The following is a 72,089-nucleotide window of genomic DNA, read 5'->3' on the forward strand; positions in this document are numbered from 1 at the left end:
CTTGAAGGAGTACTCAGTCCCATTGAAGGTGATGAAATGAAGGCTACTGTACACCATGCCGGCAGACATAACAGATACACATGACTAGGAAACCATTCACTAACCAAGGCTGTATACAGTACATCTACACTGACAGGCACTGTGCGATGGATCTGTCTATTATCACATAATGGGGCCAAACATGTGGGATATATATTATTATAAACTGGGTGGGTCGAGCCCTGAACTCTGATTGGCTGACAGCTGCAGTATATCAGACCATATACCACGAGTATGACTAAACATTTCTTGTTACTACTCTAATTACATTTGTAACCCGTTTATAATAGCAATAAGGCACCTCGGGGTTTGTGTTATATGGCCCATATGCCAAGGCTATGTCATGTCTGCTCCCGCTCTTCCCTCCCCCTGGCGCTTGAGGGCGCCAGGTTGCCCTGCATCAGGCACTCCTGCCTTCATCATGCACACCTGCCTTCCCTCGTCACACGCATCAGCATTATTGGACTCACCTGGACTCACTTATCACCTGTTGATTTCCTCCCCTATATTTGTCAGTTCCCTTTCTCTGTTCCCCGCTGCTGCATTAATTGTTTTTTGTCTTTGTTTTCTGACGCGGTTCCTGTCTCGTTCCATGTCCGCTATTTATTCAATGTTTGACTCCCCGTACCTGCTTCGTCTCTCCAGCGTCAACTCATGTGATAGGCTAAGGGCTGTGTCCAGGCACTCTGCAGTGCGTTGTGCGTAGGAACAGCCCTTAGCCGTGGTATATTGGCCATATACCACACCCCCTCGGGCCTTATTGCTTAAATATATTGTGACCCAAGTAAATAATAATTAATTCAACGAGTTGACAGGAGCTGAAGGTAAATGAACCCCATTCCGCTGAGTAGAGGTAAGCGATCACCAATGCGGGCGGTGTGTTGCCTTGGCTGCTTTCATGCAGCAGTCGCTCACCCAGCCATAACCTTGGCAACGGTCCAGGGGTGTCATGGCCAGATAGAGGTGGCACAGAGGAGACAGGATACAACACCACTGGAACGGGAGGAGATCCTCAACTAGAAATGATAAAAGACGAAACTATCGTTAGGCAACAAGAATGAGTTTGCTCATTTAAAAGACATGCAGTTAGTGATTACATCATTGAGTGGTATTATTGATTTAAACAACATTCCAAATGGCAGTAAGCTATTTATTATTTGGTCCCATATTCCTAGCACACCATGTTTACATCAAGCTTCTGGCTCTACAAACTTCTGACTCTAAAAACTGTCACTGTCCCAATACGGTTGGTTCTCACTGTACGTGTTTCTGTGCAGTGGCTCTAGTGAAATAGCACTCGCTGTATCCAGCCAACAGGCGACCTTGTGGGTCATACATACATTGGACGGGATGGACTGGAACATGTCACCCCAACTGCCACCCCAGCGCAGTCCCCGTAGCTCCGTTACCCGTATCCGATCCTGCTGGTTGAGGGGCAGGGTCTCAGGCCCGTATGCCAGATCCTCCAGTGCTTGGGTGTGGGTACAGGGGCACGACGACACCCCCTTGGCCCACTCCTTTGGCTCAGGCTCCTTTACTGCCTACACCTGGCACCTCTTCTGGGGTTCCGTTTGGGCTCTGACCTATATTTCCCCTCACCTCCTTAGGCCTGTACCGCCACCCTGGGCCAAATAGATTCATTTCAGTTGTGATCTCGTTGAAAAAGTGGTGGAGCCATTGGTCAGGACCCCAACTCCCCGAAGCGTAGCAGAGCGAAGGAGTGCTCCCCGTCAGTAGTCAGGATGTACTAGAAGGTGTTAGTCTGGAAGTGGGCACAAGGTGGCACCACAGGAATAAAAATAATAGGTGAGAGCTGACATAGCTGGGAGAATGTAACCTAACACCTGAGGTTCTCACATTGCACACAACAATGGATGCCAAACTAGGACAAACATCAGAGCAAACCATACCACACCCTACTGTCCAATAACTCACTTTCCTGCCAGATATGCAATCATGTTTACCACCAATAGACACCCACAGTATAGACCTCTATTGGAATATGACATAACTGGAACATGGACATTGAAACAGACCAATACTCTGAGTGGTTTATTTCCTGGTAGTAGACAGCCATCACATGATCCCAGGTGATCTTTAGAATGCATGCTGGGGTGAACGCAGGTTTGCCCTTCTGTACCGTGTAACATCCTCCGCTGTACAATTGAAGACAATTTGAGAATATGTATCAGACATATTCAGCTGGTGGTATTCCTAGGAGAGAGAAAATAATGAAGAGAAGGTGAGATTAGTAAATCCCCACTTTGATTCCACTTTGACCCAAATTAAATTCCGACCCCTCAACTCTTGACCTCTCACCTGATAGAGCAGCTTCCCCTCCCCCTGGGTGAGGTCAGCATTGTAGGTCAGAACACTGCCAGCATGGCAGAAACCCTTAGGGAAGGGGACAGGAAGCAGGAACTAGTTCTGACTGACAAACTGGATAAGTCCATTATCTGAGAACTAAGCAGGATAGAGAATAATGTTTCACTAAATGTTCACAGCAAAGGCCATTTCAGAGAAGAATCACAGTGATGTACATTTTCTTCCAACTGCAAAATAGAGGAAGAATTGAATTGTACTAAAAATTTAAATAGTACTCATCACTTATTGTCTTGCTCTCTTTAGTTCGGGATTTCCAGTGTCAGAGTTGCGGGTAAAGATGTGGATACTTACATAGATCCGATCAAACAGCTTGCCCATGAAGCGGAAATCGATAATTGGTGTGACGTAAAGAGAGATCCCATCTTTGTCCAATCACAATCCTCAATCTTCCACCTGGTCACCAAACGGATACAAATCATTCTCTGTGAATGAAATGCACAGTTAGTCAAACAGTGGCACACCCCATTATAATTATGACATTATGATACACTTTCACCCCCCGACTTACAGAAAACGTTTGACCTCTGTCATTGCCAACAAAGGGTATATAACAAAGTATTGAGATAAACGTTTCTTATTGACCAAATACTTATTTTCCACCATAATTTGCAAATAAATTCATTAAAAATCCTACAATGTGATTTTCTGGATTTTTTCTTCTCTCATTTTGTCTGTCATAGTTGAAGTGTACCTATGACGAAAATTACAGGCCTCTCATCTTTTTAAGTGGGAGAACTTGCACAATTGGTGGCTGACTAAATACTTTTTTGCCCCACTGTAAGCAGACAATAAAAGCTCTTGCAATATTTGATGATGATATTTCTCTAAAAACAGGCTATAGGCCACATGTGCACCACCAAGTCAGAACAGTAGGCTAAGTTATGGGGGGAAAAGGGACCAAATTATTAGGGTGAGGCACATGGGCTACTAATAGCTTACTACACAACATACACTTAGTATCGCTACAGTATACATATCTTTTTGGCATATTACATAATTTTTGCAGCAGCATACAATACATTTTTGCACCTTGTTGTGCTCACTTGAACAAAAAGGTGGCGCGTCGGTCCTTTGTGGGCAAATTTTGTCATGAAACTTTTTTTTTATGGTGCTTTCAAGACAAATGGGAACGCTGAAAAAAACATGGTCAAATTATGTCAGTGATCTCCAGGTCAGAGCTCAAGAAAGAGGCCAGAGTTTTTGACTTGGAATTCCGAGAGCTCGTCCCCCCCCCCCCCCCCCCCCCCCCCCCCCCCCCCAGAGTTCCCAGTTGAAGTCTGAGATGTCCCAGTTCCGAGTTGAGTTGTTTTGAACGTGGCAGAAGTCATCTTGGATTGACAGCATGGCCAATGTTGAACGTTTATCCTTTTAAGCTTGGAAAAAAGACCCTTAAACCCAGACTTGGACCACACGCCCACTCCACTGAATAGCAGGCAAAAGATTGCTTTGCAATGCTCGCAGTTAGCCACTGATTCCTTCCAAACCCCTCATTGTTGAATTTTGTGATTTCCAACTTGTATAATGTTTATGTGCAATGGCCGATGAGCACCGATAAGTTTTTTATCTAGAATTTCTCTTCATAATTTCTCTTTATATGACAAGGATTTGCCAGTAGATTGTCAACTCATGATGACTGCTAGCTTGCTAGCTAAGATTTTGAAAGTGTGATGTTGACATGATCAGTCCAATCAAAGCTACCATGAACTTAATCTGATTTGACAACATTTTATCTGTGGCAAATGACCTTGAGTCTTCTTGGATGGCATTTTTATTTTTACCCCTTTTGTGGTATCCAATTGTTTTTTTTTTTAGTAGCTACTATCTTGTCTCATCGCTACAACTCCCGTACGGGCTCGGGAGAGACGAAGGTTGAAAGTCACGCATCCTCCGATACACAACCCAACCAAGCCGCACTGCTTCTTAACACAGCGCGCATCCAACCCGGAAGCCAGCCGCACCAATGTGTCGGAGGAAACACCATGCACCTGGCAACCTTGGTTAGCGCGCACTGCGCCCAGCCCGCCACAGGAGTCGCTGGTGCGGGATGAGACAAGGACATCCCTACCGGCCAAGCCCTCTAACCCGGACGACGCTAGGCCAATTGTGTGTCGCCCCACAGACCGCCGGTCGAAGCCGGTTACGACAGAGCCTGGGCGCGAAACCAGAGTCTCTGATGGCACAGCTGGCACTGCAGTACAGCGCCCTTAACCACTGCACCACCCGGGAGGCTTGGATGGCACTTCTAATGTAACTCTATGGCAGCATCCAAGGGGTTGAATTTTCAAGCTCTCTTCGTAGATTTTGCAGTGACGTAGTGTCCCCATGAGTGAGAGAACACTGAGCCAATCACGGTTCAACTAGAGAACATAACCAACCCCTGTATTTTCCACTGGCTGCCCCACCACCACTGCAGAAAGCACTGAGCTAGGCTGAAACACCTGCATTTTGGAGCTGCCTTACTCAAGAAAGCAAAAAAAGAGACCATGTTTGTATGCACTGTTATTGACTCTTTCTTTTACATTGTTTGCAAGCTAATATGTGACACATTAATGCAAAAATAATATGCAAAACAAAAAAAACGAAACAAAAAACATTTTGCTAAACAGGTAGAGCTCAAAACTGAATTACCGGTCACCACTGGTCCACACCCTCCACCAGGTGCCATTGCCCGTGTGGGCCCAGAGGACAGTGGGCCTGGAGTGTTCCAACACTGTGCCAAGGGGTGACACCTTCATACCATTACTGTTCCCACATTCATCCGTATCCACACACGCTCCCTCGTCCTCATGGACGAGTTGTGGGGCTGGGTGGAGTTGTAAGGACACTCGTGAACATCCTGGCACTCATAGCCAGTGCCCTCGGTGCCAGTTGAAGGATCCAACCTGTTACATGAAGCGAACACAGGGGAACCCAAGAGCGGACTCAGATGCAGAAATGAATTAACCAAAATGTTTATTGTACACAGAATGATATGGAGTGCAAAACCGGGGTTGCTCAGATGAGTTGCAGAAAAAAACCCTAAGTGTCGAGTGAGGTTGGAGTTGACTGAGTTGAACAGGGTAAACAGGTCCTGAGGGAAATCCAAGGGTGTGGTGGTGAATGAAGTCCAGAGCAAGGTGGTTGGGTGGTGAGTTGTGGTACAGGAGACAGGAGCCAGAGAGAGCGGTAACTGCAACGAGAGGACAAAACAGTGTAAGGCAGGGAAACAAGTACAGCAGAGCAACAGGATCTTGAGAACTGACAAAAAGCTAGGATAACAACTGACTGAGCAGAGATTACGATCTGGCAGAGTGGAGGTGGCAGGAATGAGTATATGTAGTCTTGATTTATGGGACGATTTTCAGCTGATGGGGATCTGCTCTGACTCCAGCACACCTGTCTCCAACCACACAATCACACCAAGAGAGAAAGAGAGAGAGAGAGTGTGTGTACAGGGGGAGAACTGCGGTTTAGGATGACACCGGATGAACACCAGAGGGCGCAGTGGGAGCAGATGTGACACAACCATGTTGTAGCAGCTGGCAACAGGGTGGCATCCTCCATTTTGGGTTTGGCACTCATCAATGTCTATAATTCATCCAAAATGGGACAGTGTCAAGGAAACAGCCCCATAAGTTGCTAAAATAAAGCTCACACAAAAATCCACACAAAAGCAGGGCAGGTACAGTATAGATGAACAGTCTAAACAAAGTAATGTATACTGATGATACAAATGGTTTGCTTACCAGAACAATTCTACCCATCACCAGCAAAGCCACGGCGACAGAAACAAGAGGTGACTCAAACACTGGGCAAACATACAGCACTCCTTTTCTCCAGATTCACCCTCATCCATATCGCAAAAGAGAGAGAGTGTCGAGAGAGAGAGAATTAGTCCCCTGAACACAGTCTTACCACATTATCAATTTTACAGAACAACATATTCTAAGTAAGATCAAACACCAGAATTTGAATAAAGACAGGACTTTGCAATTGAATGGTTATTGTGAAATATTGAGTGGTTCTGGTAGTTTTTGTGAACTAAATCAAGTCTTCTTACCAGCGCAGTTTGTCTCGTTCTGTCTGTAGCCCACTTTGCAGAGGCAGGCAAAAGAGCCTGGGATATTCACACAGTCTCATTCTGGGAGCACACACTCTCCTGTCGCTCACTTAAGTCAGAGCAGGTGAGTCAATCCCCCTCAAAGCCTAGGTAGCCAGCGGATGAGGGTTGGCAGAGCCCATGAAGGTGGCAGGCAGAGGCACATTAGAAACTGGGGGCCACACAGGTGTCATTATAGGTCACTGTCTTGTTCATACACGAACAAACATAGGCTCCGGGGGAGTTGACAAACTCTAACATGGGGCGGTATTGGAGTGGGCACACTCAGTCACATCCTGGCACCAGAAGCCGTCCCCGGTGAAGCCCTGCTGGCAAGAGCAGGAGAAGTCGCCGTGCACATTAGCACACAGTACCCACGGGTGGCAGGTGCCAATTGCAACACACTCGTCCACATCCTCACACTTGGAGCCGTTGCCTGTGAATCTGTGCTTACAGGTACAGGTATGGGAGCCCACTGTGTTCAAACAGGTGGCATTGACGTGCCAGGGGTTGTCCACTTTGCACTCGTTGATATCCGTACAGGCCATGGTCACCTGGCTAGGGCACCCGTAAGCCCCCAAAGTGTTGGAGAAGCGCTCATTGAGGTGGCACGGCTCCTCCATGGCCTGGGACTCATTCACAATGAGTGTACAGAACATTAGGAGTTGCCCCCACTTTTGCCCTTAGAACAGCTCCAATTTGTCAGGGCATGGACTCTACAAGGTGTCGAAAGCGTTCCACAGGGATGCTGGCCCATGTTGACTCCAATGCCTCCCACAGTTGTGTCAAGTTGGCTGGATGTCCTTTGGATGGTGGACTATTCTGGATACATGTGGTAAACTGTGGTAAACTGTTGAGTGAAAAACCCTGCAGCGTTGCAGTTCTTGACACACTCAAACCGGTGCGCCTGGCAGCTATCATACCCTGTTCAAGGGCACTTAAATATTTTGCCTATTCGCCCTCTGAATGGCACACATACACAATCGTTGTCTCAATTGTCTCAAGGCTTAAACATTATTGAACCTGTCTCCCCCCCTTCATCTACACCAACTGAAGTGGATTTAACAGGTGACATCAATAAGGGATCATAGCTTTCACCTGGACTCACTTGGAATGGAAAGAGCAGGTGTTCTTGATGTTTTGTACACTCGGTGTATATCCTGGCAGATGGTGCGGCTGACCAGGTCGAACCAGGGTGGACACAGACAGGAGAAGGAACCTGTACTGTTGACGCAGATAGCTTTGTTCCAGCAGCCTCCTTTGTCCACCAGTTCACATCTGGACACTGGATCACCCCATCCCCGGAGTAATCCACTTGGCAGCTGCAGATGAACATGCCCGCCAGGTTGGTGCAGAGGGCATCGGGGTTGCACTGCTGTGCCATGGAGCACTTGTCCAGGTCCTCACAGGTGATGCTGTTGCCCCTGTACCCTGCCCTGAACTTACAGGTGAAGGAGCCCGGGAAGTTGGCACAGGTGAAGAAGGGGCTACAGTGCCCAATGGCACACTCATCCAGGTTCCTGCACTTGGAGTCATTGAATGTCATGTATCCGGTGCCAAAGTTGCAGTAGAACGACCCGGCCGAAGCAGGGCAGATATTAGGAATGACACTCTTCCATCCCTTAGATATCCGGAGCGGCAGGAGCAGTCATAGCTGCCCAACACATTGATACAGACAGTGTTGAGATCACATTTATTCTGCCAATTACACTAATTGATGGCCCTACAGGTCAGCCCATTCCCATTAAATTAATCGAAGCAGGTGCAGCGTTACAAGCCCAACATGTAGACACAGTCATCGAAGAGACTCTGAACTGGGGGTCTCTGAACTGGTAGCCTAGCAGTTAAGAGCGTCTGGCCAGTAACTGAAAAGTTGCTAGTTCGAATCCCCGAGATGACTAGGTGAAAAATCTGCTGATGTGCCCTTGAGCAAGGCACTTAACCCTAATTGCTCTGGATAAGAGTGTCTACTAAATGACTAAAATGTCAAGTAAATGTATATCCAGACACAGGTAGTTCCCGTTGCCCTTAAAGCCTGTGTTATAGATGCACACACCAGATCAAATTTTATTTGTCACATGCGCCGAATACAACTTTACCGTGAAATGCTTACTTACGAGCCTTTTCCCAACAGTACAGAGTTAAAAAGTAAGAAGAATTTGTAAAAAAAAAAAAATACAAAAGGAAGTAGTAACCCAACAAAAGAACAATAACAAGGTTATACAAGGAGTACCGGTACCAAGTCAATGTCCAGGTGTCACGCCTACTCCAGTTCTCTCTCTCCGGCGGTCCTGGCAACCCACATTACGCACACCTGGGAACTAGGTGTGTGTTTTGTGTGTGTGAGCGTATGGTGTGTTGGAGTGTCAGTGTAGTGTGTATGGGTAGAGTCCAGTGAGTGTGCATAGAGCCGGTGCAAGAGCGTCAGCACAAATAAAAAGGGGGTCAATGTAAATAGTCAGTGACCATTTGATCAACTGTTCAGCAGTCTTATGGCTTGGGGGTAGAAGCTGTTCAGGAGCCTTTTGCTCCCATACTTGGTGCTCTGGTACCGCTTGCCGTGCAGTAGCAGAGAAAACAGTCTATAACTTGGGTGGCTGGAGTCTGACAAATTTTAGGGCCTTCCTCTGACACCGCCTGGTATAGAGGTCCTTGATGGCAGGGATCTCGTCCCCAGTGATGTACTGGGCAGTACGCACTACCCTCTGTAGCGCCGTGCAGTCGGATGCCAAGCAGTTGCCATATCAAGCGGTAATGCAGCCAGTCAAGATGCTCTCAAATGGTGCAGCTGTAGAACTTTGAGGATCTGAGAACCCATGCCAAATATTTTCAGCCTCCTGAGGGGGAAGAGGTGCCCTCTCCACGACTGTGTTGGTGTGTTTTACCATGATAGGTCCTTAGTGATGTGGACACTGAGGAACTTGAAGCTCTCAACCCGCTCCACTACAGCCTCGTCGATGTGACAGGCGGCATTCCCATGGCAGATGCCACGTTCTGTGCATTTCGTCAATGTCCGTGCACTGAAACCCATTTCCATTGAAGCCTCTCTTATGTACTTGCAGTCTTGCCCTCCTCTATTCATACAGAGGTTAGTAGTCTGGAATTTGTCGATGTCCTTTCATTGGACTCTGTCGCCGAGGTAGCCATCCAGACACGCCCAGCTGCTGTGTTGTGTAATGTGCCTTTGAGTGGCAGCCGTGGAGGCCAGTAACACACTCGTCAATGTCCTCGTCAATAACACACTCGTCAATGTTACTGGAGGCCAGTAACACACTCGTCAATGTGACATGAAGCCTATTTTTGAGACAAGAATCAATGCACCACAGGAGATCACTGAAAAAGTACTGATATTGTTCTCCAATTATAAGCGGAATGTTGCTAAGCATTGATAGGATAAAATAGGGAGGAAACTGAAATAAATGATAGAGCGGTAGTTGCTATTCATATTTGGGTTGGAAACATAGATCATTTGTATAATTAAAAATGTCAAGACATATTCCAAAAAGGTGTTTGATCAAATGTTTTAACTAATCATTTGGCAGTATCTGCTGTTTCTTTGATTAGGCCACAAAATGAACAACCTGAGAAAAAAGGACACTACTGGAATCCCTTATTGTTGCTCAAAGAATGTCCCCATAATGCCTTAGACTGTATTGTTGAGCATCCAAATAGATGAGACTTGTAAGTCCAGAAAGTTGTAAGTTCTTGTAAGTCCTGAAAGCACTGAATAGAGGAAACTGATAAAAAAAAAACAATCCCTGTTTTCTGATTGGATTACAAGCTAAACGCTAAGATTCCCTCTAGGCCAGGTTCAATTATTGTGTGTCTGTGTGGGGGCCTGTGGGGACAGAGCTCCATATGAACCTGGGTGGTGGTGAGTTTTTACATAATACAATCTACTGCAATGTCTTCATATTTACGTTTGGTGCTCAGTACCACAGACGTCGGAGTACATGAAGAATTTGAAAATGACCCCCCCCCCCCCCCAAAACCATCAAAATCACAGAAAATAAGTATTAAATAACCCATTTGGAACCATTTCAAAATGTATCATTAAGTAACCCTCATCTGTCTGTAAGTCAGTTAGTGTGCACCAACAAGTCACAGAAAAAAAATGATATATGAATGTGACTCAAAGGCTACTAGACATTTGTAGCTACAGGTGTCATAGCCATGTCCACGGGATGATGTTTGGATTGGGGGTGTTGTTGAGTTTATATACATACAGATGTACTCAAATTTGTTGGTACCCCTCCACAAAAAACAAAGGCACAATTTTATCCAATAACTTGAAACTGACAAGATATTGGCATCCACCATTGTTTATTCCATATTTAATAGAAATAAGACTTTGCTTGAGATGTTTTACTCTACATAATATTGTAAATAATAAAACAAAATGAAAGAGACACGGATCAGGACTCATAGAAGGCCACTTCAGAATAGTCCGATGTTTTGTTCTGATCTATTCTTGGTTGATTTTAGCTGTGTGTGTTGGGTCATTATCCTGTTGGAGGACCCATGACAAACAGAGCTTTCTTACACTGGGCAGTATGTTTCACTCCAGAATGCCTTGATAGTCTTGAGATTTCATTGTGGCCTGCACAGATTCAAGGCACCCTGTGCCAGGCGCAGATGAGCAGCCCCAAAACATAACCGAGCCTCCATGTTTCACTGTAGGTATGGTGTTCTTTTCTTTGAAAGCTTCATTTTTTAGGTCTGTGAACATAGAACTGATGTAACTTGCCAAAAAGCACCAGTTTTGACTCATCTGTCCAAAGGACATTCTCCCAGAAGGATTGTGGTTTGTCAATATGCATTTTTAGCTAATTCCAGTCTGGCTTTTTTATGTTTTTTGTTCAAAAGTGGAGTCCTCCAGGGTCTTATTGCCCTTGCTAGAAGCATGTGTTTCAGACATAAGGAAGTGGATGGCTGCAAACTTTTTACTTTTAAACTCGGACAAAACAGAGATGCTTGTTCTAGGTCCCAAGAAACAAAGAGATCTTCTGTTGAATCTGACAATTAATCTTAATGGTTGTACAGTCGTCTCAAATAAAACTGTGAAGGACCTCGGCGTTACTCTGGACCCTGATCTCTCTTTTGAAGAACATATCAAGACAATTTCAAGGACAGCTTTTTTCCATCTACGTAACATTGCAAAAATCAGAAACTTTCTGTCCAAAAATGATGCAGAAAAATTAATCCATGCTTTTGTCACTTCTAGGTTAGACTACTGCAATGCTCTACTTTCCGGCTACCCGGATAAAGCACTAAATAAACTTCAGTTAGTGCTAAATACGGCTGCTAGAATCCTGACTTGAACCAAAAAATGTGATCATATTACTCCAGTGCTAGCCTCTCTACACTGGCTTCCTGTCAAAGCAAGGGCTGATTTCAAGGTTTTACTCCTAACCTACAAAGCATTACATGGGCTTGCTCCTACCTATCTCTCTGATTTGGTCCTGCCGTACATACCTACACATACGCTACGGTCACAAGACGCAGGCCTCCTAATTGTCCCTAGAATTTCTAAGCAAACAGCTGGAGGCAGGGCTTTCTCCTATAGAGCTCCATTTTTATGGAACGGTCTGCCTACCCATGTCAGAGACGCAAACTCGGTCTCAACCTTTAAGTCTCTACTGAAGTCTCATCTCTTCAGTGCGTCATATGATTGAGTGTAGTCTGGCCCAGGAGTGGGAGGGTGAACGGAAAGGCTCTGGAGCAACGAACCACCCTTGCTGTCTCTGCCTGGCCGGTTCCCCTCTTTCCATTGGGATTCTCTGCCTCTAACCCTATTACAGGGGCTGAGTCACTGATGTGGTCATCCTGTCTGGGTTGGCGCCCCCCCCCCCTCCCTTGGGTTGTGCCGTGGCGGAGGTCTTTGTGGGCTATACTCAGCCTTGTCTCAGGATGGTAAGTTGGTGGTTGAAGCTATCCCTCTAGTGGTGTGGGGGCTGTGCTTTGGCAAAGTGGGTGGGGTTATATCCTTCCTGTTTGGCCCTGTCCGGGGGTGTCCTCGGAGTGGGCCACAGTGTCTCCTGACCCCTCCTGTCTCAGCCTCCAGTATTTATGCTGCAGTAGTAGTTTATGTGTCGGGGGGCTAGGGTCAGTTTGTTATATCTGGAGTACTTCTCCTGTCCTATTCGGTGTCCTGTGTGAATCTAGGTGTGCGTTCTCTAATTCTCTCCTTCTCTCTCTCGGAGGACCTGAGGATGCCCCAGGACTACCTGACATGATGACTCCTTGCTGTCCCCAGTCCACCTGGCTGTGCTGCTGCTCCAGTTTCAACTGTTCTGCCTTAATATTATTTGACCATGCTGGTCATTTATGAACATTTGAACATCTTGGCCATGTTCTGTTATAATCTCCACCCGGCACAGCCAGAAAAGGACTGGCCACCCCACATAGCCTGGTTCCTCTCTAGGTTTCTTCCTAGGTTTTGGCCTTTCTAGGGAGTTTTTCCTAGCCACCGTGCTTCTACACCTGCATTGCTTGCTGTTTGGGGTTTTAGGCTGGGTTTCTGTACAGCACTTTGAGATATCAGCTGATGTACGAAGGGCTATATAAATAAATTTGATTTGATTTGATTTATTCCATGGAGCCCACTTTCGCTCAAAAAGTGACGGATGGTGCGATCTAAACAGACATACCTTCACCTTGGAGTTCAGCTTGTCTCCCTTTGGCAGTTATCCTTGGTTCTTTTTCTACCATTCACACTCTCCTTCTGTTCAATTTGGGGTTGATGTTCCTCTTGCGGCCGCGCCCAGGGAGGTTGGCTACAGTTCCACGGACCTTAAACTTCTTAAAAATATTTGCAACTGTTGTCACAGGACGTGGAGATGGTCTTGTAACTTTTACCACGCTTGTCTATTATTTTCTTTCTGATCTCCTCAGACAAATCTGCTTTGCTTTGCTATGCGTTGCGTTGCGTTGCGTTGCATTTTCTGGTCCATGGTCAGTGTGGTGCACACAATGATACCAAACAACACAGTGACTACTTTTCTCAATTGAAATAGGCTGAATGACTGATTACAAGATTGGAGACGTGTGATACTAATTAAAGAAACAAATTAGTTTGAAATATCACTATAATCCAATTATGTATGATCTTGTCTAAGCTGTACTAACAAATGTGTCCAGGGCATTTTAGAATATCTTTGTAGAATAAGCAATATATAATCTATTTTCACAGCTTCTTTGCTTTATTCTATGACATAACAAAGGCATGCAAGTATACATGATAAAATAGCTTTTAATTTAATCACTTGTCAGGAGGAATGAAACATTATTTCAATGAGCTGTAAGGGTACCAAGAAATTTGAGCAAGTCTGCATAAATGTATTTTTCGACTTATCAGGGGTGCCGCAGCACCCTCAGCACCGCTACATGCGCGGCTATGATCATAGCAGAGATTTACTCACCACATATTTTTCTATATTCACGGTGTCTAGGAGGCTTTCATTGGGGCTGAGAGTGCAGGCTTCTATCGGATATAAAGTGTGTCTTTCCGTCTCTCTGAGGTGGATGTGACTGTGTCCTCTACTCCTTTCTTACCCAAGCTGTGGGCCAGTTCAGTTCCTCCACTGCTGCCTCTTGTCTCTCTTAGGGACCCAAAACAATAGGACATCTACCATATCTGAGAGCTCTCTGAAACCGCTGAGAAGGGGAACACCCATATTACTCTCCTTTATGTATCGTTCCTCTCATAATACCTGGACTAGTCCCCTGATGCATTCATTTGTCCTCCTCACTGTAAAGGGATAGAGCCAAATAGACAAGGGACACTGGTCAGGATGGATTAATCTACAAATAAGTGCTGGAAGTGTTTTACAGTGCTATTCTGAGAATACAGTAGTTCATAATTATCTGATGTAAGCCTTTAACAGTTGGCTTCCATTCTTCATGTATCATGGCTGTTTACTGTTCAACAGGAAGTACGCCTTTGCATAAACTATAAAGTGTGCAGTTGCAACCTGTCATTCAGGGCAGGTTGGGCAGACGCCCACCCTGTTTTGAGCCCCACCTCTTGATCTCAATTTAGCTAAGAATAAAATACAAATGTGTTGCCTGTTTTGCATTTTATTTTGACATTAATAGGTGTCACATATCAGTTAAAGAAAAAAAAAACAACTGTTTAACATGGTCTCTTTTTTGCTTTTTTGAGTAAAGTAGCTCCAAAATGCAGGTGTTTCCACCTAGCTCAGTGCTTTCTGTGGTGAAGGGGCAGCCAGCGAAACATACAGAGCGTAGGTGTTGGTAATCTTTTCTACTTGCACCATGATTGCATGATTGCCATGATTGCTCCTAAATAAAGGTAAAATAAAAAATACTAATAAAATTGCTCTTTAATGACTTTAGTTACATTTATATCTTATTCATATCTGTATTTCTTTTTAAACTGCATTGTTGATTAGGGGCTCGTAAGTAAGCATTTCACTGTAAGGTCTACACCTGTTGTATTTGGCGCATGTGACTAATACAATTTTATTTGATTGGCTCAGTGTTCTGTCACTCATGGGGACACTACATCGCTGCAGAATCTACAGCTAGGCAGTTCAAGCCCAATTGGGTGCTGCCATAGATTTACATTAAGGGCCCATCCAAGAAGGCTCAAGGTCATTGGCCGCAGATAAAATGACATCAAATCACTTTATATCTACCGTAGCTTTGTTTGGACTGATCATGTCAACATCATACTTTCAAAATCTTAGCTAGCAAGCTAGACAAGCAGTCATCATCATGACAAATGTTGACAATCTACTGGCAAATCCTTTTCAATCCTTGTCATATTTGATTATTTTAATTAATTAATTTGATTACAAATTATAGATAAAAACGTATCGCTGCTCATCGGCTATTGGACATAAACATTACACAACATGTTGGAAATTGCAAATTCAACAATGAGTGGTTGGGAAGGAATCATTGGCTAACTGCAAGCATTGCAAAGCAATCACTATTTTGCTTCCCCTGCTCTCTATTAAGGGCCTCATATCAAAGCTTAAAAGGATAAATATTCACACGTAACACCATGAGCCAGAAAATGTTGAATACATTGGCCATGCTGTCAATCCAACATGACTTTTGCCTCATTCAAAACAACTGGAAACTCGGAACTGGGAAATCTCAGACTTCAGTGAGTTCAAAACACCTGGGAACTTAGACAAAAACGAGCTCCGACTGGGAAAATGCGTTTTGAACGGTCATCCAACTCAGAATTCCAAGTTGTGAACTCGGGCCCCTTTCTAGAGCTCTGACCTGAAGATCACTGTTGTCATGATTCAACCTTGTTTTTTCTGAGTTCCCAGTTGTCTTGAAAGCACCACAAATCCAGAGAATGCTAGACTTTGATGACAAAGTTTCATGACAAAATCTGCCCACAAGAAGGACAGCCACACCACCTTCCTGTTCAAGTGAGCACTTCACAACAACAGTAAGTCAAAAAATGTATTGTATGCTGCTGCGTAAATTATGTAATATGCCAGGGAGATATGTATACTGTCTGTAGCTAAGAAAGTAACACTAAGTGTATGTTGCGTAGTACGCTGTTAGCAGCCAATGTGCCTCACCCTAATAATGTTGTCCCTTTCCCCTTCACAACTTAACTTACTGTTCTGACTTGGTGGTGCACATGTAGCCTATATCCTGTTTAGAGAAATGCAATCTTCAAATATTGTAAGAGCTTTCATTGTCTGCTTATACTGTATGTCCCTTTATTTATCCTACAGTTCTGACTTGGTGTACAGGGAGAATACTGTAAAAATGGGCCATGTTTTGAATTCTGATGCTGTACATTTCAAAAGTGCTGAACATATAGTTAAATTGACAACGTCCGTCTTAGCTCGCTCATTAATGTCTTAATCGAAATTACGGACTGTCTCTTATCTGCTCATCGTTCCCTTATGCCATAGTTTGTACATCTCAATTGGCAGTAGAAACCAGATTTGTTTAAGCAAGTCAGCCAGCACAGCTATGTTTTTTTAAAAGGCAGTAAATGAGGCTGAATTAACTGTTTCGCTGCCAGAAAAGGCTCCGCTGATAGCCAGGTGTAGCGGTGGTTAGGATTCACTCCATGGTGCTGAAAAGAAAGCTCTGCTTATGGGACAGCTTTTTGTAGGCCCTAACAGTTTGTGGGCACCGTCTGTCACCGTTATAGTGCAGTTAATGTATTGTTTAGTTTTGTGTTGTGTAGTGGCTTTGCTGGCATGCATCAACAACAAACAAAGGTTTGCCCCACCAAGATTTACATGCTAAAATCGGCACTAGGAATCAGGGCCTGCATTCACAAAGCGTCTCAGAGTAGGAGCGCTGATCTAGGATCAAGTCAGCATAGCAGCTTCTTATTCATTATGGTCTACAAGGAGAATCTGATCCTAGATCAGCCCTCCTAATCTGAGACGCTTTGTAGGTACTTCACTTGTTAACCTAACATAGTTGGCATAAAATAAAGGTCTGAAATTAGATCCCTTTCATAGGCCTACTGGTCTTGACCAGAAGAAAAAAAACATTCGGGTGAGTTTCTCTTCTACACTGTTTAACCAATCCAGTAAATGTGGAGGAGGAGTTAAGATGGAGTGTTGCTTTGTTAACGTCCAAAAGTGGAAGTTGAGTCACAGGCTCTCTTTCCATTTCCTCTGAAAACCGGAATATCAGGTTGTTGGGAACTTGGCAGAGGCTATTCACTGGTAGACCTGCTAATCAGCTGTGTGGTGAGATAAAGGCTACAGGTAGATAATATAGGTAATAAAGTACTACTGTGTTGATAAGGCAGTTTAAAGGTAAACTACCTGTCTGGTTTATCATTTTAGTTCCCAGGTGGAACAATCACCTTAATAGAGTGTTTTGATATGAGTGTTTTATTTCTGATCAAAAATCTTTGAAATGATCGTATTTCACATAAAACTCATGTTTAGTCATGTTGTACGATACATGTTCCCCTGGTAGATGAGTAGCCTAAATTATTTTCCACACTGCCTTATCTGAGCCATCTGAGAAATATGACTCATAGCCAAATGAGTCATCACCATGGAGACTTCAGTCAGTAAACTGATTTGTGTTGTTTCTACCTTTGGTTTTGGTTTCGTGAGTTGTTTTGGTTTACCTGGGTTGTTCAAATGATACTATAATACTTATTTTCCACCATTATTTGCAAATAAATTCATTAAAAATGTTACAATGTGATTTTCTGGATTTTTTTTCTCATTTTATCTGTCATAGTTGAAGTGTACCTATGATGAAAATTACAGGCCTCTCTCATCTTTTTAAGTGGGAGAACTTGCACAATTGGTGGCTGACTAAATACTTTTTTGCCCCACTGAATGTATATATATATATATACCTACCATTAATACATATTCTGATTACTGCTCAATAGAGGCCTTCACGGATCTACCTGAACTCGATTACCTGAGACATTTTGGAGTTAACTCTTGATTCAAGGGGGAGATCCCGCTCAGTGGCCACGGGCCTCGGATCTGTGTGAATTCGTGAAACAGCCTATTGACCCATCCAAAATTACACTGAGAAAAAAACAGAAATGCAACACGCAACAATAACAAAGCTTTTACCGAGTTACAGTTCATATAAGGAAATCAGTCAATTGAAATAAATTCATTAGGCCCTAATTTATGGATTTCACATGACTGGGATATGCAGATATGCATTTCTTGGTCACAGACAGCTTAAAAAAAGTGAGGGCCTGGTGTCTGCAGGTTTTTGGTTTTTACTTTCAATTAAGCCATAGACAACCAGGTGTGAGGAGGTCCTTAATTAACCTTAATTAATCAAAGTACAAGGGAGGAGCAAAAGCCCACAGCCAATCGATCCTCCATGGAATGAGTTTGACACCTGTGGTGTAAGAAATATCAGGACAACTTCTCTCTTCACTAAGCAGGTTTCCATCCAACCTTTTTATTTTTAGTAGGTCTGTGTCAGATAAAAAAAAATCATGACATGCCTGATGGAAACAGAAAATGTTTTGGTAAACTTTCCAAATGTTGACTAAACGAAATATGTTAGACAAGGTGTGGTCTCAGAGCATTTCGTATTATTCTGTACGTAAATATGAGACACTCCATTTAGTATAATAGTAAATGCTCTGAGACCAGGTTATGGTAAAATTAATTATACGAGAAATGTTGGTGGAAACGCTTTTATGCCCAAATATTGATATAATAACCATATTGACGTAAACTTGGAGTCACAGGATGACAATGTTGTGTGGTCCTCCCAATATGACTCGTCGGGAAAGCATGCAGTTTATTAAGCTACAGATAAAATAAATTATGATGAACTTCAGTGTGGTGGAAGTGCAAGGTGATGAGCTTGATTGCTTCTTTCCAAATTAATACTGGGGTCTTATTCTGGTGACATGATAATTGATACTTGGCTGTAATTTGACAAATAAAATGTTTTTCTTTGTACATAACGCATAGCCTTTTATCTACAACAAGTCAATTTGATGGAAACATCACTGGTGGGAAAATTAGCAGATTTCAGAAATGTCCCATGAAAATCTGTTGCCAATTGGATGGAAACAGACCTACTGATTTAATATTTTATTAACTCTCTTCGACAGTAGACCTACACAGCTGTGGCTGTGGATGACTTTTCTGTCAAACACGTAACCAGAACAATCTCAGGCTGTATAGGATGATTCTGTAGGCCTAAACATTTAACTTAGAACAAAACATATTAGACTATTATATTGAGCTAGACCTGAGTTAAAGCCCACTAAAATATGTCTAACACACAACACTCACTAGCGTCCTAAACTCACAAAATAAAAGTTTTCAAATCTCAAAAATTCAGTCAACAGAAACAAATGAACAGATCTCTGATAAATGCAATATTCTACATCCAATTATAGCCTTGTCATAGCGGGAATAGCCTACTAACCTTTGACCTACAAATCCCAATTGTTGAAAATGACACAGGAATGCAGATGGGAGACGCAATCCTTCCATAGCCTATTCAAAGTTGATTTTGAATTGGTCAAACAGGCTATAGCCTACCTTTAGTCTAAATCAATGTTGATAAAAACAGTTAAATAGGATAGATTGTAATGTTGCTCAGTAAAAGAATAGGCCTACGGAATATTAGGTTACAGACAAAAGTTAACTATTTGCAGCATGAATGCAGTCAGGCACGCTATCACATAAAAAAAATCCTACTAAAATATTTGGTCAACAGAAATAAGGCAAACGTTTCTGAAAACCTCAATGTTCTACATCTAACTACTGGGATGTCATCATGTAAATGCTAAGCTGTAGAGCACAAATAAATTATTTTCGATACAATCGAAAATGCACAGTTAAAGTTTACTGTCAGACAAGTAAAAACTATTTCGCTGGCTTGCGAGGCAATACATCTGCATTTTATGCGATACAGACCCAACCCCATTTGGATCCAATTCTCTCTCAGCTCGGACATGACTTGGGTCAGATCTGGTCCACCTTGGATCTAAAATAAATAATTTTAAAGACCGGATCCAGTTGGGGTCAGGTATGAATTCAGTTTGATTATATACATGTTTGTATTTTCTAAATGATATTGTTCTCTATCTTTCTCGCCCCCTTTCTCTCTTGCTCTTACTCTCTTAATTAAATTCAAAGGGCTTTATTGGCATGGGAAACATATGTTTACATCACACATACACAAGAGAGAGAGTCTATGTACAGACTCAGTGAGCATAGCCTTGATATTGAGAAAGGTCAACATATCAGACCTGGCTCTCAAGAGAAGAAAGCTTGATGATTAGTTGATTGTTTGAATCAGCTGTGTAATACTAGGGCAAAATGTGCACCCCATTGGGGTCCCAAAGAACAAGTTTTGGAAACCATGATTTATCTTCCCCCAATATTCGTACTACAACTATCTGCACATTGCTAAAACACCATACATTGCTGATAATGAAACAAATATTTCCCATGCCAATAAAGCCTCTTTGAATTGAGAGAGAGAGTGAGAGCTTGTTTCCTATGGTAATGACGGAAAAAAGGCGAGTCAGGTAAAACGCCACAAACCGTCCTCATTATTTAAATTAGCCGACGTCATGAAACTGACTCTGTTCTTAGAAATCAAAGTATTTTTCAACTACAGCTGTCAGTATCGCATACAGTATTACATTTTATAAATGCAATGGTTTAAGTGTTTTCACAGGTGATATCGAACTTGTTAAGGAATTACACACACCATTGCTCACCAATCCGTATCAGTGCTTGTTTGGTGAACAAGATCTCATTGGAGTTAATCTCAACTGGTTGGGCAAGCCACACCCGTGGAAAGAAAAGGACCCTTCTGTCGCTCAGGTGTTTACTCCATCTTGGTGCTTTGTGCTGGACGGTCACAACTTTTACTAAGAACATTTAATTTGTTCTCAAGGTTTCTACCATGACGATTTGGATTGCACTTCTTCTTGCGACTTTCGCAGTGGGTGCCTCAGCTCAATGTAAGTTGATTTAATTAAGGCATTTTAACAAGGGAAATGTTTATTAGCATGTTTTTTTATGAGAAGACATACATTTTAAAAATGTTTAAGAAAGTAGCCATACTCTCTAGCCAATTTTGATAGTTGGAGGCAGTCGGTCCCAAAAATTGATAGCTAACAAGTAAACTTGCTTTTTTTTGTATTGAGCTCTGCGTTTCGCTGCCTAGCCCTAGACAGCCAGCCCAAATCAAGAATTTCGGTATGATAAACCAATTGTTTATGGCCAAAATATTACAATGACGTTGCATGTTACACAATTGTGTATGTTTTTATTTTATACATTGTACATAGTTATACTCCGAGACTAGTTTCGGTGCGTTAAAGAGTTTGGGGGTCGGGAGGTATTGTTCTTTGTAACCAACGCCCAGTTAAAGCTCTCTAACGTTACCTGTAGGCCTACACCCGCCATGGGAATTCCTTTTGGGACTTGTTTTTAACCGCTTCCGCTCTAATAAACATGGCTATTTGTTACATCACCTGTGGTTGGCCCCGTGGTCGTCTGATTAGTCAGGTTGTAATACACAATTTAATTGGCGTGTATATACAGCCTAAAACGAATGCTTGCAAAGTCGTGTAAATGTTCCGAACTTTACCTCGATCCCGAACCATAACCGCTACCTACCGGGTCTCTAAAAAGTCGGGTAAACAACTTTCGTGTGGATATTTTGTTTCATATCTGGTAGATGTTGGGAAAACCGCACAGAGAACCAACTCCTACTTTTTTTAAATGTAAAAAAAGAATAACCTTCTGGCTTAAAGAAATGTGCACGACTTTGCAAGTATTAGTTTCAGGCTGAACCAATTGTGTATTTCAGACTAGCCTCATGTATAATTTGTCTTCCACAGGCAAATGTGAAAGTATGAAGTGGGCTACATGCGATGGCACCCCTTGCCAGTGTAGCATTATGGTTGACACTGGTATAACACAAAACCTGGACTGCTCTACATGTAAGTACCCCTCTCATTACTATGTCAAGCAACATTAATCTCACTTGGGAAACTTTTAATATTTCCTGTCATAAATATTACAATGAGCCTACATTTAAAAAAAGGGGGGGTAGAAACTGTTTTTTCGGAACTGGTGACGTGTTCTCATCATGCTATTTTGCTTATGAATGATTCTTATGGTCTCTTATCCCTCTGTTAGTGATCCCCAAATGCTACCTGATGAAGGCAGAGATGTACCGTGCTAAGAACAACCTGTCCACTCGTACTGGAGGAAAGCCAGTCGAGACCGCCTTTGTGGACAATGATGGTATCTATGACCCGATCTGTGAGGCCACTGGTGCCTTCCGTGCCAAACAGTGCAACAACACTGAGGAGTGTTGGTGTGTCAACAGTGCTGGCGTGCGCAGAACCGACAAGGGAGACAAGAACCTCAAGTGTGAGAAGCTTGTGGAGACCTAGTAAGTTTATATCATGTGTATTTAGTAGAGGTCGACTGATTATGATTTTTCAACACGATACCGATTATTGGAGGACCAAAAAAGCCGATACCGACTAATCAGCCGATTTAAAAAATAATAATACTTTTTTTTTGAATGATAATTACAACAATACTGAATTAACACTTATTTGAACTTAATATAATACATCAATAAAATAATTTTTGCCTCAAATAAATATTGACTTGTTCAATTTGGTTTAAATAATGCAAAAACAAAGTGTTTGCGAAGAACATGAGAACATATGAAAGCTGGTGGTTCCTTTTAACATGAGTCTTCAATATTCCCAGCTAAGAAGTTTTAGGTTGTAGTTATTATAGGACTATTTCCCTCTATACCATTTGTATTTTTATACGATAAATGTAATGCTAGCTAGCAACTTACCTTGGCTTACTGCATTCGCGTAACAGGCTGTCTGTTTGTGGAGTGCAATGAGAGGCAGGTGGTTATAGCGTTGGACTAGTTAACTGTAAGGTTGCAGGATTGGATCCCCCGAGCTGACAAGGTGAAAATCAGTTTTTCTGCCCCTGAACGAGACAGTTAACCCACCGTTCCTAGGCCGTCATTGATAAAAATAATGTGTTCTTAACTGACTTGCCTAGTTAAATAAAGGTGTTTTAAAAAATCGGCCAAATTGGTCTCAAAATACCGATTTCCGATTCTTATGAAAACTTGAAATCGGCTAATCCGATTTTTAATCGGTAGACCTTTAATATTTAGATTAAGAATCATGGGTTGCCATTCATGCAGGATGTGGCTTCGGCTTTAATTTGTGTACAGACTGAGAACACATTATGCTAGTGAAACAAATTCAGGATGATTAAGAAAAGGTAAGTGATAGGCTGAATCTAAATTCTTTTGACTAGGCAATTGTACTGGGTATTGAAATCTAACCCCGTCCCTCTCTCCTCCAGTTGGGTTCGCCTGGAGCTCAAGCACAAGGAAGTGAGCAAAGCCGTGGACACTTCTAAGTTGCAGGCGTAAGTATTTATGTCCGTTTCATGGTATTTGTGTCAACTTTACATTTCACAAGTGCTATAATATTAACATGTGCATGAAACTACTCACTGAACTTTGTCCTCCTGCAGTGCCATTGCAAATGCCATGGAGACCCGTTACAGCTTTGACAAGACCCTTGTGAAGGAGGTGCAGTATGACCCTGATGCTCGCAAGATCATCGTCGATGTCCAGAAGGTGAAGGGAGACCGCAAAGCCGACCTATCCCGTATGGCCTACTACATGGAGAAAGACGTAAGTCATGACCCCTCCCTTTGCTGTTTCACTTCAGTGATGCATATCATGGTCTCCCTTGGCATATGTCTTCTGATCTCAGTTAAATAAAACATATTAAAATCAAAACTCAGATTATTGAACTTGTGAATTCCATGTTATTACCAGGTCAAGGTGCTGCCCCTGTTCGCGAACCAAGAAAATTTTGCACCCAGTGTGGACGGTCAGAAGCTGGAGATGGAGAACATCTTGGTGTACTATGTGGACGAGGAGGCCCCCACCTTCACCATGAAGAGGTTGACCGGGGGCATTATCGCAGTCATCGTGGTGGTCATCCTGGCTGTGGTCGCCGGACTGCTGGTCCTTTACTTTGCGAGGAAGCGAGAGCAGAAGTACAGCAAGGCAGAGGTGAGTGGTCCAACATGTTCCTCTGATAGCGAGGTTAAAGAAGCATTTGAAACACTGCGTCTATAAGCTGTTCCTGTTGTGGTCATGGTTTTATGTAATATAGTAAGGACATTCTCCTAATTTTAAAACCATACCGGCACATTGAAAAACCAATTGCCCCGTGATGCCTAATGTTTTGTTTGGTTGCTTTCCCTTTCAGCCCAGAGAGATGGAGGCCCTGTAGACAACCCTTCACCAGTCGGTTCTACGCTGGAATATTAACAGCTTGTATATAGCCCTTTAACAAAACATTGTTTGCAATTGTGCTGTTTTTAATATTGTTACTTGAGGGATGCCGTTTGTAAAGGACTGGTCTTTTTATTTGGCACTGTTACTACCACAAGCATGTTTGTATATAAACTGTTGTCATTTAAATCCTCATGTCTGTAAAATGGCAAAGCTACAGTGCTTCAGAAACACAGGATACATGTCCAGGTTGATTTAAATGCATTGTTTTTATTAAATGAAGTCTGAATGCTGCAGACTGTACAGTTTCATATGCATTGTCTATTAATAAAGTGTTTTAAAATATATCCTTTGCCTTAAAATTGTTACGATCAATTTATTTGCCTCTAGAATGACATGGGTTCTTAGACTGAGTTTAATGTTCAGCATTAGAGCCAGGTATACCTTAAAGTGGCTCAATGGAAAATTACTGTGCAGAGTCAAACTAATGGGGGAGGGGAACAAAGTCATGCCAACTAATGAGGAATATACTCAAACCAAGTCTATAAAACATATCTAAACTGTTAACATTGTCACCCCTAAACAAGTTTATGGCTAGTATTGGTCTTGAGTGATAAGGTATCCATGTATTTGTAACTCATTTTATTTGGTTTATTTGGCAGATGTAGCTAAATGCTTGTGTTCTTAGCTCCAACAGTGCAGGAAAACAAGTTACTTCCCTCCATGACATGCCTAGTTACACAACTCTTGACTTGATCCCAGATGAGCTCGGGTAGGGTGGAAACAGGAACCACAATGTATGCTTCCGAACCGGTTTTAACACTCAACCAATGTACTCCATTTGGATATGCTGGTGAAAAGACCAGGGTGTGTTCAGTATCTGCGACACTACGGAGTGTTTTCATGGGATCATTGTTTAGGAGGCTTTCTAAAGTAATTCAGGTAGATTAGATGAGTTATGACCTTGAATGAAAGATCTCGCTGAGCTTGTTCATGTGAACTAAAATTACATTTTGAGAATGCATGTTCATGTCAGTCGACTGAGAAGGGCCTGCGTGTAGATACTATGACTCAACCTCTGCTCTGAAACCATTTGGCATTACGTCAAACCTGTTTGTCAAGTTGAGGTCATAATACTCAAGTCAACATGTTATTGAGGTGGCAGCCATCTCAGGATGGTAACCTGTATATAAGGCCTTCTAGTGTTAAGTCAAAATACAAGGTCATAGCACATCAGTGGAATTCTGTAGCGAGACTGGTTAATAGTTTATATATCAGCAGTTATACAGAGAGATTAGCCATATTGTCAGGTTGAGATTCACCTTTTTAAACAGTATTGTATTTGAAAAGGTACCAGACAGGCGGTCATTACCGCATTAACACCAGAAGCTATCCATGGATAACCTGTCCCAGCTTGCTCCCATTGTTTGGTTCTGGTCATTTTTACAAGTAGGTAGCATTTTGGGATAAGTCTTTGTCAGTGTTACATTATTGGACCAATGAATCGGACACCTTACTGTAAAGTCACTGTCATCATACATTAATGACAAAGAACTTTCTTACTGGAGTTTCTCTTTTTTCTTTAAATAGGAACCAAAATACACATTTATTAAGGAATAAACAATAGGCATTTTCAATAGCCAATACCAATTGCTTTGCCCATGTTCCCCTTTCAAACTCTTCTTCCTTTTATCTCATTGTTTCCCCCCTCTCATAAGCAACACAAAGTGCCTCTAACTAGTTTAGACAGGTTTGGGTGTTGTATGTCCCCTTTCCCCCTACTCCTCCGTACCTGGAATGAGGGTGTGCCAGTTCCCGGCAGGCCCTATTAAGCTCCACAGCATAGCCTATCAGGGGAAGTTAAAGTGCCTTTTGGTCCTAGACTTGGAGCTCCGGTACCGATTGCCGTGCGGTAGCAGAGAGAACAGTCTATGACTTGGGTGACTGGAGTCTATCACAATTGTTTGGGCCTTCCTGACACCGCCTTGTGTATAGGTCCTGGATGGTAGGAAGCTTGACCCCAGCAGTTTCCATACTAAGTGGAGATGTAACTGGTCAGAATGCTCTCGATGGTGCATTATAAGCTTGCATTTGGGAATAACATACATCAAGAACTCACATAGGAAACAAGCAGTTCAAAATGGATTCAGGTTCTAATAAATGATCATACTGATCTAGAAATATGCTTTCCAGTTATTCAAAATTGAATAAATGGGTCATGCTTTGGTTTAAATTCCTGTCCTCTGAGGGAACATGTCAACTGTCACACCTTCCCAAACTCTTCCTACTTCCACTGTAACACCTCTGTTTTACTTTCTTAGATGTCTCTTTGCCCTCACAGGCCCACAACTCTTGTGAAACAGCAAACATGCTTTTCAATCACTGTCCAATATTATTCCATCAATCCATTCTCTCAAACACCACCAACAGCCTCTTTGTGGCACTCCAGTCTCCTTTCAACTCATTTAACACCTGATTTGCGTAACACTATTTCACTCAAATCATTTTTATTTTTACTTTTTAGTTTGTGTACTTTACTGTATGTGTAATATCGTTTTTTTTTTTTTTTTATCGCTGGAGAATGTCTTTAAGACAGAAAACAGGTTCTATGTTCCTATTTCTTAATCTTGGCTAATCTGAAAGAATAAGTGAAAACAACATGGTGGTCATTGGTCACCTACCAGTAATCTAGTAGGTTGAGTTTCGGACCATTTCAGTTTCACCACACTACACCTCACTCAGTAACCCAGAGGGCGGGACCATATCGTAACATACCAACTACTCTGTTCATAAAGCATAGCCTTTCTCAATGCTGTACTGTACCACTTCCACAGTACTGTGCATCACTCACTTCCATTGCATACTTTCCGATGTCTCCACAAACTAGCCACTTACACCACTAACCTTTCCTTAATCTATGTACTGTACATACAACTAACTACCATAAAGTAAGCCTCTTCATCTATTCAACTGTAAGGCCAGTTTGCTAAAACAGCAGCCAAACTAGCTAAAACAACATCATATGTTATCACATATCCACTAAATAATCATATCCTACATGGCACTTGTTTTTAAAGAACCAATAAGGAATGACTACATACATTTTTAGACTTTTAAAGGAATTATAAATATGAATATAAAGTTGAAGTCGGAAGTTTACATACACTTAGGTTGGAGTCATTAAAACTCGTTCTTCAACCACTCCACACATTTCTTGTTAACAAACTATAGTTTGTATACTATAATAAACATATCCAGGTGTTAGAATGGCCAAGTCAAAGTCCAGACCTGAATCCAATCGAGAATCTGTGGAAAGAACTGAAAACTGCTGTTCACAAATGCTCTCCATCCAACCTCACTGAGCTCGAGCTGTTTTGCAAGGAGGAATGGGAAAGAATTTCAGTCTCTCGATGTGCAAAACTGATAGAGACATACCCCAAGCGACTTACAGCTGTAATCGCAGCAAAAGGTGGCGCTACAAAGTATTAACTTAAGGGGGCTGAATAATTTTGCACGCCCAATTTTTCCGTTTTTGATTTGTTAAAAAAGTTTGAAATATCCAATAAATGTCGTTCCACTTCATGATTGTGTCCCACTTGTTGTTGATTCTTCACAAAAAAATACAGTTTTATATCTTTATGTTTGAAGCCTGAAATGTGGCAAAAGGTCGCAAGGTTCAAGGGGGCCGAATACTTTCGCAAGGCACTGTATATATAGCCATTGATTATTGAAGAAAATTACTTATAAATGAACTTCAACTATCATACCCCATCAGAACCCAGATATAATGTTGTTTTACTCAAATGTTTGTAAATAAAGTCAATGTAAACAAACACTGTTTAGCTTCACGACATGGTTCAACAGGATGTCCACCTTGTTATTGTTGAAGCTCCGGATTGGCCCTTTAAAGCTATATCATACACACACTGATCATTTTGGTTTCCTTTAGTTATTTCACACTCAGAAATAACACCTAAAGCTCCTCTGTTGGAAATTGGCATTATAAGTCACAGTAATTCAAGAAGATAAGTGTCCAGAGGTACAAAAGTTACAAGGCAGGAAGTAAACTTTGACTACAGAGTTACAAAGAATATAAAACAAACAATAGAAGATACTGAAAAGCTTAAACCACAGAAGGCTTTGGAGTTGAAGGCTGTCTGTCAATAAATAATACTGACATTGCTCTTTGGTGCGTGAAGAGAAGAATCAACAGCTGAATGAATGAAAGTGTCCTGTGATGAGACCTGGCTCACTATTGACCATTGTATCATGTACCATGTCATAAGTCTCTGCACTGGAGTTCCTCAGTCCCCTGTCATGAGAACAGAGAAGAGACTGGGTGGTGTTCATTAAGCCACAACGTAAAAAGAAAATGATTGTTTCTCATTGGACAGGTTACGATTGTGCCTCCCTGTTTCAATCCATTTTGTACCTACTGAACACAACACTAATTCCACGTACGCTGCTGATCCCCTGGCCTGACATATGTGGTTGTGGGACGATCACAGGAGGGAGAGAGAGTAGGAGGAGAGCGAGACCTCACAAGAGAGAAGGTGAGTGAGTGTGTGTTTATCACACACTTACCTTGGAGGGGATCACAGGAGAGTAGGTGCCTTGCTAGGTCTGCCCACCGCTGGTGTTGACTTGCTCCTTAGCGTTTTGCTCTTGAGATTGACAGGCTGAGCCACCAGTAAGACGAGGGCAGAGAGGTGGTGGGGAGTGGCTTTCTGTTTGTTGATGGGCGCTGTTGATGTAGCTGGAGATGAGAAGGGTCAACTCCCTGATCTGCAAAACAAAACGGGACTTCCTCACGAGTGCAAATCAACATGCACAGCTAATTTGAGCCTCTGACTCTGGAAGCTGTGGTGAGAGAGAGAGAGTAGGAGAGTGAAAGCGCACGAGAGAGAGAGAGAGAGAGAGAGAGTGTGTGTGTGTGTGTGTCTATGTCTGTGTGCCTCACACACACTTACTCTGGAGGTGACCATGGTGAACAGGTGTTTCTCTGTGGGCTTGTCTTTGGTAGCATTACTGCCGATGCTCTGGCTTACTATTAGCATAAAGTCCTGTCTGCAGTAGAATGGAACATGGAGAATGACAGGTGTAGTGAGAAGAAAGACAAGCAGGAAACCATGCATAAACCCAAAGACAAATAAAGTCTTCACTGGTAAAGACAGAGATGTAAATGAGCTGATGCCATCCTCATGCACTGCCTGCCACAGGCATGGTGGACTGAACAATCACGTGGACAGAGAGACAAATCAGGGGAGAGCACAGAGAAATATCAACAGGTGAACATCTCTATGAACATCTCTATGTCATTCAATGCAAATAATACATACTACATTTTTATCTATATATCTATTTTTTTCCTCATTTAACAAGGCAAGTAAGTTTAGAACAAATTATTATTTACAATGAGGGCCTAGGAATAGTGGGTTAACTGCCTTATCAGCACATGGATTTGATCTAGCAACCTTTCGGTTACTGGCCCAACGCTCTAACCACTAACCTGCTGCCCTGCTCTATGACATTATACGATAACAATCATCGCTTCATGAAGGCTAACTCTAAGATGAAGTAAATCACATCCGTTACTAGTGTGTACCGGAAGTACACGATACAGTGCCTTCGGAAAGAATTCAGACACCTAGACCTTTTACACATTTTGTTACGTTACACCCTTATTCTAAAATTGATTAAATAAAACGTTTTCCTCAGCAAACTACACACAATACCCCATAATGTCACAGTGAAAATGTTTTTTTAGAATTTTTTGCCAAATAAATAAATGAAATACCTTCTTTACATAAGTATTCAGACCCTTTGCTATGAAACTCAAAATTGAACTCAGCTGCATCCTGTTTCCATTGATCATCCTTGATATGTGTCTACAACTTGATTGCAGTCCATCTGTGGTAATTTAAATTGATTGGACATGATTTGGAAAGGCACACACCTGTCTACAGTACCAATCAAAAGTTTGGACACGGCTACTCATTCAAGGGTTTTTCTTGATTTTTACTATTTTCTACATTGTAGAATAATAGTGAAGATATCAAAACTATGAAATAACACATATGGAATCATGTAGTAACCAAAAAAGTATTAAACAAATCAAAATATATTTTCTATTCTTCAAAGTAGCCACCATTTGCCTTGAAGACATCTTTTTACACTCTTGGCAATCTCTCAACCAGCTTCATGATGAATGCTTTTCCAACAGTCTTGAAGGAGTTCTCACATGTGCTGAGCACTTGTTGGCTGAGTTTCCTTCACTCTGCGGTCCAACTCATCCCAAACCATCTCAATTGGGTTGAGGTCAGGTGATCGTGGAGGCCAGGCCATCTGATGCAGCACTCCATCACTTTCCTTTTTAGTCAAATAGCCTTTACACAGCCTGGAGGTGTGTTTTGGGTCATTGTCATGTTGAATAACAAATGATAGTCCCACTAAACACAAACCAGATGGGATGGCGTATTACTGCAGAATGCTGTGGTAACCATGCAGGTTAAGTGTACCTTGAATTCTAAATAAATCACAGAGAGTGTCATCAGCAAAGCACCCCCACACCATCACGGCTCCTCCTCCATGCTTCATGGTGGGAACCACACGTGGAGATCATCCATTCACCTACTCACATGGCGGTTGGAACCAAAAATCTCAAATTTAAACTCATCAAACCAAAAGGACAGATTTCCACCGGTCTAATGTCCATTGCTCGTGTTTCTTCTTAAATCAAATCAAATGTTATTTGTCACATACACATGGTTAGCAGATGTTAATGCGAGTGTAGCGAAATGCTTGTGCTTCTAGTTCCGACAATGCAGTAATAACCAACGAGTAATCTAACCTAACAATTTCACAACAACTATCTTATACACACAAGTGTAAAGGGATGAAGAATATGTACATAAAAATATATGAATGAGTGATGGTACAGAACGGCATAGGCTAGGTGCAGTAGATGGTATAGAGTACAGTATGAGATGAGTAATGTAGGGTGTGTAAACATATAAAAGTGGCATTGTTTAAAGTGGCTAGTGATACATGTATTACATAAAGATGGTAAGATCTAGTAGATGGTATAGAGTACATTATATACTTATGAGATGAGTAATGTAGGGTATGTAAACATTATATTAAGTGGCATTGTTTAAAGTGGCTAGTGAAACATTTATTTTATTTTAATTTTTACCCCCTTTTTCATGGTATCCAATTGTTAGTAGCTACTATCTTGTCTCATCGCTACAACTCCTGTACGGGCTCGGGAGAGACGAAGGTCGAAAGTCATGCGTCCTCCGAAACACAACCCAACCAAACCGTACTGCTTCTTAACACAGCGCACATCCAACCAGGAAGCCAGGCCCACCAATGTGTCGGAGGAAACACCGTGCACCTGGCAACCTTGGTTAGCGCGCGATGAGACAAGGATATCCCTACCGGCCAACCCCTCCCTAACCTGGACGACGCTAGGCCAATTGTGTGTCGCCCCACGGACCTCCCGGTCGTGGCCGGTTACAACAGAGCCTGGGCGCGAACCCAGAGTCTCTGGTGGCACAGCGCCACCCGGGAGGCTTGAAATTTTTTTTTACATACATTTTTCCATTATTACAGTGGCTGGAGTTGAGTCAGTATGTTGGCAGCAGCCACTCAATGTTAGTGGTGGTGTAGGTGTAGGTGTCCTGGAGGGCAGGTAGTTTGCCCCCGGTTATGCGTTGTGCAGACCTCACTACCCTCTGAAGAGCCTTACGGTTGTGGGCGGAGCAGTTGCCGTACCAGGCGGTGATACAGCCTGACAGGATGCTCTCGATTGTGCATCTGTAAAAGTTTGTCAGGGTTTTAGGTGACAAGCCAAATTTCTTCATCCTCCTGAGGTTGAAGAGGCGCTGTTGTGCCTTTTTCACCACACTGTCTGTGTGGGTGGACCAATTCAGTTTTCTGTGATGTGCACGTCGAGGAACTTAAAACTTACTACCCTCTCCACTACTGTCCCGTCGATGTGGATAGGGGGGTGCTCCCTCTGCTGTTTCCTGAAGTCCACGATCATCTCCTTTGTTTTGTTGACGTTGAGTGTGAGGTTATTTTCCTGACACCACAACCCGAGGGCCCTCACCTCCTCCCTGTAGGCCGTCTCGTAGGCCGTTGTTGGTAATCAAGTCTACCAAATCAAATCAAATCAAATCAAATCAAATTTATTTATATAGCCCTTCGTACATCAGCTGATATCTCAAAGTGCTGTACAGAAACCCAGCCTAAAACCCCAAACAGCAAGCAATGCAGGTGTAGAAGCACGGTGGCTAGGAAAAACTCCCTAGAAAGGCCAAAACCTAGGAAGAAACCTAGAGAGGAACCAGGCTATGTGGGGTGGCCAGTCCTCTTCTGGCTGTGCCGGGTGGAGATTATAACAAAACATGGTCAAGATGTTCAAATGTTCATAAATGACCAGCATGGTCGAATTATAATAAGGCAGAATAGTTGAAACTGGAGCAGCAGCACAGTCAGGTGGACTGGGGACAGCAAGGAGTCATCATGTCAGGTATTCCTGGGGCATGGTCCTATGGCTCAGGTCAGTTGAAACTGGAGCAGCAGCACAGCCAGGTGGACTGGGGACAGCAAGGAGTCATCATGTCAGGTAGTCCTGGGGCATGGTCCTAGGGCTCAGGTCCTCCGAGAGAGAGAAAGAGAGAAGGAGAGAATTAGAGAACGCACACTTAGATTCACACAGGACACCGAATAGGACAGGAGAAGTACTCCAGATATAACAAACTGACCCTAGCCCCCCGACACATAAACTACTGCAGCATAAATACTGGAGGCTGAGACAGGAGGGGTCAGGAGACACTGTGGCCCCATCCGAGGACACCCCCGGACAGGGCCAAACAGGAAGGATATAACCCCACCTACAGTGGATATACCACTGTAGTGTCGTCTGCAAACTTGATGATTGAGTTGGAGGCGTGCATGGCCACGCAGTCGTGGGTGAACAGGGAGTACAGGAGAGGGCTCAGAACGCACCCTTGTGGGGCCCCAGTGTTGAGGATCAGCGGGGTGGAGAGGTTGTTACCTACCCTCACCACCTGGGGGCGGCCCGTCAGGAAGTCCAGTACCCAGTTACACAGGGCTGGGTCGAGACCCAGGGTCTCTTATTGGCGTCCTTTAGAAGTGTTTTTTTTTGTTGTTGTAGCAATTCGACCATGAAGGCCTGATTCACGCAGTCTCATCTGAACAGTTGACATTGAGATGTGTCTGTTACTTGAACTCAGTGAAGCATTTATTTGGGCTGCAATCTCAGGTGCAGTTAATTCTATTTAACTTATCCTCAGCAGCAGAGGTAACTCTGGGTTTTCCTTTCCTGTGGCGGTCCTCATGTTTCATCATATCGCTTGATGGTTTTTGTGACGGCACTTGGAAAAACTTGACATTTTCCTGATTGACTGACCTTCATGTCTTAAAGTAATGATGGAATGTAGTTTCTCTTTGCTTATTTCAGCTGTTCTTGACATAATATGGACTTGGTATTTTACAAAATAGGGCTATCTTCTGTATACCAACCCTACCTTGTCACAACACAACTGATTGGCTCAAAAAAATTAAGAAGCAAAGAAATTCCACAAATGAACTGTTAATAAGGCACACCTGTTAATTGAAATGCATTCCAGGTGACTACTCATGAAGCTGGTTGAGAAAACGCCAAGAGTGTGCAAAGCTGTCATCAAGGGAAAGGGTGGCTATTGAAGAATCTAAAATCTAAAATATATTTTGATTTGTTTAGCATTTTTTTTGGTTACTAGATGATTCCATATGTGTTATTTCCAGGTTTCGATGTCTTCACTATTATTCTACAATGTAGAAAATAGTGAAAATAAAGAAAAACCCTTGAATGAGTAGGTGTGTCCAAACTTTTTACTGGTACTGTATATAAGGTCCCACAGTTGACAGTGCATGTCAGAGCAAAAACCAAGCCATGAGGTCAAAGGAATTATCTGTAAAGCTCTGAGACAGGATTGTGTCGAGGCACAGATCTGAGGGGGAAGGGTACTAAAAATTGTCTGCTCCATTAAAGGTCCCCAAGAACACAGTGGCTACCATCATTCTTAAATGGAAGAAGTTTGGAACCACCAAGACTCTTCCTAAACTGAGCATTCGAGGGAGAAGGGCCTTGGTCAGGGAGGTGACCAAGAACATGATGGTCACTCTGACAGAGCTCTAGAGTTCCTTTATGGAGATGGGAGAACCTTCCAGAAGGAAAACCATCTCTGCAGCACTCCACCAATCAGGCCTTTATGGTAGAGTGGCCAGACGGAAGCCACTTCTCAGTAAAATGCACATGACAGCCTGCTTGGCCTGAATGCTAAGCGTCACGTCTGGAGGAACCCTGGCACCATCCCTACGGTGAAGCATGGTGGTAACAGCCTCATGCTGTGGCAATGTTTTTCAGCGCAGGGACCTGGAGACTAGTCAGGATCGGGGCAAAGATGAACGGAGAAAAGTAAAGAGAGATCCTTGATGAAAACCTGCTCCAGAGTGCTCAGGACCTCAGACTAGGATGAATGTTCTCCTTCCAACAGGACAACGACCCTAAGCACACAGCCAAGACAATGCAGGAGTGGCTTCGGGATAAGTCTCTGAATGTCCTTAAGTGGCCCGGACTTGAACCAGAGCCCGGACTTGAACCTGATAAAACATCTCTGGAGAGACTTGAAAATAGTTGTGTAGCAACACTCCCCATCCAACCTGACAGAGATTGAGAGGATTTGCAGAGAAGAATGAGAGAAACTCCCCAAATACAGGTGTGCTAAGCTTTTAGCGTTATACCCAGTAAGACTCAAGACTGTAATCGCAGCCAAAGGGGCTTCAACAATGTACATTTACATTTTTAAGAAATTAGCAAAAGTTAAAAACAGTTTTTGCTTTGTCATTATGGGGTATTTTGTGTAGATTGATGAGGGGAAAAAAACTAACAAGTCAGTTCATCAAATTTATGCCTCGCTAGAGCTGCCACAGGTCAACTGTAAGTGCTTTTATTGTGAACTGGAAACATCTAGGAGCAACAATGGCTCAGCCGCAAAGTGGTAGGCTACACAAGCTCACAGAACGGGACCGCCGAGTGCTGAAGCACGTAGCACGTAAAAATCGTCTCTCCTCAGTTGCAACACTCACTACCGAGTTCCAAACTGCCTCTGGAAGCCATGTGAGCACAATAACTGTTTGTCAGGGGAGCTTCATGAAATGGGTTTTCCTTGGCAGTCCGACGGACAAATCTGGGTTTGACGGATGCCAGGAGAACGCTACCTGCTCCAATGCATAGTGCCAACTGTAAAGTTTGGTGGAAAAGGAATAATGATCTGATGGTGTTTTTCATGGTTTGGGATTGGCTCCAGAATTTCAATGAATTTAAATATTTTTAAAGAACTGCGGAAGTATTTTTTAAAGAACTTAATTGGTCTTTGTCCAGTACGCACGCACATAACTCAGCTTCAAACGGCTTGGCCCCAAAAAGAGGCCACTTCCTGGCCACAGTCAGGTAGATGTATACACACTCGGATGATCTTCGACCCCTGAGTGATGACCATCGGGTTGACAGACACCGGTACAGTTGCCTGGGGGGTGGGAGGTCATTCATCATTGACAGAGTATGTGAGGGGGTTAATAAATAACAGAACGCATGTGAGAGTCAGACCGCGAGAGAATAGAATGGTGTGTGAAACTTGGGTAAATAAGGATATAATACCAGACCTGTGTCCAAAAACTATTTAAAAGCTTTCAAATACTTTCAGTGTTTGCGTTAGCCTCCTCTGAGTGCCAGATGAGCGAGCTTTGCACTTTTAAAACTATTCTATTGGTTCCATTGCGCTAGGAAACCTCAATCAAACCCAGCTAAAAGTATTTGAACCCAGGTCTGTACAATAGAACACATTCCAGCAGCTAACCCGAGCTGTTCCTCAGCGGAGGTCTTAGTGTTTCGGGTATTTTTTTAATTTCACCTTTATTTAACCATTTAACCAGGTAGGCTATTTGAGAACAAGTTCTCATTTACAACTGCGACCTGGCCAAGATAAAACAAAGCAGTGCGACACAAACAACAACACAGAGTTACACATGGTATAAACAAACATACAGTCAATAATCTCTCTCTCTCTCTCTCTCTCTCTCTCTCTCTCTCTCTCTCTCTCTCTCTCTCTCTCTCTCTCTCTCTCTCTCTCTCTCTCTCTCTCTCTCTCTCTCTCTCTCTCTCTCTCTCTCTCTCTCTCTCTCTCTCTCTCTCTGGTAAAGAGACCAAATGAGAGACAAGGAAGTCAGACTAGGGACAATTTGCATGCGTGCATATGTGAGTGTGTGCTCACCTGGAGTCTCCATGCCTTTGTTGTATAGGGTCATCTCCCTACACATCCACACTAGATAAGGGCAAACTGTTTAAATCCATTGCAGTTAAAAAAAAAAATCAAATACATACTCCGCATGTTCCAGTTTAGTGCAGGCATAATGCATTAACAAAAGTCTATTCATGACCGCCACAAGCCATTGCATTTGTCAGATGTGGACTGTTTGTAGTTTTACATGTACTCATGCTGCCCCCCTGTGGTGTAGAGTGTGCATGTGTACCAGCAAGGGTCTGGGCTGTTGGGGCTGTCTCTTGCTTGTCTATTTGATGAGCTGACAGAATAACTCGTTCTGTAGCTCTGGGTTGGTCAGGCACACCTACAAAGCAGTCTGGGCAAAGCACTCAGGAGTAAAAATGTGCAAATCACAAAAAGTTGCATGGACTCACTCTGTGTGCAATAATATATATTTTGAAATAGTACCCCAACTCGGTACCCCACACATATAATTAATTATCTGTAAGGTCTATCAGTCAAGTAATGAATTTCAAGCACAAATGCAACCACAAAGACCAGGGAGATTTTCTAATGCCTCGCAAAGAAGGGCACCGATTGTTGGATAAAAAATAAAAAATAGACACTGAATATCCCTTTGAGCATGGTGAAGTTATTAATTATATTTTGGATGGTGTATCAAAACACCCAGTCACTACAAAGATGCAGGTGTCCTTCAAAACTGAGTTGTCGGAGAGAAAGGAAACCGCTCAGAGTTTTCACCATAAGGCTAATGGTAATCTCTCGTGGACAGATTCACGTGTAAATTGGAAGTGACAATTTTAGCGAAAATTGTACTTCTGGGTAACAAAGATTAGGCCAATGGTGATTTTAAAACAGAGTTTAATGGCTGTAATAGGATACAACTGTGGATGGATCAACAACATTGTAGTTACTCCACAAATAACCAAAACGACAGAGTGAAAAGAAGGAAGCCTGAACAAAAATCCAAATATTACAAAACATGCATCTTGTTTGCAACAAGGCACTAAAGTAATACGACAAAAAATGTGGCAAAGGAATTAACTTTCTGTCCTGATTACAAAGCATTACGTTTGGGGAAAATCCAACACAACAAATCACTGAGTACCACCCTCCATATTTTCAAGCATAGTGGTGGCTGCATCATGTTATGGGTATGCTTGTCATCGGCAAAGACTGGGGGACAATAACATAAAACACTAATTTAAACTGGAGTTGATACCAAGAACACAGTGAATGTTCCTGAGTGACCTAATTACAGTTTTGACTTTGAAAACTATGGTGTGGGGCGTGGCTTGTAAGCACCTCCCGCATGATTTCAGCTCTTCGTCCGACTCATGTCGCCTGTCCACCTCCTTCACCCGAGCCTCCCACACCACTGCGATCAAGTATGGTGAATGGGAAGATATGAGAGTAGAGAAGACATGTATCTGGGTATAAGTGAATGAGTTGTGTATCTTATCTTCCTGACTGCGGAAGTAGTAGAATGTTTTACCAATATGGGCACACCACACATTCTGGGTTCAGAACAACAATGTTTTAATTATACCACCACCCAAAAGGGCACTTGGCGAGTGGGAGGGCAAAGGGGCAGGTTCTCGTGCTCAGGTCGACCCCTATTTGTGCACGTGTCTGCACACACACAAGTACCTGGAGCACTTGCTTCCCATCGCCGTGGGCGATACTACTGGTGGCGTTAAACTCAATCTGACCCTGTGGTGTCCGGATGATATCACTCTGGGAAGACAATCAAACACAAACATGGGCTTGTTCAGTAAATGGCATAACAGTGAGAGTGTTACAGTTCAAAGACCAAATCACAGGACCAGTCATGAGACCCAGCTAGCAGATATGATCCCTTTAAAAGTGATGGGAACGTACATTTTTGGTTTCCCACTGCTTCTGGGAACGAGCCATACATTTTACTATGGTTCCCAGAAAGTTTGGAGTTTTCAATAACTTCCTTAACATTTTCAATAATAATTTTAATAACACTGCTAGCTTATTTGGGGTTACATTTTTTGAACTCTTTTTGTGGAAAGTTCTTTTTATGGAATGTTCTCGGAACAATTTGAGACCATAACTTTAAATAGAAACCATGATGAGGAAGCCTGTAGGAAACATTATGCTGAAGTAATGAAATTCCCACAGAAGAATGTTGTTTTTTAACGTTCTCTGAACATTCCCAATGTCAAACCAGTTGGAGAACGTTCCTAGAACATTATCAAAAATGTATTTAAAAGTAAAGGTGTTTGAACTTCTAGGAAATGTTCTGTTAAAGTAATGAAATACTAAGAAAATATGTTCCAAAGCCAGGCAAATATCCTGCACCATTCCCAGAAAGTTGTAGGAAGGGTGTATGCAAAATATCCATAGCACGACCGCGCTCTCACCAAGCTCTAAGAGACATATGGTTCTCAGAACATTATGTGCTAGCTGGGGAGCCTGTACAGATGAAGGATCTTGAACCAGTGGGAAATAGGAAAATAATCCCGCAGCAACAGGAAATGTGAATTATTATGGGCATTGTAATTAATGGACATTTTTGTAGTGGTTGAATTTTTTGTTAAGGCTAAGTCTGAAATGTCAAAGTGGAAATTTGACACGTTAAAAGCCTTTTTATAATTCAAATGCACTACAAGTTTGCATTTCCTACTTTGCAGGAACATTCTCAGCAACAAAAGAGTCAAATTAAGATAGAGCACCTCTCCATCTTTGAGGACGAACCAGAGTCTCTTCCAAGTCTTCTTCAACATCTTCATGAGGTACCCTGACTTCTCCATGGGTTCCTACAAACACCTGAGGTGGAGAGTGGTGTGTATAGTATCAGGTGTCACTGTCTACTCCAAGTCAATATTCACTTCATAAGAAGGAATTCCCCTCAACGATGCACACAAATTGGCTAAAACAAACATTATTTTCCATTGAGCCCCATTAGTTTAGTTATACAGAAACAACAAAATGTGCCGAAAAGCTGATGTACTGTTCAATGTACAGTTGAAGTCGGAAGTACACATACACCTTAGCCAAATACATTTAAACTCAGTTTTCATAATTCCTGACATTTAATCCAGGTAAAAATTCCCTGTTTTAGGTCAGTTAGGATCACCACTTTATTTTAAGAATGTGAAATGTCAGAATAATAGTAGAGGGAATGATTTATTTCAGCTTTTGTTTCTTTCATCAAATTCCCAGTGGGTCAGAAGTTTACATACACTCAATTAGTATTTGGCAGCAATGCCTTTAAATGGTTTAACTTGGGTCAAACATTTCAGGTAGCCTTCCACTAGCTTCCCACAATAAGTTGGGTGAATTTGGGCCCATTCCTCCTGACAGAGCTGGTGTAACTGAGGCCTCCTTGCTCGCACATGCTTTTCAGTTCTATCCACAAATTTTCTATGGGATTGAGTTCAGGGCTTTGTGATGGCCACTCCAATACCTTGACTTTGTTGTCCTTAAGCCATTTTGCCACAACTTTGGAAGTATGCTTGGGGTCATTGTTCATTTGGAAGACCCATTTGCGACCAAGCTTTAACTTCCTGACTGATGTCTTGAGATGTTGCTTCAATATATGCAGATAATTTTTGTTCCTCATGATCCCATCTATTTTGTGAAGTGCACCAGTCCCTCCTGCAGCAAAGCACCCCCACAACATGATGCTGCCACACCCGTGCTTCACGGTTGGGATGGTGTTCGTCAGCTTGCAAACCTCCCCCTTTTTCCTCCAAAATGGTCATTATGGCCAAACAGTTCTATTTTTGTTTCATCAGACCAGAGGACATTTCTACAAAAAGTACAATCTTTGTCCCCATGTGCAGTTGCAAACCGTAGCCTGGCTTTTCTATGGCGGTTTTGGAGCAGCGACTTCTTTCTTGATGAGCGGCCTTTCAGGTTATGTCGATATAGGTCTCGTTTTACTGTGGATATAGATACTTTTGCACCTGTTTCCTCCAGCATCTTCACAAGTCCTTTGCTGTTGTTCTGGGTTCATTTACACTTTTCACATCAAAGTACGTTCATCTCTAGGAGACAGAACGCGTCTCCTTCCTGAGCGGTATGACAGCTGTGTGGTCCCATGGTGTTTATAATTGTGTGCTATTGTTGGTACAGATGAACGTGGTACCTTCAGGCGTTCTGAAATTGCTCCCAAGGATGAACCAGACTTGTAGAGGTCTACAATTCTTTTTCTGAGGTCTTGGCTGATTTCTTTTGATTTTCCCATGATGTCAAGCAAAGAGGCACTGAGTTTGAAGGTAGGCCTTGAAATACATCCACAGGTACACCTCCAATTGACTCAAACAAAAACAGGTTTCTAGAAATGCAAATGTGTTAAATAAAACCCCCGGAAATATACATCTACATAAGTATTCAGACCCTTTACTCAGTACTTTGTTGAAGCACCTTTGGCTGCGATTACAGCCTTGAGTCTTTTTTGTATGATGCTACAAGCTTCGCACACCTGTATTTGAGGAGTTTATCCCATTCTTCTATGCAGAACCTCTCAAGCTCTGTCAGGTTGGATGGGGAGCGTCACTGCACAGCTATTTTCAGCTCTCTCCAGAGACGTTCGATCGGGTTCAAGTCCGGGCTCTGGCGGGGCCACTCAAGGACTATAAGGGCACAAGGCGAGACCCAGATGCAGACGGGAGGCAGGTTAGAGTCCAAGATGTTTAAAAACACTCAAAAAGGGGTAGGGAAGAGAATGTTTGTGGACTGGCAAAAAGTCAAAACCAGTTCACAGTTCCAAAAGGTACCTAATGGTAGGCAGGCAGGCAGAATGGTCAGGCAGGCGGGAATGGAGTCCAGAAAAACGTCAAAACTGGGAGGACTAGTAAAAGAGAATAGAAAAGAATGGGAAAAACACGTTGGTTGACTTAAACATACAAGATGAATTGGCACAGAGAGACAGGAAACACAGGGATAAATAAACCAGGGAAAATAAGCGACACCTGGAGGGGGTGGAGACAATCACAAGGACAGGTGAAACAGATCAGGGCATGACAAGAACTTTCAGAGACTTGTCCCGAGCCACTCCTGCGTTGTCTTGGCTGTGTGCCACGGCTGGAACACACACATGAAACAGAGTGAATGTCTATCTAAGGACTTGGGTGTGTGTGTGTGTCTTTGTTGTGGTCCTTACCCTGTATATTTTTCTGTAACTCCTGGATCTGAGTCTCCTGCTGAACATTGGTCTCTCTCAGAGCTGCATTCTACACCCTAAACTGAGAACAGCACAACCACATAAACACTTAAGCGGATGCCATACAGCCACACAAACATATCAACAGATTTGGGTTACATCTTAACAGGCACTATACCTCACACAGTTTCAGCATCATCCGCTCTTTGATCTTGGCTGCTTTCTCCTCCACAGCCTTAGAATCCTGGGCTTGGATCTGTTTCTAGTGAGGGATATAGAGAGATAGAGACATCAACACTGATCTAGGATCAGCTTACCCTCCCTCAATCCTAACCTTAACTATTCAAGGAGAAGCATCAAACCAGGGGGAAAGCAACAAACTGACAGTGTTTACCTGCTCCTCAAGCTGTTGCTCCAGTAGAGTGAGTAAGAGAGACTATAGATCCTGACAGCGTTTGAACAACCGTACCTCAGAGTCACATGACTGACTGTCTGGAGACTTCACCTTCACACACACACACACACACACACACACACACACACACACACACACACACACACACACACACACACACACACACACACACACACACACTAGGGAATTCACTTAAGAAATATACATGTAAGACAAACAAACACGTACAAATGAGCAGGCTTACACGCACGAACGTGCGCGCCCCAGCTGCTCAAGCTGTAAGAGGGAGAATGATATTATACCCTGATGAAGACAGCTTGTCTGTCGAAACGTTGGTTGTTAGGTTACTCAATTATTGCATCTGAGCTCCTAGAGCACATATGTCAGAGTCAAGGCCCGCGGGCCACATCCGGCCCGCAAGAAGGTTTTTTACGGCCCCTGGGATGATCTTGATTTATTATTAGAACCGGCCCGCAGCAAGCCGGCAGCCCGCAGATCTTTTACACGCACCAATACTACATTTCCCACAATGCAAAGGTGACGCACCGAGCAGTAGGCTGCTTCATTTCAATATTTATTGGCACAGCAGTCGTCAGCATCACAGTAAAATTAACTTTCAGATACCCATCAAAAATGGCAAAACGGAAGGTGGATACTGAGAACCGGGGGTTTCAAACAAGGTGGGAGTCGGAGTATATGTTCACGAAGGTAGCTGGAAAACCTGTGTGTCTTCTGTGTGGAGAAAGTGTGGCGGTACTGAAAGAGTATAATCTGAGACGACATTATGAAACGAAACACGCGGACAAAAACAAGAATATGGACATGGAACAAAGGCTACAAAAGGCAGAGGAATTAAAACGAGGCCTCAAATCTCGACAGGCTCTGTTCAAAAAAGCCAAATCACAAGGCCAGGCTGCTGTCAAGGCCAGTTTTATTTTGGCAGAAGAGATCGCTAAATCAGCCCGGCCATTTACGGAGGGGGATTTCATCAAAAACTGCATGATTAAAGTTTGTGACGAAGTTTGCCCAGAAAAAAGGCAACTCTTTTTAAATGTGAGTCTGAGCAGAAACACCATTGCCGAGAGAGTAGACCAGTTGTCCATCAATCTAAAAGAGCAGCTTGTGAAAAAGGGAAAAGATTTTATTGCATATTCCTTGGCTGTGGATGAGAGCACCGACATTTCTGACATTGCCCAGTTGTCAATTTTCATCCGCGGAGTGGACTCCAACCTAAGCGTGACAGAGGAGTTTTTGGCTTTACGTCCTATGCATGGCACAACTACGGGGCATGATTTGTATGAAGAGGTGTCAAGATGTGTAAATGAGATGGAGCTGCCTTGGGAAAAACTCGTGGGTTTGACAACCGACGGAGCACCTGCGATGTGTGGACACAGGAGCGGACTGGTGGCGAAGATACGGGAAAAGATGCAAGAGGAAAACGCGACAGGTGAGCTGACAGCTTATCATTGTATCATACACCAGGAAGCGTTGTGCGGTAAAGCCTTGAAAATGGAGCATGTAATGAGCATCATCACGCGCACAGTTAACTTTATCAGAGCCAAAGGTTTGAATCACCGCCAGTTCAAGGCATTTCTGACGGAGTTAGAAACGGAGCATGGTGATTTGCCTTATCACACAGAGGTGCGATGGCTAAGCCAGGGAAAGGTGCTTCAAAGATGTTTCGAGCTTCGTGAGGAGATTTGTCTGTTCTTGGACAGCAAAGGGAAAGACACAACACAACTCCGAGACGAAATGTTTCTGTGTGAAATGGCTTTTCTGTGTGACATTACGAGTCATCTGAATGCAATAAACTTGCAGCTGCAGGGTCGGGATCGTGTCATCTCTGATATGTACAGTACAGTGAAGGCATTTAAAACCAAACTGACTCTGTGGGAGACGCAGATGCGGAAAGAAAATTTGAGCCACTTTCCCAGCTGCCAGACCATGAAAGAGAAGCTCTCTACCAGTGCGTTCCCGAGCACACAGTTGGCTGATAAAATAGGTATGATTGCCGCTGACTTTCGACGCCGATTTGCTGACTTTGAAGCACAAAAAAGCAGGTTGGAACTGCTCGGTAACCCATTTGCTGTTGACGTGGAAAGCTCACCACCAAACCTCCAAATGGAGTTGATTGACCTCCAATGCAATGATGCACTGAGGGCAAAATATGCGGCAGTGGGTGCTGCGGAGTTCGCCCGTTTCCTCCCCGGCACAATGCCCCAGCTGCGCATCCAGGCTGCTCAAACGTTGTCTATGTTTGGCAGCACATACCTGTGTGAACAACTGTTTTCTTTGATGAACCTGAACAAAACATCACACAGAAGTCGACTTACTGCTGAACACCTCCACTCAATTCTGAGGATTTCTTCAGCTCAGAGCCTTACCCCGAACATTGATGAACTTGTGGAAAAGATGGGACACCACCAAGTATCACCCTCAACCTCAAACAAGTGAACATTACTGTGCAATCACATATTTAGAGTTTTTACTCAGTTCAAGTTTAAAAGTTAAAATTTAATATTTGTTTTCACTGCATGTTACTTCTCCTTAAACAAAGTGTTGTTTTTGATTAATAGATTTTTGCACTTTATTTTTTTGTATTTCAATCCAATTATATTTTAAAAATATTTCAGTTGAGTGGATGATAGAAAATTGCTATTATTGTTTTTTCTTTGAAGTAAATTTAGCCCACTTTTGCTAAAATAGAAAATATAGTCTACTGATGGTGCCTTGAATACCGGTTTCTTTCATTTAATGTTCATGTTATGGGGATATTTATATAAAGGAAATTTGTCTTTTGTGTCTGTTGAAAATTAAAGATTACTGACAGAGCCATAAGAAAATATTGCTTTATTTATCTGATCATATTGTAATATATTTGTTAGGTTTTCAGTAGGTTCAATTAGGTTCACTAGACTATATGCGTCATTTAAAAAATTTTCAATGAACATTCGAACAGTCCGGCCCTCGTCTTGTAGCTGATTTTTTTATTTGGCCCTCCGTCCATTTGACTTTGACACCCCTGTCCTAGAGTGTGTGGCTCTCCTTTCTTTTTCAAGAATGACAGACACATCATGTTTAGTCATAACTTTGCTGTTGAAGTATGGACACCTGAGTTGCTTAACCCGTTCACAGAACTCGCGGTTCCTGGGGTCTCCACTGAGCTTGGTAAATCTGCTTTTAGTTATTCTTAGTTGCACCATATTGCTGTGACAAAATTTTAAATACATTTCATCTTGATACTCTGGTGCCATTCGGGCAATATAAAGTATTGATTGGGGGACTTATTTGTGGAGAAATGTAACTGTTTTTATGGGTGATTTGTGATGTTTTATATGTGATTCCCATGCCTGTGTTTTATTTGAATGTGTACATCACAGAAGGTTGATGGCACCTTAATTGGGGAGGACGGGCTCATGGTAATGGCTGGAGTGGAATAGGTGGAATGGTATGAAATACATCAAAAACATGGTGTCCATCTTCCTCCCCTCAGCAGCCTCCACTGGTGTACAGTTCCTTCAGAAAGTATTCACAGATGACAAGGTGAGCGCTACCATCAGTCCTGTGTCATGCCAACAGTAAAGCATCCTGAGACCATTCATGTGTGAGGTTGCTTCTCAGCCAAAGGAGTGGGCTCACTCACAATTTTGCCTGAGAACACAGCCATGAATAAAGAATGGTACCGACACATCCTCCGAGAGCAACTTCTCCCAACCATCCAGGAACAGTTTGGTGAAGAACAATGCCTTTTCCAGCATGATGGAGCACCTTGCCATAAGGCAAAAGTGATAAATAAGTGGCTCGGGGAACAATACATCGATATTTTGGGTCAATGGCCAGGAAACTCCCCAGATCTTAATCCCAATGAGAACTTGTGGTCAATCCTAAAGAGGCAGGTGGACAAACAAAACCCCACAAATTCTGACAAACTCCAAGCATTGATTATGCAAGAATGGGCGGCCATCAGTCAGGATGTGGCCCAGAAGTTAATTGACAGCAGCCAGGGCGGTTTGCAGAGGTCTTGAAAAAGAAGGGTCAACACTGCAAATATTGACTCTTTGCATCAACTTCATATAATTGTCAATAAAAGCCTTTGACACTTATGAAATGCTTGTAATTATACTTCAGTATTCCATAGTAACATCTGACAAAAATACCTAAAGACAAAACTTTTGGCTACACATATATATATATATATATATATATATATATATATATATATATATATATATATATATATATATATATACACACAGTATATATTTACACAGGGTGCATTTGTAAAAGAGACCTAGGTCTCAATATGTCTTCCCTGTTAAAATAAAGGTGACATACACACTACCGTTCAAAAGTTTGGGATCACTTAGAAATGTCCTTGTTTTTGAAAGAAAAATAAATACAATTGTTGATTAAAATAACATCAAATTGATCAGAAATACAGTGTAGACCTTGTTAATGTTGTAAATGACCATTGTAGCTGGAAAAGGCTGATTTTTAAATCGAATATTTACATAGGCGTACAGAGGCCCATTATCAGCAACCATCACTCCTGTGCTCCAATTGCATGTTGTGTTAGCTAATCAAAGTTTATCATTTTAAAAGGCTAATTGATCATTAGAAAATGATGTACTGATTAAAGAAGCAATAAAACTGGCCTTAAGACTAGTTGAGTATCTGGAGCATCAGCATTTTTGGGTTCGATTACAGGCTCAAAATGTATTTCAAGGCCTAAAATGGATGCATTTCAAGGCCTACCTTCAAACTCAGTGCCTCTTTGCTTGATATCATGGGAAAATCAAAAGAAATCAGCCAAGACCTAAGAAAAACATAGTAGACCTCCACAAGTCTGGTTCATCTGTACAAACAATAGTATGCAAGTATAAACACCATGGGACCACGAAGCGGTCATACCGCTCAGGAAGGAGACACGTTCTGTCTCCTAGAGATAAACGTACTTTGCTGCGAAAAGTGCAAATCAATCCCAGAACAACAGCAAAGGACCTTGTGAAGATGCTGGAGGAAACAGGTATAAAAGTATCTATATCCACAGTAAAACGAGTCCTATATCGACATAACCTGAAAGGCCGCTCATCAAGGAAGAAGCCACTGTTCCAAAACCGCCATATAAAAGCCAGACTACGGTTTGCACTGCACAATTGGGACAAAGATTGTACTTTTTGGAGAAATGTCCTCTGGTCTGATGAAACAAAAATAGAACTGTGTCGCCATTATGACCATCGTTATGTTTGGAGGAAAAAGGGGGACGCTTGCAAGCCGAAGAACACCATTCCTACCATGAAGCATGGGGGTGGCAGCATCATGTTGTGGGGGTGCATTGCTGCAGGAGGGACTGGTGCACTTCACAAAATAGTTGGCATCATGAGGCAGGAAAATTACATGGATATATTGAAGCAACATCTCAAGACATCAGTCAGGAAGTTAAAGCTTGGTCGCAAATAAGTCTTCCAAATGAACAATGACCCCAAGCATTTACCCCAAGCAATGACCCCAAGCATCTACTATTATTCTGACATTTCACATTCTTAAAATAAAGTGGTGATCCTAACTGACCTAAGACAGGGAATTTTTACTCTGATTAAATGTCAGGAAATGTGAAAAACTGAGTTTAAATGTATTTGGCTAAGTTGTATGTAAACTTCCGACTTCAACTGTAGGTCCTGGATGGCAGGAAGCTAGGCCCCAGTGATGTACTGGGCTGTACGCACTACCCTCTAACGCCTTACGGTCGGATGCCGAGCAGTTGCCATTCCAGGCGGCGATGCAACCGGTCAGGATGCTCTCGATGATGCAGCTGTAGGACTTTTTGAGGATCTGGGGACCCATGCCAAATCTATTCAGTCTCCTGAGAGGGAAATGGCGTTGTTGTGCCCTCTTCACGACTGTCTTGGTTTGTTTGGACCATGATAGTTTGTTGATGATGTGGACACCAAGGAACTTGAAACTCTCGACCCGTTCCACTACAGACCCGTCAATGTGAATAATAGTTTGCAAGCCCTGCCACAACTGACGAGCATCAGAGCCGATGTAGTACGATTCAATCTTAGTCCTATATTGAGGTTTTGCCTATTTGATTGGTTTTGTCTGAGGGCATAGCAGGAATTCTTATAAGCGTCCGGATTAGTTTCCCGCTCCTTGGAAGCGGCGGATGTTGCCTGTAATCCATGGCTTCTGGTTGGGATATGGACATTCGGTCACTGTGGGGAAGACGTCATCGATGCACTTATTGATGAAGCCGGTGACTGAGGTGGTATACTCTTCAATACAATTGGATGAATCCGGGAACAGATTCCAGTCTGTGCTAGCACAACAGTCCTGTAGCGTAGCATCCGTGTCATCTGACCACTTCCGTATTGAGCGAGTCATTCGTTCTTCCTGCTATAGTTTTTGCATTTGGACCTTGTCTGGGAGCAGCATTATATCCTTTGCGTCAGACTCATTAAAGGAAAAATCTTTGTCCAGTTCAAGGTGAGTAATCGCTGTTCTGATATCCAGAAGCTATTTTAGGTCAAAAAGAGCCAGTATCATCAACATTATGTACAAAATAAGTACAATGTGAAAAAAAAACACAAAATAGCATAATTGGTTAGGAGCCCGTAAAACGGCAGCCATCCCCTCCGGCGCCCATCTTTCGTGTACACTGTCACTGACTACAACCTCAGTCCCACTATCCTCACTTGCACTGAATTACCTGAATGAGATCTTTCATTCCCCTCTTATTCTAACCCACTAAAACAATGTTTATACAGTCGTAGAGGAGAAATATCAACCTCCGCTCAAACCCAAATGCAGCAAATACACCCAAACAAAGAATGGGAGAATGTTGCATACTAGACATAGTGAGAGTGCCATTACTGATAATACTGACTGATTTATGTTCCTACATAGAAAAGGGAACCGTTATATTCTTCAAATGCTCTTGCATTGAGCATCCATTGTCAAATACATTTAAAATCAAATGTAAACAAGTTATTTATTTATTGGCCATACATGTATGTTGTATGCCATCACTCGTAACTGCTAACCCTGTACAGTAAAGACTAACTCATTCACTAACTCAAGTGAGACTTGACTCCTGTTGTACTGCCTCCTCTTGGTTATGGTTACAGTTTGTTACACTGAAGTCTGGTTGGACGTTAAGGTGTACAGGTGTCAAGTCTAAATGACAGGGTGTTCAGGGTCACGCCAAATTGGTCTACACGGACAAGTTCTGGCCTGGTTTAGATCTTATCTGTCGGAAAGATATCAGTTTGTCTCTGTCGGTGGTTTGTCCTCTGACAAATCAACTGTAAATTTTAGTGTTCCTCAAGGTTCCGTTTTAGGACCACTATTGTTTTCACTATATATTTTACCTCTTGGTGATGTGATTTGGGAACATAATGTTAACTTTCACTGCTATGCGGATGACACACAGCTGTACATTTCGATGAAACATGGTGAAGCCCCAAAATTGCGCTCCCTGAAAGCCTGTGTTTCAGACATAAGGAAGTGGATGGCTGGAAATATTCCAGTTTTAAACTCGGACAAAACAGAGATGCTTGTTCTAGGTCCCAAGAAACAAGGAGATCTTCTGTTGAATCTGACAAATAATCTTGATGGTTGTACAGTCATCTCAAATAAAACTGTGAAGGACCTCGGCGTTACTCTGGACCCTGATCTCTCTTTTGACGAACATATCAAGACTGTTTCAAGGACAGCTTTTTTCCATCTACGTAACATTGTAAAAATCAGAAATTTTCTGTCCAAAAATGCAGAAAAATTCACCCATGCTTTTGTCACTTCTAGGTTAGACTAGTGCAATGCTCTACTTTCCGTCTACCCGGATAAAGCACTAAATAAACGTCAGTTAGTGCTAAACACGGCTGCTAGAATCTTGACTAGAACCAATAAAAAAAAAATCATATTACTCCAGTGCTAGCCTCTCTACATTGACTTTCTGTTAAGGCAAGGGCTGATTTCAAGGTTTTACTCCTAACCTACAAAGCATTACATGGGCTTGCTCATACCTAATCTTTCCGATTTGGTCCTGCCGTACATACCTACACGTACACTACGATCACAGACGCAGGCCTCCTAACTGTCCCTAGAATTTCTAAGCAAACAGCTGGAGGCAGGGCTTTCTCCTATAGAGCTCCATTTTTATGGAATGGTCTGCCTACCCATGTGAGAGACGCAGACTCGGTCTCAACCTTTAAGTTTTTATTGAAGACTCTTCTCTTCAGTAGGTCGTATGATTGAGTGTAGTCTGGCCCAGGAGTCTGAAGGTGAACGGAAAGGCACTGGAGCAACGAACCGCCCTTGCTGTCTCTGCCTGGCTAGTTCCCCTCTCTCCACTGGGATTCTCTGCCTCTAACCCTATTACAGAGGATGAGTCACTGGCTTACTGGTGCTCTTCCATGCCGTCCCTAGGAGGGGTGCGTCACTTGAGTGGGTTGAGTCACTGACATGATCTTCCTGTCTGGGTTGGCGCCCCACCTTGGGTTGTGCTGTGGCGGAGATCTTTGTGGGCTATACTCGGCCTTGTCTCAGGATGGTAAGTTGGTGGTTGAAGATATCCCTCTAGTGGTGTGGGGGCTGTGCTTTGGCAAAGTGGGTGGGGTTATATCCTGTCTGTTTGGCCCTGTCCGGGGGTATCGTCGGATGGGGCCACAGTGTCTCCCGACCTCTCCTGTCTCAGCCTCCAGTATTTATGCTACAGTAGTTTATGTGTTGGGGGGTTAGGGTCAGTCTGTTATTTTTCCTGTCTTATCCGGTGTCCTGTGTGAATTTAAGTATGCTCTCTCTAATTCTTTCTTTCTTTCAGAGGACCTGAGCCCTAGGACCATACAGTACCTCAGGACTACCTGGCCTGATGACTCCTTGCTGTCCCCAGTCCACCTGGCCGTGCTGCTGCTCCAGTTTAAACTGTTCTGCCTGCGGCTATGGAACCCTGACATCGTCGGATGTGCTACCTGTCCCAGATATGCTGTTTTCACCTCTCTAGAGACAGCAGGAGCGGTAGAGATACTATGAATGATCGGCTATGAAAAGCCAACTCACATTTACTCCTGAGGTGCTGACCTGTTTGACCCTCGACATCAACTGTGATTATTATTATTTGACCCTGCTGGTCATTTATGAACATTTGAACATCTTGGCCATGTTCTGTTATAATCTCTACCCGGCACAGCCAGAAGAGGACTGGCCATCCCTCATAGCCTGGTTCCTCTCTAGGTTTCTTCCTAGGTTCTGGCCTTTCTAGGGAGTTTTTCCTAGCCACCGTGCTTCTACACCTGCATTGCTTGCTGTATGGGGTTTTAGGCTGGGTTTCTGTACAGCACTTTGAGATATCAGCTGATGTAAGAAGGGCTTTATAAATAAATTTGATTTGAAACACACACACACACTCAGAGTTTCCATTGCAGGACGATAATACATTTGGAAGACTATGTGGCTCAAAAGTGTACGTATAGGTTTTGTGTGTTTTCTGTGAGTGTGTATGGCCATAGGGAGTAAGGATCAAGGAAGTTGTTATAGGGGCATTTCAGTAAACCTGCCTAGTGATATATTTTATAAGGGCAGTGAAGCCAGTGGTACACAACAAATCCTGTCTGAACTGGTCTAGTCCACTCTGTCTTCCAACTCTGGCTGAGGGAGGGAAGGCCTTGGGCCTATTCACAGCAGAGAGTAGAGGCAGACTGTACACACACACTACCCTAACTGTGGCCAGTGGTGTGCCAGCTGGACCAAACCTGCAAACACGTCACCACACACACAGACACATGAACACAAATGCACGCAGAGACGCAGGCACACACTTAGCCACATCTTCTTAGAAATAATTCTCTACAGCCCAAGGTCATCCACAAATGACAAACCACAGCTTTCTGTCAATTCACACATATAGCATCAGGCAGAGAATATAACTGTAATCATAGAGAGTACAGCTGGAGAAAGGGAGAAATGACATCCATGCCCACACTGCCATCTCGGTCTTCAAGGCTGAATCACTGTCCATCGTTTCCTGAAAAGCTCTGATGGGACTTTGTTAATGATAGTTACTAGAGTAGTTTGGTAATCTGTGTTATGGCCCATTAGCAAGTCCCAGTTCCAGTCAGACAACCACTCCTCCTGTAGGCTATGTCTTCGCCATCCAACACCATCCAACATCTACCTGGGGCGGCAGGTAGCCTAGTGGTAGAGATATTCTGAATGATCGGCTATGAATTGGGCCAGTAACCGAAAGGTTGCTAGATCGAATCCCCGGGCTGACAAGGTACAAATCTGTCGTTCTGCCCCTGAACCAGGCAGTCAACCCACTGTTCCTAGACCGTCATTGTAAATAAGAATTTGTTCTTAACTGATTCGGCTAGTTAAATAAAAAACTTTAAAAAAAAACTATGTCAACATAAACACAGAAGGTTTACACAACTGAGGCACAGAAAAAGGCTCAACAAAATACATCAATGCCCTTTGCCCCTATAACCCGTAACATCACTCCACCCTGCAACCTCTCCACTGGATTCAAACTCGTTTGCCTGGAATTCCAGGCCTGCCTCGTTGTGGTCAGCCAGCACACACCCCACACACATACAACCCTCTATCCACTACCTAGCCAGCTCCTAAAGCCCTCCTCTGTAGCCACCAGGCCTACACTACATCTCTAGTGGTAACAACTGTTTTCCATGCAGTGGTTCCATCAGATTATACTTCCACACAGCAGACACTTGACTACTTGTGAGAGGGAGGATTGTGCTGAACAGAGTGAGAATGACACGAAAGAAGAAAATGCTAATATGCTAATTTGCAGGTTAAATGCTAATTTAAACAGGTTAAATGCTAATTTAACCTGTTAAACTGTAAAAATGAATGACTTTTTAATGTGGCATAAACACAACCAGTTTTGATATTTTCATCTGATTGCCAAACAAATCACTTCAAACAAAGTATTCTACCTGTGCAGGTTTGTCCACTCCAAACTAATTCCAGCATCCAAACTGCGTGTATACTCGCTCCATTCGATGAATGGAAATAGACGTCTGTTACGAAACGTCAAACAGTGTGCCTAACGACATTCTGCGATTGCGATTGATTAGGCCTAGATGAATTGATGCGTCTTGCTGACATATGTACCTTTTTTTTGTAGCCTGAAAAGTCGGGACACCTGAAATTGGTCTGAAACAGAATGGTCACCCTATAACACACATGGTCAACTTTCTAGACTAGGCTACAAGGTGTATTCCCATTAACTTCAAATGGGCATACCGGTAGTGACGTAGTGGTCAAATATTTTGTGATGTCGTGGTAAAATAAATATCTGATTGCCGGTTGCGTAACAAAAAAAAGTTACACCTACTATACTTGAAATGCATTTCTGAAAAGGTGAATAAATGGGGTTTACTTGCGTTTACCCTCCACCAGGCCTACACCACTGCCGGTAGCCTAAACTCTCAGCCGAGGCAGTTTTACACACATGAACACACACAGAACAGGTACAGTGCCTTGCGAAAGTATTCGGCCCCCTTGAACTTTGCGACCTTTTGCCACATTTCAGGCTTCAAACATAAAGATATAAAACTGTATTTTTTTGTGAAGAATCAACAACAAGTGGGACACAATCATGAAGTGGAACGACATTTATTGGATATTTCAAACTTTTTTAACAAATCAAAAACTGAAAAATTGGGCGTGCAAAATTATTCAGCCCCCTTAAGTTAATACTTTGTAGCGCCACCTTTTGCTGCGATTACAGCTTGGGGTATGTCTCTATCAGTTTTGCACATCGAGAGACTGAATTTTTTTCCCATTCCTCCTTGCAAAACAGCTCGAGCTCAGTGAGGTTGGATGGAGAGCATTTGTGAACAGCAGTTTTCAGTTCTTTCCACAGATTCTCGATTGGATTCAGGTCTGGACTTTGACTTGGCCATTCTAACACCTGGATATGTTTATTTTTGAACCATTCCATTGTAGATTTTGCTTTATGTTTTGGATCATTGTCTTGTTGGAAGACAAATCTCCGTCCCAGTCTCAGGTCTTTTGCAGACTCCATCAGGTTTTATTCCAGAATGGTCCTGTATTTGGCTCCATCCATCTTCCCATCAATTTTAACCATCTTCCCTGTCCCTGCTGAAGAAAAGCAGGCCCAAACCATGATGCTGCCACCACCATGTTTGACAGTGGGGATGGTGTGTTCAGGGTGATGAGCTGTGTTGCTTTTACGCCAAACATAACGTTTTGCATTGTTGCCAAAAAGTTCAATTTTGGTTTCATCTGACCAGAGCACCTTCTTCCACATGTTTGGTGTGTCTCCCAGGTGGCTTGTGGCAAATTTTAAACAACACTTTTTATGGATATCTTTAAGAAATGGCTTTCTTCTCGCCACTCTTCCATAAAGGCCAGATTTGTGCAATATACGACTGATTGTTGTCCTATGGACAGAGTCTCCCACCTCAGCTGTAGATCTCTGCAGTTCATCCAGAGTGATCATGGGCCTCTTGGCTGCATCTCTGATCAGTCTTCTCCTTGTATGAGCTGAACGTTTAGAGGGACGGCCAGGTCTTGGTAGATTTGCAGTGGTCTGATACTCCTTCCATTTCAATATTATCGCTTGCACAGTGCTCCTTGGGATGTTTAAAGCTTGGGAAATCTTTTTGTATCCAAATCCGGCTTTAAACTTCTTCACAACAGTATCTCGGACCTGCCTGGTGTGTTCCTTGTTCTTCATGATGCTCTCTGCGCTTTTAACGGACCTCTGAGACTATCACAGTGCAGGTGCATTTATACGGAGACTTGATTACACACAGGTGGATTGTATTTATCATCATTAGTCATTTAGGTCAACATTGGATCATTCAGAGATCCTCACTGAACTTCTGGAGAGAGTTTGCTGCACTGGAAGTAAAGGGGCTGAATAATTTTGCACGCCCAATTTTTCCGTTTTTGATTTGTTAAAAAAGTTTGAAATATCCAATAAATGTCGTTCCACTTCATGATTGTGTCCCACTTGTTGTTGATTCTTCACAAAAAAATACAGTTTTATATCTTTATGTTTGAAGCCTGAAATGTGGCAAAAGGTCGCAAAGTTCAAGGGGGCCGAATACTTTCGCAAGGCACTGTATATATAGAATGGGGCAAAAGGTGAGACTTTTTAAAAGAGAAAGGAGTATGCGGTAGCCAGATAGCATTCGCTATAAATTAGCGTTCAGTTTGTTCCCTAAGACGAGATTCCGATCTCGTTCCTGGTACTCATAGCACAAAAACACCAACTCGACCAATGGCATAAATCAATTGTCAACTCCAGACACTACCACACACATCCCCCAAGGCCAAATGAGGGAGTGACTGGCGCACAGACATTGTGGAAACCAGTAATTGGTTCCCCATTAATCATGCCATCCCTTCACATGTTTTAAGAATAGGTAAAGACACATTCAGATATGAAGACAATGAAATATTACATTTACATAGGTATTCAGACCCTTTACTCAGTACTTTGTTGAAGCACCTTTGGCAGAGATTACAGCCTCAGGGCTTCTTAGGTATGACGCTACAGGGTTGGCACACCTGTATTTGGTGAGTTTTTCCCCATTCTTCTCTGCAGATCCTCTAGCTCTGTCAGGTTGGATGGGGAGTATAACTGACTTGTGCGATAAGTTTGTCTCTCCTCATTTGATAGTAAAGAAATGAACCACCACAGTAGTACACCATTAGTGACGTCACTGCACATACTGAGGTCTTGTGCATAGTTTTCAGTTGGAGACCTAGTGATTACATTGATCAAAAACAGCACTTGAAGAACAACAACATATTTGACTTCAAGTATCATGCAATAAACGTTTGTTGACGTATTAGTATTTTAAAGTTCTCTATGGCAATGTGTTGACTGTGATGACTATTTACTGATTGTGTACAATCATTGTGCATTGGATTGTCTATTTTATGTGGATTGTAAATTATTGTATTGGATCTATGATATGGGTCTCCTACAGTAAGTCAAACAACACTAGCAATACCCATTTACAAACGTCAAAAGTGTAAGAATGTTTAAGCGTTTAGACACTCTCATACATTCACAGGTCACTTTTGTTTTAGGGTATTTAAACCAAGTTAAAATTATAGCTGCTTGAGTGATATATAGTTGTCTCTTATTATGCTTTAAACTACAGACACAAGATTCAAAACTTAATTCCTACACTACAGTTCTACCAGTTCTTCATACACTACAGTCAGATATTCCTACAGAGCAAAACAGCACACAACACACTTCAAATGCCACTCAGACTGATAGCTCTCCCTACATCTCTCCAATAAACAGAAAAAGGCATTCAATATTTATTTATTATTGTGAAAATGGTTGAAAGACAGACGGTGAAAGAGATGTTACTTAATTTCAGTTATTCCTGTTGTTGTTCATAAAATCCAAGAAGAGTTCCCCTTTCCAAAGGTTTTCATTTCTGCACTAAATTGACCGAGGTCTGGGCTGGCTCTGCTTAGAAGGTGTGTTTTCAAACAACTTCGTCCAATCAAATTATCGTAAAGGCGTGGCCATGTAAATTAAAATATGGAAACTCTTCAATGTGATGACATATTTTTTTTTACCAATGAACGCTAACAATTTAGATCAACAAAATTATAGGCCAATAAATCAAATCAAATCAAATGTCATTGGTCACATACACCTGGTTGGCAGATGTTAATGCGAATGTAGTGAAATGCTTGTGCTTCTAGTTCCGACAGTGCAGTAATATCTAACAAGTAATCTAACAATTCCCCAACAACAACCTAATACATTCAAATCTAAATGGATGGAATAAGTGGATGGAATGGATGGAATAAATATATGGATGAGCGATGGCCGAGCGGCATTGGCAAGATGCAATCAATGGTATAAGATACAGTATATATACATATGACATGAGTAATGTAAGATATGTAAACATTATTAAAGTGGCCAGTGATATGAGTCTATGTAGGCAGCAGCCTCTCTGAGTTAGTGATTGCTGTTTAGCAAGTGATGGCCTCGAGACAGAAACTGTTTTTCAGACTCTCAGTCCCAGCTTTGATACACCTGTACTGACCTCACCTTCTGGATGGTAGTGGGGTGAGCAGGCAGTGGCTCGGGTGGTTGTTGTCCTTGAGGATCTTTTTGGCCTTCCTGTGACATCGGGTGCAGTCGGTTTCCTGAGGGGCAGGTAGTTTGCCCCCGGTGAGGCGTTGTGCAGACTGCACCACCTTCTGGAGAGCCTTGCGGTTGAAGGCGGTGCAGTTGCCGTACCAGGCAGTGATACAGCCTGACAGGATGCTCTCAATTGTGCATCTGTAAAAGTTTGTCGGGGTTTTAGGTGACAAGCCAAATTTCTTCATCCTCCTGAGGTTGAAGAGCCGCTGTTGTGCCTTTTTTACCACTGTCTGTGTGGGTGGACCATTTCAGTTTGTCTGTGATGTGTATGCCGAGGAACTTAAAACTTTCAACCTTCTCCAGTACTGTCCCTTCGATGTGGATAGGGTGCCCCCTCTGCTGTTTCCTGAAGTCCACGATCATCTCCTTTGTTTTGTTGACGTTGAGCGAGAGGTTGTTTTTCTAGAGGTTGTTTTTCTCCAGCTGTTGGTCCATTTGGCAGTAGGAGGTGGATATAGGGTCTACACAGGAAAGTGTTGTTTACCCAACTTTTTGCGGTGCCGGTAGGTTCTGTCACTTGTATTTTCAATCTCTTGACTCATTGCATGTGATGCACAATATGTAAACCAATAAGAAGCCCGTTTCCTCTCAATCAGCTGGAAGATTTTGCCGTTTGGTCTGTGATTCGGTACAGACCAGCGGAGGTAAAGTCGAGTTAATAACACTACTGGATAGTTTTGCGACATTTAGGGGAGGGTTGAGCTCGACTGCAGGATTGCGTGCTACGCCACTGCTTATAACTAACTATAAGTTAACTAGTGATTGCCGCTGCGGTCTAAGGCACTGCATCAGTGCTAGAGGCATCACTACAGACCCTGGTTAGCACAATTGGCCAAGCATCGTCAATTTTTAATTGACCTTTTATTTAACTAGGCAAGTCAGTTAAGAACACATTCTTATTTACAATGACTGCATACCCTGGCCAAACCCTAACTCAGACAACGCTGGGCCAGTTCTGCGCCACCCTATGGGACTTATCAGATCAAGGTTCTTGGTTAGAGCAGAGACAATGAATCCCCTCCTGAATCAAGATCCCTGCTGCCTAAATTTGTTTTGTCTGTTTTAACGTTTTGGAAATACCGTATACCCCGGTATGGTACTGGAACGATGGTATGAAAATCTGGTTAACGCCCAACCCTAGCAAACGTCAAATCAAATCAAATCAAATTTTATTTGTCACATACACATGGTTAGCAGATGTTAATGCGAGTGTAGCGAAACGTGTGAGGTTGATTATAAATGAAAATGTGTGTGGAGGTAATTGGATGACAGTATTGGTTTTTTTTTGTCCCGTCGTAGAGATATTGTAATCCTTATGTTGCAGTGCAGGTACATCTTATGTTCTCCTGGCTGGTCTAATTGTGTCTGTCTCTGTCCAGGCAGGGTCTCAGGTGGAGGGGCTGAGTGAGGCGGAAACTCCCCATGGGTCTCTCCTCCCAGGACTGTCTGCACACGCTGGCCCTCATCTACACCTCCCTGCAGGCCAAGAACCTCCTCTGTAGAGCCAGGTACATCTCACCACCTCCTCCTCTCCCTCAGTCTCAAGCCCTGGCACATAAGGTGTGCAGGCTTTTGTTCCAGCCCAGCACAACCACACCTGATTCAACTACTCAACTGCTGATCAACACCTTGATGAGTTGAACAGGTGTTACGGCTGGGTTGGAAGTGGAACCAAAACCTGCACATCCAGGACCAGGGATTGTGACCACAGCTCTGTTTTTCCAGTAGATTAGCAAACGTGTTATAGAATTGCTACTCTCTTAATCTACATGTTCTCTCTGCAATCTGCAGTGCCCTGAGCTCTGTACCAGACTGGCTGCAGGAGCAGACTGTTGGTTGGCTGTCCGGGTGCCTGTCTGACTGTCTGTCCAATCTCGGCTCCGACCACACCGCATACCCAAATCTGATAGACTCCATCACATCTTGCCTAGGCGGCTTCCCTCTCGGTATGTATGGAATCTCCTCACTTAGGCTGTCTCTTGTGTTTGGTATAATTTTCAGAAGATACACTTCATCCGCAGTTCATTTATATAGCTAATGCTCTATTGCTTTTCAGGTGAAAGGTGTATACAGTCTGCTAACAGAAGGTGAGTGCTTTGTTTTCCTTCAGGTTATTATCAAACCAGCTCAGGATGATGAGCTCAAACACGGAACCATTTTTCCCAGAGTTCATTGATGCCTTTAGGTAATATGCCTCTCCCTCTGTTCTTTTCTCCAGTGTTACAGTTCCCTCCAGAAGGCCTTAAGTGAATATCTCCAACAAGTAAGGCATCCTGTGCTCCTAAATCTTGGTCCTCTGGACCCAAAGGATGGCACGCCTTTGTTCCAGCTCGGTAGTATCACGCATGATTCAACTAATCCAGGACTTAATGAGTTGGGTAAGGGCTAAAACAAAAGTGGCACCGGTCCCAAGTATCAGGATAGGAAAAACTTGTGGTGCGTGGCCTCCGACTGACTGGTGTGTGTATGTCGCCCCCTGCTGTCTTAGTGGTCTAGCTAGCAGATCGCCATGTGGTACAGGCCTAGCTTGTGTCTAACTGCGGCCAAGGCCTCCATGCTGGTAGTGCAGAGGTCCCAGGAGTCCATCAGCGCCACCCTACAGGCTACCCATCTTTACTGCTCCCTGCAGCTGACCCTTAGTGACCTACTGGACTGCTACACACACACATCCTCACAGATGGTGAGGACTGTGTATGCTACACCAGGGGTGTGTTCACTAGGAAACCAACAGAAACGGGCAGGGACCTACCTGAATTTGTCCAATAGAAACTCTCGTTTTCATTGTAAAATGATTTCCGTTGCAAAACTTTTGCAACTGTTTGCCACGGTTTGCTATGGTCTTAGTCTGAATGAATACACTCCAGGTTACTCAACATTAGCTCATAAAGTGTGCGCACTCAGCTTTTAAGTACTGAGTAGGCTCCCCCCTCACTCTCTTTTTCTCTACAGAATTTGTGCAGTCGGTCCAGAGCATGGTTGGCCAGGTGTGTCATGGGGAGTGGAGATAGTGGCCGCAGGGGTGAGTGACTACACTCAAGTACACTGAATGACTCATTTTGATTGGATTAATTTCCGTTGTTCATTGACAGTAATGGCCATGATGTTGGGAACTTTTTTGTCTCTCTCTTTCTGTATGTTTTTGTCTGTCCATCTGCCTATCCAGGTGGCAGGTCTCCTGCAAGGTTCAGAACAGGTTGGTGAGTGCGCCCCCGTGTGGCTGAGACAAAGCTGTACCGAGCTATATGACAGTGGCCGTCATACAAAAGTATGTGGACACCCCTTCAAATGAGTGGATTTGGCTACTTCAACCACACCCGTTGCTGACAGGTGTGTATTATCGAGCACATAGCCATGAAATCTCCATAGACAAACATTGTCAGTAGACTGGCCTTACTGAAGATCTCAGTGACATTCAACGTGGCACCCTCATAGGATGTCACTTTTCTAACAAGTCAGTTCATCCAATGTCTGCCCTGCTAGAGCTACCCCGGTCAACTGTAAGTGCTGCTATTGTGAATTGGAAACATCTAGGAGCAACAATGGCTCCGATGCGAAGTGGTAGGCCACACAAGCTCCGAGAACGGGACTACCAAGCGCAATGCCAAGTGTCGACTGGAGGGGTGTAAAGCTCGCTGCCATTGGATTCTGGAGCAGTGGAAACACTTTCTCTGGAGTTATGAATCCCGCTTCACCATCTGGAAGTCCGACAGACAAATCTGGGTTTGGCGGATGCCAGGAGAATGCTACCTGCCCGACGGCATAGTTCCAACTGTAAAATTAGTTGGAGGAGGAATAATAGTCTGGGGATGTTTTTCATGGTTCGGGCTAGGCGTCTTGGTTCCAGTGAAGGGAAATCTTAACGCTGCAGCATGCAATGACATTTTAGATGATTCTGTGCTTCCCACTTTGGGGAAGGCCCTTTTCCCGTTTCAGCATGATAATGCCCCTGTGCACAAAGCGAGGTCCAGATGTGTAGTTGTTGTGTCTGAAGGCAGTGGTCTCCCCTGCTGGTGGCAGCCTCCTCACCTATCTACGGCCGAGCCGACTGTATCACCACTGCCTTACTGCAGCTCAACACCAGGTGAGTTGGGCACACACATGCACATTCACTCACACACACACACACACACACACACACACACACACACACACACACACACACACACACACACACACACACACACACACACACGTCATAGCCAGTCTTTGGTGTGTATTGTTCATTCTGTGTGTCCAGGTGTTTCACTCTGAAAGGCCAGTGGAGTAGGTTGCTGTCAGAGCTCATCACAGTGTCCTATAGGATGTCTGACTTAGTGTCATTTGTTGTCCAGACCTCCTCCACTGAAGGCCTCATCCCCATGGATACTGACTTAGGTCAGCACCTCTGATTGGTCTAGACTAGAGTGAGGATGCCTCATAACTAGTGCCCAGAGTTGTTCTTAGTAAGGAGAAACTCCTGGCCCTACATAAGGGTGTGTGTGTGCACGTGCGTCTCCTCAGAGACATCCGCTGGTCTGCAGAGGATCCTGCAGGAGATCCAGCCTCACGACACCAACAACTTTTTAACCAGCACCAGTGAGCTCGTCACACAGCCGTCTGGATAGGAGAACGGACCTGCAGCTCCCACAGACCAACCAGGGCATGACAGCACAGGTCAACACATCTCCCCTCACTGACTCACTGAACTAGTATTTATGATATCATAATCTTGTGCTTCTGCTGTGTCTTTGTGTTAGGAGCGGCAGATAGCCTAGAGGTTGCGAGAGTTGGGCCAGGGGTTCGAATCTCTGTGCCGGCAACGTGGAAAAATCTACCCTTCTGCCCTTGAGCAAGGCAGTTAACCCCTAACAACAACTGCTCCCTGGGTGCCGATGACATGGATGTTGATTAAGGCCTTCCCCTGCACCTCTCTGATTCAGAGGGTTTGGGATAAATGCGGAAGATACATTTCGGTTGAATGCATTCAGTTGTACAACTGACCCAGGTATCCACTTTCCCTAAACCTGACACCTCAGAAACAGCAGACGAGTGGTGAAACACTGACCCCATCAGGACAGAACCAGTATTGTAGCCACTTTTATAGCTGCAGTACCAGTTATGTCCTGATGCGGTCAGTGTTTCACCACCGCCTACAGATACTGAAGTGTTATGCACTAGAGTGGATACTACAAGACACAGTCCATATAGATGGTTTATCAGTACGGATGCAGAAAGACAGCCATCTGTCTGCCCCCATTTTACGTATTTATTACATCTAAACAAAAACACCTTTTTGTGTTCTTATACGCTTCCAATATTGTTTTTGGTTATCGCTTGACCAGTTACTAAGATTGTATTTGTTTGTCAGCTTTGCGAAATACCTATTTTGGACGCAACAATTGTCAACTAGAATGGTACCAGTCATTTACAAAGGCTGTAGCAAAAGCTAGCCAAAGAGCAATTTTACTAGTTGAAGACATTTTTAAGTATAATGTAGTTGATTTGCGATGATGACACAAGCATTTTGTCAAGCAGGACATTCATATGAGCCTTACATTAGAATTATAATTCAAAAGTAGTGTGAAATGCACTCAAATATGTATTGTATTTGTATTTGGACCATATTTGGTGATCAACAAACCTATTTTGACATAACTCCCATTCACCAGCTCTGTAAGCGTTTTCTGGACGATGGAGAGGTTTAACGTAGGGATACTGGTTCACCACCAACATGGCGCGCATCGCTCTCGTGCGGCAATGTTTACAAGCACAGTGAAAAAACTATTTGTCTGGCATGACACATTCTAGAAGGCTTTTTGTAAATAGTGAGTTGTATGCCTATAGATTTGATAATGAGATGGTGTTTAGTGTGAGTTGTAGGTGGTAGTTGCGAGGGCTACAGGGTGACAGCTCAGATGGTGTTGGTGTGCTGCTGGAGCAGAATGAAGGAGGTATCCATGGTGTGTCAGAGCCGCCCTGACACACACTGACCAGGAGCTCATCACAGAGGAGCAGGTGGCACACACACACACACACACACTTAAACATGAACTCAGTGCCCTCACCTTTACCCTTGTATGTAAAAAAAAAAAAAAAAAAAGATTTAACCAGGTAGGCCAGTTGAGAACAAGTTCTCATTTACAACTGCGACCTGGCCAAGATAGAGCAAAGCAGTACGACACACACAGAGTTACACATGGGATAAACAAACGTACAATCAATAAGTGTATATATACAGTGAGTGCAAATGTAGTAAGATTAGGGAGATAAGGCAATAAATAGGCCATGGTGGCGAAATAATTACAATTTAGCAATTAAACACGAGTGATAGATGTGCAGAAGATGAATGTGCAAGTAGAGATACTGGGGTGCAAAGGAGCAATTTACAGATGGGCTATGTACAGGTGTGATGATCAGTGTGCTGCTATGACAGCTGATGCTTAAAGTTAGTGAGGGAGATATGTCTCCAGCTTCAGTGATTTTTGCAATTCGTTCCAGTCATTGGCAGCAGAGAACTGGAAGGAAAGGCGGCCAAATGAGGAGTTGGCTTTGGGGGTGACCAGTGAAATATATCTACGGGTGGGTGCTGCTATGGTGACCAGTGAGCTGAGATAAGGCGGGGCTTTACCTAGCAGAGACTTATAGATGACCTGGAGTCAGTGGGTTTGGTGACGAATATGAAGCAAGGGCCAGCCAATGAGAGCATATAGGTTGCAGTGGTGGCTAGTATATGGGGCTTTGGTGACAAAACGGATGGCATTGTGATACACTGCATCCACTTTTCTGAGTAGAGTGTTGGAGGCTATTTTGTAAATTAAATGGCCGAAGTCGAGGATCGGTAGGATAGTCAGTTTTATGAGGGTATGTTTGGCAGCATGAGTGAAGGATGCTTTGTTGTGAAATAGGAAGCCGATTCTAGATTTAATTTTGGATTAGAGATGCTTAATGTGAGTCTGGAAGGAGAATTTATGGTCTAACCAGACACCTAGGTATTTTTAGTTGTCCACATATTCTAGGTCAGAACTGTCCAGAGTAGTGATGCTGGACGGGCGGGCAGGTGCAGGCAGTGATTGGTTGAAGAGCATGCATTTCGTTTTGATTGCATTTAAGAGCTGTTGGAGGCCACGGAAGGAGAGTTGTATGGCATTGAAGCTCGTCTGGAGGTTTGTTAATACAGTGTCCAAAGAAGGGCCAGAAGTATACAGAATAGTGTCATCTGCATAGAGGTGGATCAGAGACTCACCAGCAGCAAGAGCAACATCATTGATGTATACAGAGAAAAGAGTCGGCCCGAGAATTGAATCCTGTGGCACCCCCATAGAGACTGCCAGAGGTCCGGACAACAGGATCTCCGATTTGACACACTGAACTCTATCAGAGAAGTAGTTGGTGAACCAGGTGAGGCAGTCATTTGAGAAACCAAGGCTGTTAAGTCTGCCAATAAGAATGTGGTGATTTACAGAGTCGAAAGCCTTGGCCATGTCGATGAATATATGTGCCTACATTTACCATTTGAGTCTTATGTACCATTTCCAAGATTGGCATTTTCGTACATTTTAGAAATATACAGACTCAGCGCTTCAAAATGGTATGTCATACACTAAAGTTTGGGGAAACATGGTTAAGTTGTACATATTTTAAATGTGATAAACTTGTTATTCCACCTTGTAGACGAGCTCATTCAGCATCGTTCACTCCCTCTTAAGCCTTAGTCCCCCCATCTCTTGAAATCTTCTCTTGAAATCTGAGTGATACAGTGCCTTGCGAAAGTATTTGGCCCCCTTGAACTTTGCGACCTTTTGCCACATTTCAGGCTTCAAACATAAAGATATAAAACTGTATTTTTTGTGAAGAATCAACAACAAGTGGGACACAATCATGAAGTGGAACGACATTTATTGGATATTTCAAACTTTTTTAACAAATCAAAAACTGAAAAATTGGGCGTGCAAAATTATTCAGCCCCTTTACTTTCAGTGCAGCAAACTCTCTCCAGAAGTTCAGTGAGGATCTCTGAATGATCCAATGTTGACCTAAATGACTAATGATGATAAATACAATCCACCTGTGTGTAATCAAGTCTCCGTTTAAATGCACCTGCACTGTGATAGTCTCAGAGGTCCTGATGAAGGCCCTTCTCCCCTGATATCTAACTTTTTTTTCTGGGTGGCCAGCTCTAGGAATAGTCTTGGCGGTTCCAAACCTCCTTCATTTAAGAATGATAGAGGCCACTGTGTTATTGGGGACCTTCAGTGCTGCATAAATGTTTTGGTACCCTTCCCCAGATCTGTGCCTCGACACAATCCTGTCTCTGAGCTCTACAGACAATTCCTTCGACCTCATGACTTGGTTTTTGCTCTGACATGTACTGTCAACATTTTGACCTTTTTATATAGACGTGTGCCTTTCCAAATCATGTCCAATCAATTGGACTCCCCTCAAGTTGTAGAAACATCTCAATGGAAACAGAGCTCAATTTCAAATCTCATTGCAAAGGTTCTGAATACTTATGTAAATAAGGTCTTTCTGTTTTATTTTTAATACATTTTCAAAAAGTCTAAACCTGTTTACGCTTTGTCATGGGGTACTGTGTGTGTGTGTGTGTGTGTGTGTGTGTGTGTGTGTATAATCGCTTTTAGAATAAGGCTGTAACGTAACAAAATGTGGGAAATTCAAGGGGTCTGAATACTTTCCGAAGGCACTGTAGCTGTAGCTGTTGGGCAGTGAAATTATCGGAGTAGTCTAACCGACATGAGTGGAAGACATTAGTGAAAAACGTACCGGGGGAAAGTGGCCTGTCTGTATTTTTTGTCTTGCCCATTGGATAATGGGCCATTCTAAGTCTAAACTAATTTTACATATTAGTAAAGACAAGATTAAATTGAGAATAGTCTGAAGTGTAAAAATATGATCACTTGACGAGAGAACAGCATGTGCAGAGAACAACAAGGAACAGAGCACAAGTTTTTCTCAAATCGTCAATAGTCGCATCATGGCTCGGGAGAGACGAAGGTCGAAAGTGCCTTTCCAGAACCATGTGTCCTCCGAAACCCCTTCTTAACACAGCGCGCATCCAACCCGGAAGCCAGCCGCACCAATGTGTCGGAGGAAGCACCTGGCGACCTGGTTAGCGCGCACTGCGCCCGGCCCGCCACAGGAGTCGCTAGTGCGTGATGAGACAAGGATATCCCTACCGGCCAAACCCTCCCTAACCCAGACGACGCTGGGCCAATTGTGCGTCGCCCCACGGACCTCCCGGTCGCGGACGTCTGCGACAGAGCCTGGGCTAGAACCCAGAGTCTGGTGGCACAGCTAGCACTGCAATGCAGTGCCCTAGACCACTGCGCCACCCGGGAGGCCCATGTTTTAATTTCTAAGACATTCGAAGGCTTGTATCATTCACAACTAAAGTTGCCAAATAACTCAATCTAGCGTAGCCACTTCATATTCGCACACTCGCTCCAGAATGGAAAAAATGTCCTTTCTATTTTATTCAGCTAAATTAAATTATATTATTATTACTATAAAGTTATATGATATAGTGGCATGGAATTTGAGGATATGCTATCTGCTAAATGAACACGCCTACCACATGGTGCATAGCCAGATAACATACAGTAGGCCAACTCATATTCTGTTCTTCTGAAATACATTTTCTCCATATCATAATGTTTCTTTAGACCTTTAGACCTGAGTAAAATAATAGATTTATTGTGATGGTATATATTAAATTGATTTATTAGACTTTATTAAATGTAGATTTTCCAAAGGCGTGCATCAGCGGCTTGTATGCATGGAGGTCTGGAGATGCTAAATGTGTTTGTTTTATTAACGGTCAATTACCGTGAGACCGGCAGTCTTTTGCATGACAATAGCCGGCTGACAACATTTCATGACCGCCACAGCCCTAGTCATATCGCTCCAGTTCACATTGACTGTGTTCAATATTCCAAGAATCTTCGCATCTGTCGTAAACTGATCAGGGGAAACCCCCATTATGTTACAGACAGTAACTTGTGGCATGGCCGACCAATCAGGACTCATCTCTCAGCATGCGGCCCCTCCATAATCTCAGCCAATGAAGGCTAGCCAGAAAGAATCAATTGTTTCTCTGTGAGATTTTACAGATCACCTGCTATCAATCAAATGTATTTATATAGCCCTTCTTACACCAGTTGATGTCACAAAGTGCTGTACAGAAACTCAGCCTAAAACCGCAAGCAATGCCGGTGTAGAAGAAACCTAGAGAGGAACCAGGCTATGAGGGGTGGCCAGTTATTAAGGTACATGAAAGTTCATATGTTCAAAAAAGAAAAGCGTTTCTCTCCTGGGAATTAGGAATGTCCGTCTTACACCTCACTTGAGAGATCCAGAATCATATGTAAACACAACCTCACACTCACTGAATACATGCTTGAACGTAATACCAGTAAAACACACTCCCAGTTAATTGTACGCTGTTGTTAACATCCAGCTACACACATGCCAACCCACTCTGTCCCTCAGTGCTCCCAGCATGCATGTGGGCCTGGAGGTAGTGTTTAGGGATGGCATGTTTACTGTGTGTCTACTGTAGTGAAAAACAACGTGAATATGTGTGTCACCACGCTGCAACTGTCTTCAATTAGCATCCGCCCTCGCTTAGCGGAAAGCTTTCCTTTTAGGCCGACCCACTGTTTAACGCCCACAATTGCCTTGGTTCCCAACTTGCCTCGCATTCTTTCCAAATCACTTCCATCACCACCGCTCTCTCCCTGAAGAGGTAAACACAAAAAAGTCCCTAGACCACCCCCCTCCCTACCTTCCGCCTGTCCACATAGCAAAGACACAGCCTGTTTGGTCTTTAGACACACCCTACCTTACCCTCAGGCCAGCGACTTGTCGTCGCTTCTTGAGCATCTAAACTGCATCTGGTCAATTTAAGCATATAAAAATGACTTCCATAATCAGCTGTTCTGGGTCTGCTCGTCATTTTTTTGTTTTATTAGGATCCATTAGCCGACGCCAGTGGCGACAGTCTTATATGGGTCCGACACATAACGAAAAAAACTTTACAGACAAAAGACTATACAATTTAAATAAAGGTAAAACATGAACATGTAGTGTGTTTGCATCTCCGTTACAGAGGCATGTCAGTACATCAAAGGTTGTTGGTCAATTGGCGAGGACTGGCTTGTGGTAATGGCTGGAACGAAATCAGTGAAATGGTATCAAATACATCAAACACATGGTTTCCGTGTGTTCCATGCCATTCCATTTGCTCTGTTCCAGCCATTATTATGAGCTGTCCTCCCCTCAGCAGCCACCACGGGAGAAGCCTACAAAGTAGGTCACGGGGAGAAGCCTTGTGCCGTGAGGTGTTGCTTTATTTGTTTTGTTTTTTAAACCAGGTTTGCTGTTCAGTTGTGCTATATGATGGCTCTGTGTAATACTGTATGTTTCCTTGAATTTGTTCTTCACCTGGGGACTGTGAAAAGACCCCTGTAGGTATGTCTGGTGGGATAATTGTGTGTGCCAGTGATGCTGGCCTTCTAGGCAGAGTTGTAAAGAAACGGCCATATCTCAGACTGGCCAATAAAAATAAAAGATTAAGATGGTAAAAAAAAAAAACACAGACACTGGACAGAGGAACTCTGCCTAGAAGGCATCCCGGAGACGCCTCCTCACTGTTGTCGTTGATACTGGTGTTTTGCGGGTACTATTTAATGAAGCTGCCAGTTGAGGACTTGTGAGGCATCTGTTTCTCAAACTAGACACTCTAATGTACTTGTCCTCTTGCTCAGTTGTGCACCGGGGCCTCCCACTCCTCTTTCTATTATTTTTAGAGCCAGCTTGCGCTGTTCTGTGAAGGGAGTAGTACAGTATACATAAAAAAACTGGTACCAGGAATCTTCAGATGAGTCTTGTGAGGCTTGTAGCCATCCTAGAGCAAAATGGAGATGACCATCGTGTGCATGAGAGTCTCATCTTACCGCAGAGGGTAGTTTGTTGGTGAAAATCGTTTGGACGCTACATACGATTTTTTGTGAGATGTCTGACAAACACCGCTCTAGCTCTGCCTGCTTCTACCGCAGAGGGTGATATCGCCCTCTGCTGATTTTTTTACATTTTTTATATTTTTTATTATGTTAATACAGTGGGTGTAGAAAGTCACCACCCCCTTTCAAAATGTTCACCTTTTTGTTAACTTACAGCCTTTACTGCTTTATTTACACACAGTAAACCCCAATATCCAAGCAATTGTTTTTTCAAAAAAACAAAATAGATCAATTGTAGTGACTTTGATTAGTTCAGAATAAAAGCCGATGTTCATAGAGGACCTCACTGCTTAGTAGTGCAATTCAAGCAAAGAATCCACTACGGGCGGAAAGGTAAATAGATATGAAAAGGCACAAGTCAGTGGATGGATATTAAAAGATTTCAAAGGCTTTGTCTATCCATTGGAGCGCAGTTAAGACCATTATTGAGAAGTGAAGGCGTATGGCACCACCCAGACCCTGCACAGATCAGGCCGTCCCTCCAAACTGAATGACTGGGCAAGGAGGAGACTGATCAGAGACATGTTGGGTTATTGTCCTGTTTACAAAAAAGATAATTGAAAAACCTCTTCTCTTTTTTATTATGGGGTATTGTGTGTAGATTGAGAATGAAAAAAATATTTATTTTAGAATACGGCTGTAACTTAACAAAATGTGGAAAATGTAAATGGGTCTGAATACTCTATGAAGGCACTGTATGCAGCAACAGCTCCCCCATAGGTATTCCTGTGTCTTCTGTTGATGTTATATCCTTGTATTGCTAATGCTGTATTATAAAATGCATTTTTTTAAGTGAGTCTCAGAAATAGCTAATACACAGTGTGAATATTAGCAAGTCATTGATTTCATCAACATTTCTAAGGCTACATATATTAATATTTGCTATTTTTAGCCCTGTCCTTAGCTTATGATGGACAAAATATGGGAAAGAACAAACAAAGTAAGAATTTAAATAATTATTCAGCATTCCAGTTGGTGTGTGTAAGTGGATGTGTGTGCTGTGGAGTTGAATCTACGAACCCACAGGCTCTCTCATCCCTTCCAGGCTTTTGGGAGGGAGGATGGACAATGAACCTGTCATAGCGGATGTAAGCAATGTCCCCACGCATTCTGTCAGCTTTCATGGCTGGGATAAGTTCTTTCCTCTTCTGGCTCACAGCTTCCGGATAGTCCTTGTTGAAGAAGATGCACGTTCCTCTCAAGTTCTTGGCTCTATCTAGAACAGCTACCTTGTCCTTGAACCTCAGGAACTTGACCACTATTGACCTGGGCCTGTCACCTGGCCCGGTTGTGGGTTGTCTAGTCCTGTGTGTGCGCTCAACGTCAATTTTCGTGTTGTCCATCTTCAGTTTCTCAGTGATCATTTTCCTCACTTTGTCCTCAGACGCCGTCCAGGTCTCATGTGGAGATTCTGCAATTCCAACCACGACAATGTTGCCCTGCCTTGATTGTTCCTGTAGATAATCCAATTTTTTTTCCCTTCATTGTTATCATGGGCTCACATACTAATGTCCTCTCTCAGTGCCTTAGAGATTGTCGTCATCTTGCTGTTTTTCCTGTTTAAAGTAATTGAGCTGAACCTGGGAGAACAGCAAACTGTGCTTAAGGTCCTAGACCTCTCTGGTCAGATCATAATTTTATTAGTTGACTCCACCAGTGTTTGGACACTACACTTGAAGCAATTTTATTGTTGTAACGGCTGCTTGTACAATTATTTTTGTTTGTTTAAAAGATCCTTCACCTGTGATGGAGAGACACCACTGTCCTCAACAGTACTCCTACCAGCTTTAGTCTTTTTGTCACGGTAGCTCTTTCTCTCGACGTCTTTTCTTTTCTCTTGCTCTCTCTCTCTTTCCCTCTTCCTCTTTTCTATGTGGTAATGTTTAAATGTCAGTGCGACAGGTCCAGTTTTGTGTTTGTGGAGTGGTTCTGGTCTTTTCTGCACAGACCAACCTACCACAGAGATGGCACGCTCAGTCAATGCTACTACGCGTGTGAGTTTGTTTATTTATGACGGCGCGAGACATCTTTCCAACACGCGTGCCGTCAACCTCCCGTGGCCTTTGTCAGCGCACTCCTTTGCCATGGCGACGTGGCAGATGTTTCTGCTCCTCGTCTGCACCGTAGCAATGTTAATCATTAGTCACGGCGGCTGGCCGATGGTATTTAGTCCTTCGTATTCACGGCACTGCCTGGGCTTCAGATGGTAGACAGATACGGTAAACGGAGCCAGGAGATAAAGCATTTTTATCCTGGGCGGCATTCTGGGATATGTCTCCATCTTAAGAGGGGTTTTGTGTGTGTGTGTGATAGACCACTAGTGAGCTGGTGTGAATTCAAGGTCCTCCATGTTTTCACAGCTGTAGTGTTTGTTTGGCCTGGCCTGGAATAGATGGACAGTTTGGTCTACAGTGGAGACAGAGTCTTCAGTCTTGCCTCTGGACATTTGGAGAGGCCTAAGTCTAAGCTAGACTAGAGAAATTAGCTTTAAGATAGGGGGCAGTGTCTTACTGCAGCTCAACTAGGTGCTGTGACTCTCCCTCTCTTTCTCACCCGTTCTCGCTCTCTCTCAGCTTTTTAGGATGGCTGATAGTATCTGTTAATGTGTGGATCATGTTTCCCAAACACATTTATAAAAGGAACAGGAACTAAGGTGAGGAGGAAGCAGTGGTTCTCAACTGGTTTTGC

General features: G+C 43.1%; 1 protein-coding gene across 1 annotated transcript; it reads left to right on the forward strand.

The window, feature by feature from the left end:
• Positions 1–20,569: 20,569 nt before the first annotated feature.
• On the forward strand, positions 20,570–24,645 carry LOC139381376 (tumor-associated calcium signal transducer 2-like). Its single transcript, XM_071124857.1, has 7 exons — positions 20,570–20,951; positions 21,837–21,938; positions 22,138–22,396; positions 23,350–23,415; positions 23,524–23,686; positions 23,834–24,073; positions 24,273–24,645. Exons 1-7 carry the CDS (start codon positions 20,894–20,896, stop codon positions 24,294–24,296), a joined length of 912 nt encoding a protein of 303 aa, XP_070980958.1. The 5' UTR covers positions 20,570–20,893; the 3' UTR covers positions 24,297–24,645.
• The last annotated feature ends 47,444 nt before the right edge of the window (positions 24,646–72,089 follow it).

Source organism: Oncorhynchus clarkii, chromosome 23 (genome assembly GCF_045791955.1).
Source record: "Oncorhynchus clarkii lewisi isolate Uvic-CL-2024 chromosome 23, UVic_Ocla_1.0, whole genome shotgun sequence".
NCBI classification, from domain to species: Eukaryota; Metazoa; Chordata; class Actinopteri; order Salmoniformes; family Salmonidae; genus Oncorhynchus; species Oncorhynchus clarkii.

Coding starts and splice junctions, on each gene's coding strand:
- LOC139381376 (XM_071124857.1), top strand. CDS start 20,894: ATGACGATTTGGATTGCACTTCTTCTTGCGACTTTCGCAGTGGGTGCC. Junction 23,416..23,523: donor GACACTTCTAAGTTGCAGGC/GTAAGTATTTAT, acceptor GTCCTCCTGCAG/TGCCATTGCAAATGCCATGG. Junction 24,074..24,272: donor AGAAGTACAGCAAGGCAGAG/GTGAGTGGTCCA, acceptor TTTCCCTTTCAG/CCCAGAGAGATGGAGGCCCT.